Below are 70,147 nucleotides of genomic sequence, written 5' to 3'. Positions count from 1 at the left end.
TTCAAAACAGACTGTAACTCTAAATTCAGAGTGGCTATCTCCACAACCAGCAGCACATACATCTAGTTCTACTTTCAGCTGTCTATGCAACACCTTTCCCCCTTTAACCCAAGGGTTCTGAACAGTGCAGAAACCACTCTGAAGATAAACATTGCTCAACCAGTGCTCCACTTCCCACATCTCCCACTGGCTCCCCAATAGTCACAGAGTGATGCCATTTGTTATTTTGCTTCTACCTCTTTACAGGTAGTCCTCACTTAACGACAGTTCAAAATTATGACAGCCTTGGAAAGAGTGCTTTACGGCCTGGAAAGCACTTCCAGCCATTGTAAAACATTGTGCTGCCCCCACCCACTCCCAGTCACATAGCCACATTTTGGGCACTTGGCAACCAGCTTGCATTTATGACCGGTTACCAAGCGCCCCGTGATCACGTGATCGCCATTTGCAATCTTCTCTGCCAGTTTCCCCATTGGAAGCTGGCAATGGAAGGTGAGCTCCATAATTGCCCAGAGCTCAAAGGTTTCCCCTCCCCTTTCAGCAGTGGTCAGGCACGGACCTCAAATCTTCAGGTGCTCTGTTCATCACTGAGAGAGAGGAGGAGAAAGAGGACAGAGCGAAAGTGCTTGTATGCTGAAGGATTTCAGCTTCGCACAGAGCTGAAATCCTTCAGCAGACAGCTCTTTCGCTCCGTCCAACGACCCAGGAAATTGCTTAACAACCACAACCAGGAATGCCCAGATTGCGGCCACTGAATGAAGCAGACACACAGGTGTCTCACTTAATGACTGCTTCGCTCAATGACCGAGATTCCGGTCCCAGTTGCCATCGTTAGGCGAGGACTACCCGTACATCATCATTTCATTGGTTGACCATTTGTGAAAGATGGTTGGTGTATGACCTGTGTAATTGGTGCACCTATCATTTGAAAGAGCTGCTGCTGAGTCCAAAGCCTGTGCAGTTGATTGCATGACTGGGCTGGGTAATTGGCCTTCCTGTACAGAGAAGCCAGGTAACTTTCCTCACCTGCTCCTGTTCTTTAAAAGATTTCCCCCAGAATTAAGCTAGAAGTCAGATTTCTTAAGGTTTAAAAAAGCACCAGAATGCTTCTTCTTTACCTATCAATTAGAATAATAAGTAAAGAAGTTGATTTTATTGTGTGTGTTTGGCCTTTTTTTTTTTTGGTGCCTTCGAGTCAATGTTGACTCCTGGCAACTGCTTGGACAAGCCCCTGAAGTTTTCTTGGCAAGGTTTCAGAAGTGATTTGCCCTTGCCTCCTTCCTAGGGTTGAGAGAGAGTGACTGGCCCAAGGTCACCCAGCTGGCTTCATGTCTAGTGGAACTAGAACTCCCAGTCTCCCGGTTTCTAGCCTGATCCTTAACCACTACACCAAACTGCCTCTCGTTTGGCCTTCAGAGGCTCCTTATTTTAGATTGTGATTTGACAATCCATTGCAGTATACTATAGTGTTAATTGCTGGTTTTATTCTGCGTCTGAACTGTGTTTAGTTATAGGCTCCTGATGACTGACCAGTGTGAGTACTTGACAACCAACACAGGGAACTCACCTGGAGCCAGCACCTGAGTCTTCTGTCCCTGGAGCCGTTTCTGAATCTGCCTCATCATTTCCAAGTTCTCACGGACACGAGCAATGTCCTGGACTCGGTGCAGGACCTCCAAGACAGACTTTAGAGCCCCTGCAAGTGACAACGTATCACCCAAGAGCACAGTAACTTCCTCTCCTGGCTAGGTAACAGGGAGGAGGAGAAGAGCCACCACCGCAAAATGTGGTCAGGCAAGAATCTGTGGTCTCAGCTGCTGTGATCAAGAGCTGCACAGCTGAAGACTCAACTTCGGGAGCACAGTGCAGGGCTTGCCAAAAGTTAAAATCCTACCTTGAAGTTGATCAAATCCAGAGCTCTCTGGGGGAGTGTACTCCACCAAATCTTGCAGCAAGTGCCTATACCTGCCAGACAGATATCAGAGGCAGAGGAGATTGATTGATTGATTTATACATTCAATTTATTCTCTGCCCATCTCCCCCAATGGGGAACTCTGGGCAGCTCACAAAGTATATAATCCTAATACCATTCTTAACGGTGACTAACAATTATTACAATTACAATTACAAATCTACAGTGATGTATATTACACTGCGTGACCAGCAGTGGTCACTAGGGAGTCACAGCATATCCGGGCTTTTCCTCCTCCGTAGATCTTTCTCGCCGCTCGCATCGATCATCGCTTGTGCCGGTTGCGTTCGGAGTTCGGTCCAGCACCGGTATTTTGCTCCCCCGTGCAGCACTGCTGGCTCCTCCCACCAAGATGGGAGTCCCCATTTATCTACTCCCAGATGGAATTGCTTTCGAACTGCTGGGTGGGCAGAAGCTGGGACGAGTGACGGGAGCTCACCCCGTCCCACAGAGCCGGGCCCGGACCGCTGGAGCACCGACCATTTCTGACCGGCAAACTCCAGCATCATTAAGCCCTGTGCCACCGTGAGACACAAGCAATTACCTCTCAATTGCCTATCAAAGATCCCAGCCTGCCCCACCCGCATCTCCAGCTCCATCCCACCCTGCAAACCCAGCAGAAGACCGCAGTGAGACTTCTTCTGCCATGGCCCCCAGCATCTTCTCTCTGGAGTTCGGAGAGGAGTGGTGGGTCAGCATCCCCTTGCAGGAGGGCTTCCCTCCTGGAGAAGAGAGACTCAGCTCTGGGGAAAGAGCTTCTGCCACTTACTGATGGAGCCTTTGCAGGGGTAGCGGCAGCAGCTCTTCCAGCCGGTGACCTTTAAGCTCTGGACGGGATTCCTGAAGCTTCTTGAAGCGGGAAAACACTCTGTTCTTCCTTACCAGTTTCTGCAGATGCAGCCCAGCGATGGGGAGAAGCAGGAAAGGGTGACCGGCCAGCAAGTTCTGAGAACAGATCCCCAACCCCATCTCCATACCAAGGTCTTGGGCAAAAAGCAACCCAAGGATGCTCCTGACTGCCAAGAGCAGATTGCTGGAGGAACAAAGGGGGGGGGGGAGGCTGGGCATAGAGCCCTGCCCCCCCCCCCCCCCCAATTTGACCTGCTAAGTCACCTGCAGTAGGCAATAAAGGCAGTGTCATCAGCCACAATTCAGAGTCTGACTCTGACTCTGATTCTGACAGGCAAGTACCTCCAGCGTGTTCTGGGCCTGTTCCAGATTCTCTGCGTAGCGGACATAGAACACCAGCTGGTGGCAGAAACCCTCTAGTCCAAGCGCAAAATGGCCCCTTGCCAGGTGAAAAAGGAGCGTCCTGCGGGCAAAGAGAGGAGCCTTGAAGGAAACGGCCAGGACCAGAGGCCTTTTCCCACCCACCCAGAGGCCATCCCAGGCAGCTGCCTGACAGGACAAAGGTTAAGGCATAAAGAGAAGCAGAAACTGCTCAGAGGTCCAACTTCTTCCACTCAGTCTACCCTGCTTCCTTGTGAGTTTCTTAGCTGAACCTGACCAACTACGCTTGCTTTAAAGAAAAGGCCATTTAACACCTTTCAAGGCAGAATCTACCATCTGACGGAAGAAAGCACACCCCTCCTCAGCCAGCCACTTTGCGCCTGCCTCTCTGCAGTTGGTTTCCTGCAAGTCCCATTCAGCTCAGATGGAGGGGGGGGGAGTGAAGTTTATACAGGGCTGAGCTAAACCAGTCAGTCCACACATCCCCCTCTCCCATTACCTGATAAGGATCCTTCAAGGAAGGAAGGAGCTGAAGGCACTGGGTGAAGCTGAGCCAAGAGCAGCAACCAGCAGCTGGCCAGCAGGTGCCCGTGTAAAGCAAACAGCCAGGATGAAGTCACTGGTACTGAAACTGGACCCAACAAATCCACCAGTGGAAGATAGATGCAGAAAGACCAAAGCTCCAGGAGCCAACAAGGGGAAGAAAGCCACTGGAGGGGTCCCAAGCAACTGCAGCCACCAACAGGCAAGCATGTTAAAGGCCCAGCTACGACCACCCAGAAGCAAGGGAGAATGCCCCTCAGTGCCCAGCCTACTGAGGTCATGCAAGACAGAGTGGGTGGGAAGGTAGAAGGCTCAGAAGCAGCAGCCCCATCCAGATTAAATGGGAGAACAGATTGGTTTATTTGAAAAGAGATGTAGTAGTAAAATACACTGTACTTAAAATACAAAACCGGAGTACATGGAGAGACTGTAGAAGAACTTAAAGTAGAATTAGATCAGAAATAGGATAGGGCAATCTAGACCAAAAGTAAGGGTAAGAGAAACAAATCCAAATCCTTATTTTGCCGCTTCTTTTGGTGATAAAAATCTTTTTTGATTGGCACTCTCAACTTCTTGTCTGGTTCTGGCACTACTTCCACAAAAGATCTGGCAAAAAGTCCCATTGAACTCATTTGCCTTCAAGCAGCCACAGCCCCCAAACCCTGCACTGGTGTAATTCCTCCCTGGGGAGAGTTTCTGGCACCCCTCAAACACTTCTGTTCTCCACAAAGGGAAGGACCCTGAATACTGTATTCCAGACAGACGGATTCTTTTCCAGATGGGACTTTACTTGCTGCTCCTGGTGGGCTGGAGGAAGATCTAACTGCTTCCATTTTAAAGGATGTGAAAGTAAGTAGCCTTAAAAAACACAAAATGTGGGCTAACTCCAATCACTGCATGAAGGTGTTTGGCTAAGGAATCATGTACGTTGTATGCATTTCTTGTCATGTGAAAAACAAAATCCTTAACTAATTTACAGTTCTGCAGCTTTAGTTTTTCAAGCCATATCCGGCACATAACAGCTCTAGCCTACACATAGCAGCATCCAGATAATACTGTGATAGAGTGTTCTTGTAGTGCATAAATCACTACGACATTGGTTGTGAACGCTCAGTTTTCAGTTTATAGGAATGGATGAATTACAAGGAGGAAGGCAGATGAAAGCACATCATTCTCGCCCCCCGCCCCCCACAAACCTGCACCAAGGCCACAATCTTTCTTTACTTTTAATCTTACCGGCTGGCGGAGCAGATGGATTCCCAGGATCCAAAGAGAGCCTTGTGGACTTCTGGCTTCAAGGTCCCCTTGGCCTTCAAGATGACCACAAAGTACTGAAAAGGGACATACTACCATTACTGTCTAGTTGCAGCTGAACAAAACATTCCTGTTTTCACTCTTCCCACAGCAAGGAAAAAATCAGGCTTTGTCGGACAACCACACTTTGGCTCTTTACCTTAATACTACTGTTTAGTCAAATGCATCTCAAAATAGTTTACACAGTGCATGTAGGTGATGCAAGCAACAGTATCTTGCAAGGAAAACTTAAGATTAGAGACCCTGTCTTAAACAGAATTACTTGAACATGCTTGAGGCAAAATTGGGCTTTGGTTATGCTATGGCATACTAGCCAAAATGTGCTAAGCTGACTAGTTGTCTCCTTAGAATGCTGCATGCAGCATAGGTACAACTAAGGCTGGTAACTTATTTAATTATATTTCAAATGTGTCACCACCCATCTCACTGTGGAGTGACTGGGCGGTTTACAATAAAAATAGAATAAACATTAATTAAAATAGATAAATATTAATTAATTAATTAAAATATGTTAAAACACACTTCCTTTATAATACTTCCAAGAGGCAGATGTTAATTAGGTGTTAACAAACTCAGGGAGCATCATCACGGTGCCAGCCATACCCAGGGTCGATTGTATTTTTTCTCACCCCAAGCAAGTTGGCAGAGCCAAGTCTTCAATTCCCTCTGAAAAATTGGGAGGGTAGGGGCCCGCCTCACCTCTGGTGGGAGAGTATTCCATAGGGTGGGGGCAACAGCAGAGAAGGCTCTCCTCCTAGGACCTGCCAGTCGACATTCTCTCACTAACGGGATCTGCAACATGCCTTCTCTGCCAGACCAGGTAGGACAGGTTGATGTAATGAGGGTGAGATGGTCCCTCAGGTAACCTGGACCCATGCTATGTAGGCCTTTAAAGGTGATAACCAACACCTTGAATTGGACCCAGAAACAAACTGGAATCCAGCGCAGCTCCCACAGCAAAGGTGTTACATGTGCCCTCCTTGGGGCATCCAAGATTGCCTGCAAGGCTACATTTTGAACCAGCTGTAGCTTCCGGATACTCTTCAAGGGTAGCCCCATGTAGAGTGCATTGCAATAGTCTAAACGAGAGATGACCAAGGCGTGAGGCCTGATCCAGGAAAGGGCGCAACTGGTGCACAAAGCAAAGGCCCTCCTGGCCATGACTGCCATCTGCTCCTCAAGCGGGAGCTGTGAGTTCAGGAGGACCCCCAGGTTACGCATCTGGTCTGTCTGGGGCAGTGCTACCCCATCAAGAACCAAAGATGGTAAACCTCCAGATACAGAGGAGCCCCAACCCACAGCCACTCCGTCTTACCAGGGTTCAGCTGAAGCCTGTTGTTCCCCATCCAGACCCCCACAGCCTCCAGGCACCGCGAAAGGGTGGTCATAGCATCACTCAAATCACCTGGGATGGAGATGTATAACTGGGTATCATCTGCATATAGATGATACCTCACCCCATGGTGGTGGATGATCTCACCCAATGGTTTCATGTAGATGTTGAAAAGGAGCAGGGAAAGTACTGAACCCTGCAGCACCCCACAAAGGAGGGGCCATGGGCCGGACCTCTCACTCCCTATCAACACTGATTGGGACCGGTCCTGGAGGAAGGAGGCGAACCAGCACAAGACTGTGCCACCCACCCCCTACTCCCCGAGCCGACCCAAAAGGATACCATGGTTGATGGTATCGAAACCCACTGAGAGGTCAAGAAGAGCGGGGGTAGATGTACTACCCCCATCCCGCTCCCGCCAGAGATCATCCATGAGTTTGACCAATGCTGTTTCCGTCCCATATCCGGACCTGCAACCTGACTGGAAGGGGTCCAGATAATCTGTTTCATCCAGTATCCTCTGGAGCTGCAACGCCACCACCTTCTCAACCACCTTCCCTAAAAAGGGGAGGTGGGAGACTGGATGAAAATTGTCCAGGATGGTGGGATCCAGCGATGGTTTCTTGAGGTAGGGGTGTACCAGCGCCTCTTTAAAGGCCGCTGGAAACACTCCCTCTATCAAGAATGAATTCACCATTGCCTGGACCCACCCACACGTCACCTCCCGAGCTGCCTTAACCAGCCAGGAGGGGCTTGGATCTAATTGACAAGTGGTGGCATTGACAGCCCAGAGGACCCTGTCCACTTCCTCAGGTCCAACAGGGTCAAACTGTTTCCAGATAACAGGGTAGGTAATACCCCAGGCATCTCTACAGGCCATGCCACACGCTTGGTATCCAACTGGGAACGTATCCGAGCGATTTTATCCGCCAAATGCCCAGAAAACTCCTCTAGGCAGCTCTGTAGGTGGGTCACTGGGCCCACCTTTCCCAAAAGAGATCGGGTGATCTTAAACAGGGCCGCTGGGCGGCGTCCTGCAGATGCAATAAGAGTGGAGAAATGTTGACGTTTCGCCGCTCTTACCACCACAAGGTAGGCCTTAACAGCGGCTCTAGCCTGTGTTTGGTTGGATTCGGTCCTTGTTTTCCTCCAGCGGCGGTCTAGATGTCTCTTAATCCTTTTCAGAACCCTCAAGTCCTCTGTAAACCACGGGCAGCATCGGATTTGATGGATCAAGAGAGGTCGCACAGGCGCAATCTTGTCCAAGGCCTCAGGCACCTTATTCCAGGTGGTGGCCAGGGTCTCTGCTGGACCATGCAGCAGATCCTCAAGTATAGTCCCCAGCTCCCTCTGGAACCCCACTGGGTCCATCAGTCGCCGGGGGCGGACCAATCGAATGGGTCCTGCCTCCCTGTGGAGGGGGGTGGCATAGGAGAATCTCAAGGCTACCAGGGCATGATCAGACCAATACAGGGGGAACAGATGCAATTCCCCCTTCAGATCACGCTGCCACTGCTCCGACAAGAAAACCAAGTCCTGTGTGAGGCCGCTCTCCCGAGTCAGGTCGCGAATAATCTGGGACGGGCCCGTGGCCGCCATGGTGGCCATGAACTCCCCAGCTGCCTCCCAGGGATGGCAAATTGAAGTCCCCCAGCACCACGAGTCTGGGGAACTCCACCGCCAGCCCTGCGACGGCCTCCAGCAGCTCAGGCAGGGAGGTTGCTACGCAGCAGGGAGGCTGGAACAGCAGCAACCACCCCAGCTGTTCTCGCGAACCCAGCTTCAGGAACAGGGTCTCACAACCATCCCTTGTGGAGCAGAGCCCCTGAAGGCCAACAGTGATTCCGGGATGACAACAGCTACCCCTCCTCCCCTACCCTAGGTTCTCGGCTGGTGCCAAACTGTAAACCCAGCTGGGCACATTTCCAAAAGGGGCACACACACACCCCGCTTCAGGGCCCAGCCAGGTCTCGGTGATACATACCAGGTCAGCCCACTCCTCAGTGATCAAATCACCAAGAAGGGGGGCCTTGTTATTAACTGATCTGGCATTAAGCAGCAGCAGCCGAAAGCCAGGGCCTCCACAGGTCTGCTGTCCAGGGCCTGGGTCTGAGTCCAGAGGGCCAGAACATGCTACTGGTAGTAAACAGAGTGCCCCACCCTCTGACTCCCATCATAACACCCCCTCCCATCACCACCTGAATAGTATGACCCACCCTAAACCCCCCAGAGCCTCCAATTCCCCCCAGTTCCAGGCCTCTGGCTTCCTTAGTCAGGGGACCCTCCATCCAAACATACATTAACAATCACCCAGTCAATTAAATTAGTCAATCAGGGGTGGTAGTGTGCTCCCCCACACTCCAGCTGCCACTCTCGGCGCTGTAGGAGCCTTACCTCTCAACCCCTTTGCACACCATGCCCCCCACACTGACTGCTCTCACTGGTCGGTGGGGGAGAACACTCACACCCTCACCCACACATTTCCACATCCACCCGCAGACTCCCTCCCTGTCTCTCACCCTAGGGAAACCTAGTGAAAACCTCAACTGACCAAGGCCACGATGGGCAGTGGAAGTCAAGTCCATGGGCCCATTTGGTGAGGACCATGGTGTTTGTAAGGTTCTAACTCAGGACATACAAGTAAACAAATTACCATTTAATTTAATTTAATTTAATAAATAAACATAAGAACATGAATTACCAAATGAAATGCAAGAAATCAAAATAGATATGTGTGTCTATGACATTAAGGGAGAAGAAAAATATGTAATAGATCTAAACAAAGGAAGACTGATCTTGTGAAATTGTGAAAGAGATTCAAATCCAAGCTTTGATTATTTGTCTTAGCAAATCTAATTTTTTTTTTTTTAATTAGAAAGCAATTGTTAGGGAGAACAGGAACACACCAAGTTCCCCAATTTGGTGAAGTCCCCAGTGTTTCAATGGTACGCAGTACTTTACCTTAATCCTAACTGTATCCATTAAAATATTTGCAGGCTTCAGCAATCCCTGAATATTATTTTATTACCATAGTCCCTTCTTTATATGTACACACTCCAGTTTCAAGTTCTCTGCCCTGTCCTTGCAATTTGCTAACTTCATCCCATATCCACATTGTTTCTCAAGAAACTCTGACAGCTCAGCATGTCTTAATAGAGAGAATGAACAAAATAATTGCAAAATAAATACAGAGATACCTCGGGATACGAGCTTAATCCATTCTGTGACTCTGGGCGTATCCCGAGTTGGTCGTAACCCGAAGGAAATTTCCCCATAGGGTTCAATGTAAATCCGGTTAATCCGTTCGGCCCTCCAAATTTGGTCGCACCCCGAAGCAAATTTTCCCATAAGGTTCAATGTAATTACCGTTAATCCATTCTGGCATCCGCGGACCACACATCAGGGGCGGGAAAAGGGCCGGGCGCGCCGCGGCGCAAAAACAGCCAGGCGTGGCGCAGCGTGAAAACAGCCGGGCGCCACACCACGCGGCGGAAAAATGGCCGCGGACCACGTGTCAGGGGCAGAAAAATGGCCGCGGACCACATGTCAGGGGCAGAAAAATGGCCGCGGACCATGTGTCAGGGCGGAAAAATGACCGTACCCTGAGGCGGAGTTCGCACATCGAGGTAAATTTTTGCGGCCGGAGCTGGTCGTAACCCGAAAAGTTCGTTAGTAGAGGCGTTCGTATCCCAAGGTACCACTGTATATGAAAAAAGAGTGAATGTTTCAAAAGGAAGGAGAACACTGAGAATGTCATAGGTGGGTGGAATTGAAGAGGTCCTGAAAAAGAATGAACTGAGAAGTTTAAAGTACCAAAAAAAAAAAAAAATGCATGAAGTGGTAGAGACAAAGATGGCTTGCAAAAATAGAGAGGTAGAGTGAATGTTGTTGGTACATACCTCCCTTTGTCTCCCTTCTGTAATGTATCTCTTCAGATAGAATATCGCCTAACCAACATAAGTCCAGTGAACATTGTTCAGGATTTGGGCCAGCTCCTGGACTGCTCTGTCACCTCCACCCTCCACTCTAAAAGGATCCCCTCTGAAACATGGGGGTGGCCCCCGCTGTAGGCTCCTGCTCTTTCCAGCAGGAATATTTTTGGACCTTTCAAAGTAAGGGGGGAGTGCATGTGAAAGAGAGAGAGAAAGATACTGCTGCTATTACAGTTTCTTCCTGTTGCTTTATTTTCTGTTTTAAACATTTCAGTAAACTGCTGTTTTCAGTTGCCTTACATAAGTGGAAGTAAACTTGTACTGTATTAGACATAAATGCATTTATTTACTTGTGCAACTTACATGTTACTTCATTTCCAGAGACTCCATTTCCAGTTTTAATAAAGATTAAAAACAAGTATCAATTAACTCAATTATAATCAATGTCCACTCACCCTTTTGGGGTAGTGTGGTCTTACTCATCCCCTACTGTTTCTCTGAGGAGGCATGTTTAACAGCTCCCGGAAAATGCAGTTCGGAAGTGTGGCTTGGAAACCTGCGGGTCCGCTGTTCCAAAGGAGAGGTCCCTAAACACGGGGCGCTCACTCGGGGTGCGCCCTCAGCAAGGCCTCTCTCCTCCCTGATCTCCCTGGGTGGGTAGAGGCGTCTTGACATATCCTTCCCCGCACCATGGTTGCACCACGCGCTTACCCCCAGACGCCTAGTTAGCAGGCTAGCTCGAGCGTGGCTCCGGGTGGTAAGGCCCCGCAGCCCAGCGGCCCCGCAGAAAGTGGCGCGGGAGCGTTCCGCCCCCCCCCCCGGCCTGCGGCCACGCGCCCGGCGCATCCTCACCGTAGCCACTCCTTCGAGCTGCTCCAGGTATTTCCCTTCGCTCTGGAGCAGCTCCTCGGCTCTCCTGTGGCGCTTTCGCTCCCAGCCGGCTCTCCGCTCCTGCGCAGGGCTGCAGCTGTGCCCAGGAAGGCCCGGAGCCGCGGCGCTCATCAGGGACGTGGGGCGGAGGCCTAGTAAAGCAGAAGAGGTCCCCGAAGAGTCACCGCAGCTCGCAGCAACCTCGGCTCTGCCCGGCGCTCTTCTCCGCGCGCCAGCCCGGGAAGGCGGTTCCGTCGCGGGCTCAGCTTTGGACTGGCCGGGAGCCCGGAGGAGGGTGACTGCCCGCGCCTGCGCCGCCGCCCTTCTCGGGTAAGGTAGCTGAGTCGGCCCGGAGCTGCGCCGCCGAGACTCCCGCCTGGCATTCAAACGGTCACCCAGCGCCGCCCCTTCCGGAGTCACGCCCGGAGCCGCCAGCGCGACGGCGTTGGGGCGCTCGGCTGCGGAGGGAGGGAGGAGGGAGAAGCGGCTGGGTTAGGGGTAGCCAAGGGGCGCCGGCCAGCTGGGCTACGGGTCTGGGCGGGCGCGACGGGTCTGGGCGGGCGACGGGAGAGCCCGGGGGCTCCGCGCGGGGGAGGAGAGGTCCTGGCGCCCTCCCGGCTGAGAGAAGGGGGAGGGGGCTCTAAGCTTTGCCGGCTGAACTCCAACCCACCTGCAGCCAGACCCGAGCTGGGGAGACGATCCAGCAGGGCCAGCCTCGCCTTCCCCTGGTTGTGCCCGTCTTGGTTTGAATGCGAGCCCCGTTGCCCGCCGGAGCGGCTTTGCTTTTCTGAACTCACTTCCTCGCTGCACTTAAATACCGGTTGGAAACTGAGCAAACTCAGGGAGGCAGTGAAGGACAGGAAGGCCTGGCGCAATATGGTTCATGGGGTCACGGAGAGTCGGACACGACTTAACGACTAAACAACAAAAAAAAAACCAAGCAAAGACCCTGAGAGCGGTGCGGAAAGCCCTCCGTTGCAACAGGGTAGCGAATCAGGCATGATTCAGATTCAGTCACAATGTGTACAATTGTTACTCCGGGTTTTGTAGAACAGAGTCAACGATAAATGAGCGGTTTTTCACGTTAGCTTTTCCTAAGATAATCAATACACTTATCTCTCTAAGAAACCGTGTCAGTAAATTGATGAAATCAGGAAGCCTCCAATCCCCAAATGTGTTATCTATAGAAAGCAATGATTCTGTGCCCCGATTTTTTGGAAGTTTATAACGAAGCTTTTAAAAATAATACTCTATTCTTCCGCTATCTTTTAATGAGGCCTATATAACTGTGACTTTGAAAGCTGACCAAGACCATGCTCTTTCTCCAAGCCATTGTCCAACTTCTCTGTTAAATGTGGATGTAAAAATATATTCAATGTTCTGTCCCCAGAAAAACTGCCTTCGGAGACCTTTGGGAGAAAGCAGCCTGAGCTGTCACCCGGCTGTTGTGTGTGTTTGTTTTTTTTATAATACTTTTTATTAAAGTTTTAAAATACAAAGATAAAAAATGAGTACAAATTAAGAAAAATATGAAAAAGAAAAAAAGAAAAAGAAAAAGTGCAGAGAGAGAAAAAAGGGGGAGGGAAAGGAGAAAAAATATAAAGAAAAAAGGTATATAAAGAAATGACTTCCTCCTTCATCAAGACAAGTACAAACAATTTCAGTAACTTATCACCTTCTCTAACATTTCAACCAAAGATCTCTTCATCCTATATCTCATCTTTTACCTATTAACAAATAATAAAGCCTCATCATTCAATCTTAATCAGCAAAAGTCTATTAAGTTACTAGAAATAACAAGGTATATATTTTAACCTTAAACAAATCAATTTCATTTTCCTTTACTCTACACAGTAACTTATCTTTTTCTCTAAAAATACAGCTAAAAAAACCTCTTCTTCCCATATCTTATATATATAAACAAATATTTAAAGCTTCGACATTCAAGCTTAATCAAGAAAAATTCCATTAAGAGCCTTCAGAAATAACAACATATTGAAATACTTTAATCCCTTCAAATAGTATCCCACAAGTATCGTTTTCTCTTTGTCTCCTCTCAGAAACTTCTTCACAAGTTTAACACCTTCCTTCAATTTTAACACCATAGCTTAACACTAACTCTAAAAATACAACAAAAAAACTCTTCTTCCCATATCTTATCTATAAACAAATCTTTAAAACCTTGTCATTCAGTCCTGGTCAAGGAAAACCCATTAAAAGCTACTAGAAAATATATATATATATTTTAACCTTGATCAAATAAGTCAACTTTACATTCCATCTTTTTACTTTTAAAAATCTTGATGTTTATTCCTTTTAAGTAATGTCCCAAAAGCTGATTTCTTTTCATTTTCTCTTTATCTTTTCTCAGGAACTCCTTCATAAGTAATACACATCTCTTTTGTAAGTCCAAGATAAGAAAGCTGTTCAAATCACTTCTGAGTTGAAACCCACACATCCAAGTCACTCTTCTGATTTATTACTGGTGTGCCCCTTTTAGCTATTAAAACATCAGCCATTTCATTTGTAAGTCCTGTGTAACATCTTTGTCCATATCATTCTTGTAGCCTGTCATTTTTAAACCCACATCCAAAACAGCCTGATTCTCAGTGGTATCCTCTTCTGTCTCCTCTTTTAAACCTCTTTTTATAGTAGCAGACAATCTTTAGAGAAAGTTCTGAGTACATTGTTGCCAAATATCCTTGAGTTCTTCTGGAGTTAAAATACTTTTCTCCGTGGAGTCCTTGGGGTTCTCTGAGCAGGACTCCACAGTTCAACCCTGAGCTACACATATTCGCCTCTATTGATACTTTTCTCCATTCTGTTTAGTGGGTCTTTTCTCCTTTAATTATAATCTTCAGTTCTTTCTGGTTGCCTCTAGTGACCAGCATTCAAGGGCTCCTCTTACCATGTTTTTCTCTAATCCACAACATTTTCCCATGGAAAGATTACTTACATTTAGATTCAAATTTTTCATATATTTTTTAATAGGATTTTAAACAACCCACAGGAAAAATTCTTATAATTAGTTTCAAAAACTTATTTTCAGTCAATCTGGCCCCTTAGTCCATTTGTAACTTTCCAAAATCAATGTTCTAATCACTCTTTTGCAGTTTATTTCAGAATATTTTTTTAAGTTCTTAAACTTACATGAAACTTATTTTGCTGAGGATTGAAGGAGAAGTACCTGGTGTAATGAAATTTGCCCTTCTGAAGGTTCTGAATATCCGAAAAGCAGTTAACAAGCCATTTATAGAAGTGATTAAGAAAGGAAGTGGGCGAACCCAGTGTCCATTTGAAGGCTCTGAACTGTGGCTTAAGCGAGTTGACTTTTTCCTGGCTCCCAGAGCTCTGAAACCTGCCTAAGACCATTGTTTTACGATCTCCTCACGGGGATCCTCTGTAAGGAGCACTTGTGAGTGATCCTGGTCCTCTCTTTGCTCCGGAGAGGAGTTTGGGGAGCTGATCTATTTACCGGCTCCTCTTTTCGCTGCAGCCATCGGCTCTGCTCTTGGTGGAGCCGTCTTCAGTCTGCCATTGCTTCCCTGGAAGTCCACCCAATGTCTGAAGGAGGGGGCAAAGTTTGTAGCACAAATGTTCTACAGATGGTATATAATTCTGTCAACAATTGCCAAGATAGATAAGTCATACACCAATAAATGTTAGAAATGCCACAAGAAAGAAGGAATGTTTTATCATGTATGCAAAAAGATTCAAAAGTACAACATTCAGAAAATTCTGAAAATAAAATTCAAATTAAAACCACAAATGTTTTTAGCAATGGAGGCAAATATGTATAGCTCAGGGTTGAACTGTGGAGTCCTTGGGGTTCTCTGAGCTTGGTTCTTTTCTTGCAAACGTTTCATTACCCGGCTAGGTAACATCTTCAGTGATGTTACCTAGCCGGGTAATGAAACGTTTGCAAGAAAAGAACCAAGCTCAGAGAACCCCAAGGACTCCACAAATGTTTTTATTAGGTATGCTCCCAGAGAATACAAATGAAAAGCATCACAATTATTAAGATATATATTTACAGTGGCAACAATCTGACACAACAATGAAAAAGAGAAGTCATCTATACAGGATTGGGAGACAAAAATTGAAGAATACAGGGCAATGGAAAAATTGACTGCATATATTCACAGCAGAAGCCTATCTAAATTCAAGCCAGAATGGTTCCCTGATATACAACATACCACACAGCAAAGCAAGCTAAAACACTTAGAATATGCTTTTTGGAAAAAAAAAGAAAAAACTGTTTAATAATAATAATTTAAATGATCCAAATAGAAATGAGTAATAATGTCCAAAGTAAAGTATAAAAGTGCAAAAGCTGGCTTGAAACTCAACATTAAAAAAACTAAGATCATGGCATCTGGACCCATCAATTCCTGGCAAATAGAAGGGGTAGAAATGGAAGCAGTAACAGACTTCATTTATTTGGGCTCCAAGATCACCGCAGACAGAGACTGCAGCCATGAAATTAAAAGACGCTTGCTCCTTGGGAGGAAAGCTATGGCAAACCTAGATAGCATATTAAAAAGCAGAGACGTCACCTTGCCGACAAAGATCCGCATAGTCAAAGCTATGGTTTTTCCGGTAGTAATGTATGGCTGTGAGAGCTGGACCATAAAGAAGGCTGAGCGCCGAAGAATTGATGCCTTTGAACTGTGGTGCTGGAGAAGACTCTTGAGAGTCCCCTGGACTGCTAGAAGGTCAAACCAGTCAATCTTAAAGGAAATCAACCCTGATTGCTCATTGGAAGGATCGATAATGAAGCTCAAGCTCAGATACTTTGGTCACCTAATGCGAAGAGAGATCTCTTTGGAGAAGACCCTGATGCTGGGAAAGATTGAAGGCAAAAGGAGAAGAGGACGGCAGAGGATGAGATGGTTAGATAGCATCACTGAAGCAATGAGCATGAAACTGAGCAAACTCAGGGCGGCAGTGAAGGACAGGAAGGCCTGGCGCAATATGGTTCATGGGGTCACGGAGAGTCGGACACGACTTAATGACTAAACAACAACAAAGTATAAAAATATTCAAGAAGAAATTAGTGGCTGGGGAGAGGGGGGAATGGGGAGGAAGAGAGAGAGAAAAAGAGAGAGGGTTCTACCAGAATTCCCTTTTCATATATTTCTTAATATTTTTGTTTGTTTTGCCTTTTTAAAAATCTTTTTTTCAAAATCTTTTACAACTATCATTTGTGTATGTATATCATTTTTGTTTCTCTTTTTGCTCTTTTGTTCGCAATTTTTACTTGACAAATAAAAAAGATGTTTTAAAAAATCAAAAGCATCAATAAATTTTTACATTACATCTTTTTCCACAAGAAATAATATTTGTAGAGAGCAGAGGGAATGGCCTTGAGGGATGTGAGGAAGAGCTGCTACAAAGAGAAAGGTCAGATAAAAGAGGACTGAGTCTGGGGCAGAACTGTAACCTGAACATCTCATATGCTCCCTAGATCTCACAAAGATAAAGGGAGGGAGGAGGGGGGAAGCACATTCAGACGTGCAAGATTTTGTAACTATAGCTTTACAATAAAATAAGTTATTATATGCATCAACTCAAGTTTGAGATTTAATATTTCAGATGTTTATATTCTTCTGAGGTTTATCTCTATCTCATGGGTGTTGACATCCAGACAAAGAAATGGATTTTCTGTGCCAAAAGACTTATTGTTCAACATCGGGAAGAATATGGCTCCAACTATTCAGTGATCTGCAGAATCGATTAATATAGATTAGCTATGGATGACTGTAACAAATTATGACTTCTATTTATTGAAATGTTTATTGTACATATGTTTGTATGTGAATAAACACCTGTCCCCTTCATGGATCACTGCCTTGTCGTGGCGAAGGGGCTTGCGTAACTCAGTGAAGCCATGAGCTATACCGTGCAGGGACACCCAAGACGGACAGGTCATGACAGAGAGTTCTGACAAAACGTGGTCCACTGGAGAAGGAAATGGCAGCCCACTCCAGTATCCTTGCCAAGAAGACCCCATGGACAATGTTAGAAGGCTAAAAGATATGACGCCGGAAGATGATCCCCTCAGGTCGGAAGGTGTCCAATATGCTACTGGGGAAGAGCGGAGGGCAATTCCAAGTAGCTCCAGAAAGAGTGAAGCGGCTGGGCCAAAGCCGAAAGGACGTTCAGCTGTGGATGTATCTGGAAGCGAAAAGAAGGTCCGATGCTGTAAAGAACAATATTGTATAGGTACCTGGAATGTAAGATCTATGAACCAAGGCAAGCTGGATGTGGTCAAACATGAGATGACAAGATTGAACATCGACATCTTGGGAGTCAGCAAATTGAAATGGACGGGAATGGGTGAATTTAATTCAGGTGACCATTATATCTACTACTGTGGCCAAGAAACCCTTAGAAGAAATGGAGTTGCACTCATAGTCAATAAGAGAGTGGGAAAGGCAGTAATGGGGTACAACCTCAAAAATGACAGAATGATCTCAGTGCGTATCCAAGGCAAACCATTCAACATCACAGTCATCCAAGTCTATGCCCCAACCACTGATGCCGAAGAAGCTGAAGTTGACCGGTTCTATGAAGACCTACAACACCTTCTAGAACTAGCACCAAAAAAAGAAGTCCTTTTCATCATAGGGGATTGGAATGCTAAAGTAGGAAGTCAAGGAGTAATCGGAATAACAGGCAAGTTTGGCCTTGGAGTACAAAATGAAGCAGGGCAAAGGCTAATAGAGTTCTGTCAAGAGAACAAGCTAGTCATAGCAAACACTCTTTTCCAACAACACAAGAGACGACTCTACACATGGACATCACCAGATGGTCAATACCGAAACCAGATTGATTATATACTTTGTAGCCAGAGATGGAGAAGCTCTATACAGACAGCAAAAACAAGACCAGGAGCTGACTGTCGCTCAGATCATGAGCTTCTTACTGCAAAATTTAGGCTTAAATTGAAGAATGTAGGGAAAACCACTAGACCACTCAGGTATGACTTAGATCATATTCCTTGTGAGTACACAGTGAAGGTGATGAATAGATTTAGAGGATTAGATTTGGTAGACAGAGTGCCTGAAGAACTATGGATGGAAGTCTGTAACATTGTACAGGAGGCAGCAACTAAAACCATCCCAAGGAAAAAGAAATGCAAGAAAGCAAAATGGCTGTCTGATGAGGCTTTACAAATAGCTGTGGAAAGAAGGAATGTGAAAAGCAAGGGTGAAAGGGAAAGATATAAGCAACTGAATGCAGATTTCCAGAGAATAGCAAGGAGAGATAAGAAGGCCTTCTTAAATGAACAATGCAAAGAAATTGAGGAAAACAATAGAATGGGGAAGACTAGAGATCTCTTCAAGAAAATTGGAGATATCAAAGGAATGTTTAGTGCAAAGATGGGCATGATAAAGGACAAAAAAGGCAGGGACCTAACAGAAGCAGAAGAGATTAAGAAGAGGTGGCAAGAATACACAGAAGAACTATACAAGAAAGATCTTAATGTCCCTGATGTCCATGCTGGTGTGGTCACTGACCTTGAGCCAGACATCCTAGAGAGTGAAGTCAAGTGGGCCTTAGGAAGCATTGCTAACAACAAAGCTAGTGGAGATGACAGTATTCCAGCTGAGTTATTTAAAATACTAAAAGATGATGCTGTTAAAGTGCTGCACTCAATATGCCAGCAGGTTTGGAAAACGCAACAGTGGCCACGGGATTGGAAAAGGTCAGTTTACGTTCCAATTCCAAAAAAGGGCAATGCCAAAGAATGCTCAAACTATCGCACAATTGCACTCATTTCACATGCTAGCAAGGTTATGCTCAAAATCCTACAAGCTAGGCTTCAGCAGTACGTGAACCGAGAACTACCGGATGTACAAGCTGGGTTTCGAAGAGGCAGAGGAACTAGAGATCAAATCGCCAACATTCGCTGGATCATGGAGAAAGCACGAGAATTCCAGAAAAACATCCACTTCTGCTTCATTGACTATGCAAAAGCCTTCGATTGTGTGGATCACCACAAACTGTGGCAAATTCTTAAAGAGATAGGGGTACCAGACCATCTTACCTGTCTCCTGAGAAATCTGTATGCGGGCCAAGAAGCAACAGTTAGAACCGGTCACGGAACAACTGATTGGTTCAAAATAGGGAAAGGAGTACGACAAGGCTGTATACTGTCACCCTGCTTATTTAACCTATATGCAGAGTACATGATGAGAAATGCCAGGCTGGAAGAATCACAAGCCGGAATTAAGATTGCAGGGAGAATCATCAATAACCTCAGATTTGCAGATGATACCATCCTAATGGCAGAAAGTGAAGAAGAACTAAAGAGCCTCTTGATGAGGGTGAAAGAGGAGAGTGCGAAAGCTGGCTTGAAACTCAACATTAAAAAAACTAAGATCATGGCATCTGGACCCATCAATTCCTGGCAAATCGAAGGGGTAGAAATGGAAGCAGTAACAGACTTCATTTATTTGGGCTCCAAGATCACCGCAGACGGAGACTGCAGCCATGAAATTAAAAGACGCTTGCTCCTTGGGAGGAAAGCTATGGCAAACCTAGATAGCATATTAAAAAGCAGAGACGTCACCTTGCCGACAAAGATCCGCATAGTCAAAGCTATGGTTTTTCCGGTAGTAATGTATGGCTGTGAGAGCTGGACCATAAAGAAGGCTGAGCGCCGAAGAATTGATAGCTTTGAACTGTGGTGCTGGAGAAGACTCTTAAGAGTCCCCTGGACTGCTAGAAGATTAAACCAGTCAATCCTAAAGGAAATCAACCCTGATTGCTCATTGGAAGGATTGATAATGAAGCTCAAGCTCAGATGCTTTGGTCACCTAATGCGAAGAGAGGAGTCTTTGGAAAAGCCCCTGATGCTGGGAAAGATTGAAGGCAAAAGGAGAAGAGGACGGCAGAGGGTGAGATGGTTAGATAGCATCACTGAAGCAATGAGCATGAAACTGAGCAAACTCAGGGAGGCAGTGAAGGACAGGAAGGCCTGGTGCAATATGGTTCATGGGGTCACGAAGAGTCGGACACGACTCAATGACTGAACAACAACAACCACCTGTAAGTTTTTGTTTCTTTTGTTGTTGTTTCTTTTTTTTCTTCTTTTATAATTTTGTGTATTCTTTTTCTTTGTTTCTTGTGTTTAGTTAAAGCATTTTTAAAAAAATAGAACGTGGAAAGGAGGAGGAGGAGGAGGAAGGCCATATGCACGTGAAATGGAATACACAGAACAGCTGTGAAGGCCCATCCTGAGCTAACTTTCCCCAAAGTCAGTGGGGCTCAGTCTTGTCTTCATTCATTGTGCACCATGCTGGGAAGACAGGCCGAGGAGATCATCATGGTTAATATTCATGAATTGTTCACAGCTAGAGAAGCCAAAGTGTGATTAGTTTACCTGTCACAGAAGCTCCCTAGGTGACCTTGAGCCAGTCGCTGCCTCTCACAGGCTTCTGGTGGCATGGAAGAAAGGGAGGAGAGAGAGTTGCAGACGCCACCTTGTGCCCCTGAACAAAAGGTGGACTATAAATCCAACAAAGGACCAGGATCCAACTTCCAGTCCCACGGCTTCCTTTCTTGCTTACTGTTCTCTCCGAGGTCTTCCTGACCCCTCCAGAGAGATTCTCTTCCTGGTTTCCAGTTAATCTCCAGCCTCTGCTCTCTCTGCATTTATCTTAACTTGAAAGCCCCATTCATTTGCTTGCCTTAGTGGCTGGTCTCCAGGTCACACCAAATGATGGTGCTGGTAGTGGTGGATTTTTTTTTAAGTTTTTAAAAAACAGAGGTAGCTAAGTAGGTGTTATGCAACATTTTTAAAAAGCAGCACTAAGATTCAAAAGCAAGTTTGTAAGATTTTACTGTATTGATCCAACTGAAGATTAAGGAACATCCACATTTCAGGAGGTGTTTTGTAAATGCCAGGTGGAGATGGAGTCCTGTGAATTAATTCCAATTATTAAGTAGAATATTATAGAATATAGATTATTATTATCTATTACACATATAGAATCATATTTGTAATCAACTACTTGCAAGATCTTTTTCTGCAGTGCTGTTGCCAGATCATGTTTTCCCCATCTGATTGGCTTCCCAAGTACAGGTAGTCCTCATTTAGCAACTGCCTCAGACAGGAACCATTCGCAGTTACCCCAGTGATGAAAAAGTAACTTTGCAACCAATGTTTGCATTTTGGACCTGCGCAGCACCTCTCTCTCAGTCATGTGATCACCATTACAGTCAGTCAGTAGACGTTGTCCTGGGCCCTTTTTTCCTTTTTCTCCTCTGGCAGAGCCAAGAGACTGCCGAAACAAGCTCTCTCTTCCTGATCTGCTTTTCTCTGGGCAGTGGGCAAGTTAACAAGCTCAGCTGTGTGACCTTAATTAGCTGATTAGAATCCTCCTGCCTGACACTGACAAGACCCTAATCAATTTCACACTAAAGGCTTTTGTTTGCCTCCTAAGGAGCAGGGTAAGCAAACAGCCAGGGCCAGTGCATTCCTTTCAATGTGTATTCCCCATTGTGTGATTGCTTACTCTCTTGTAATCCCTTCCTCCCCAATGATGGTAAATACAAACATTAATTCTCTCCTTGCTAACCATCCCAGCGCCAGGGTGAGCATTCCAAAAGGCAAGGGAGTAGGGGAAAAGGGCTATAAGATTGGCCCTTTTACCCAGCTTCCTCGTGAGTCAAGTTCCAGAAACCTTCCTCGCCATTTGGGCTCACCAGGCTGTTTGGGGTCATATCCTTCTGACGCTGTAAAGCAAAGCAAAGCCGAAGTACAATCATAAGCACAGTCATGGTCATATGATTTTTCACTTAGCAACCGCTTCTCTTAACGACTGAGTTGCCAGTCCCAGTTGTGGTCACTAAATAAGGACTACCTATAAAAGATTTTGCATTTGTCTATGATTTCATTCTTTTATTCCATTTTAATGGATCAATATAATTTTGAATTTATTCATTGTCCTCATAAGAAACTTATAAACAGGTCAGGAATATGGTAAAACAGATTGATTCCAGGTTGGCAAAGGAATGCAACAAGCCTGTATGCTGTCCCCTTATTTATTCAACCTATATATTGAACATATATTAAAGAAAGCTGGATTGGAAGAAGATGAGTGTGGTTTTAAAACTGGAGGAAGAAACATCAATAACCTGCACTATTCTGATGATGCTGCCCTGATAGCTGAAAGTGCAAAAGATCTGCAGGCTCTAGTAATAAAAGTGAAGGAGCACTGAGAAAAAATGGGACTAAAATTAAATATAAAGAATACCAAACTAATGACAATAGGTGAAACAACCAGCCTTAAACTTGACAATGAAGATACTGAAGTGGTGGATAGTTTCTGTCTTTTAAGATCAATCATCAGCAGTAAAGGAACAAGAATCAAGAAATGCACCACAGACTAGCACTTAGCAGAGCATCCACGAAAGCCTTCAAAAAGATATTCAAATGCTGTGATGTGTCTATACCTACAAGATCAGGATCATGCAAGCCGCGGTATTCCCTGTAGCATTCTGTGGAAATCAGAGTTGGACTTTGGAGAAGCAGGATATAAACAGTATTGATGCTTTTGAACTTTGGTGTTGGAGAAGACTCCTGAGAATACTGTGGACTGCCAAGAAAACAAATGAATCATCAAACAAATCAACCCAGGGTTCTCCCTCAAGGCACAAATGACCAGGCTCAAATTACCCTACACTGGACACATGATGTGAAGGCCCATCTTTTAGGAGAAGGCTCTAATGCTGGGAAAGGTGGAAGGGAAGAGGACGACCAGCAGCAAGATGAATGGACTCCGTTACAATGGCAGTGGGGCACAGTTGGAAGACCAGAAGGACCAGGACGGGGACGGATTGTCATGGAGAAAATCTATCTATGTGGTTGCTAAGAGTCGACAATGACTTGATGGCACATAATCCATCAATCAATCATCACTATAGTGCTGATGTATCTATAGTTTTCTTCTTTTCCCCTTTTTTTGAAGACAAAAACAACATTTTGTCATATAAATGCACAGTCTTCAAATCTTTTATAGTGCTATTTCAGTATCCAGAGTCACTGTTACTTCCAGCCTCAACCTTTAGAATAAAGATTCTCCTGGGCTTCTTCCCAGTCCCATGCAGAAGAGGAGCACAGGTAAGGCCAAATCTCTGACTGTCATTCAGGATACAGCCAAACCAGGGGTAGAGTTTCTTAAGGAACAGGTACAGCTTGGTGGATATGGAAGGCCACCCAGTGTGCCTGGTGTTGAGCTTCAGTTTTGGAGAAGACAATCGAAGCCATAGTATGAAAGCCCCTGTGTGCACCCTGTGGCCACAAGATGTATTAATAGAATCATAAGAGTTGGATTCTGGGAGGCAATTTGCTTCAACCCCTTGCTTGGTTCAGGATTTACAGAAGCATTTTGGGACGATGGCTATCCACCCTCTTTTTGAAGGCTTCCAGTGAAGAAAAGCATACCATTTCATGAGGCAACCTATTCCACGGATCGACAAGCCTTACCATATTTTTTTTCCTGCTATCTAACCTGAATCTGCTTCCCTTTCGTTTATTTATGTTTATTTATTTATTTACTATGTCTCATATGCCACTCCAACCCCAAAAGGGCTCTGAGCAGTTCCTAGGTGCTCTTATGGTAACTGGCATACCAGTTGTAACTGTGCAAAGCCTCTCCTGGCCACAGCTGCCACCTACTCTTCAAGCAGGAGCTGCAAATCAAGTAGGACCTCCTCCAGATTAGGAATGAATTCCGCATGAGGAAGTGCAACCCTGTCCAGTATCAAAAATGGAATATTCTTGGAATGAAAAGCATTCATACCTACAGCCACTCTGTCTTCCTCTGTTTGAGCCTGAATTTGTTCCTCCCTGTGGAGAACTGAAATAAGGATTTTAGCTTAATTGGTTATACTTCTCTATAATTATTTTGTTATACAGCCATAGTGCCGCTTAGAAGCTTTAGTTGTATTTGGTAGTTCTTTTAAGTATGGAACTTTATAATGGTGCCAATATGCTGCCAGTGGTTTAAATGCCTATAGAATTAATTCATTTATTTATTAAACATACTTCTATGCTGCCACAATCCAAAGAAACTCTTAGCAGAAGCTGCAGATTCAAGATGTGTAATGCTGCTTCCTTATCTTTCTCCTTCCTTACAGGATCAGCTTGTATACTAATTCTTAGAGTCTTGACATCCCTTGTGAATGAAAGCTGCTATGTTACAATTCAAATATGTTTATAGCAGTGTTTTTCAACCTTGGCAACTTTAAGATGTGTAGACCAATTCCCAGAATTCTCTAGCCAATGTTGGCTGGGGTGCTGGCTAGGGAATTCTGGGAGTTGAAGTCCATCTTAAAGTTGCCAAGGTTGAAAAACACTGGTATATAGCGTCTTCACACTATGAACGATACCTGTGTGTCTCTTCCTGTTATCTTGAATCCTTATCAGTTGTAAAGCAGTTCTTTTGGCATTTGGAGTCTTTTGCTAATGCATACATGTGCTCAAATTATCTTTGATCAACATTGTATGAAAAACTGATTTAACCTTGGGGTTTGCTCTTGACTTGCCTGAGTGCAAGAAACCAGAGATTCACTGTACCTTGAGAGCCTGAGAAAACAAACAGTTTTTGGAGCCTCTCCAATTGATGGTCTTTGTTTTGGTGAGTTTTCCACCACATCGTCATTCAGACTGCCGTCCAACTTTCAGAGGTTGGAATATATGCCATTCAGAGTCATTCAGGACTGGACTGGCCTAAACGTCCAGTGGAAAACCAGTTTGGTGTAGTAGCTAAAGCCACAGGACTAAAAACCAGGCAGCCTTGAGTTCCAGCTCTCCCTTAGGCATGAAGCCAGCTGGGTGACGTTGGACCAGGCACTCTCTCTCAGCCCTGGGAAGGAGGCAAGACCAACGTGGCCCAGAAGACTGCAGAGATGTGTCCAGGCAGTCAGTAGAGTCAAGACTGATTCGCATCCCTCAAACAACAAACCAAACCAAACCAAAAGGCCAGCAAATACAGTAAATAGATGGATAAATAACAACAGCCTCCAAGACCCAGGAGAGGACTTCCCTCGCGTCATCTATTCAGCCTGGATCAAGAGATATAATACAGTCTCAGTCAGACACTTGGCCCTCCCAACCCTCCGCACTTCCCCGCCCCCCCCCCCCCGGCCGTTGCCTTTTCAACCTACAGGCTCCGGTCCTGCCATGCCGGGCAAGAAAGAAAGGCCACGCCCTCTCCTGTGGAATAACCCTTGAGATATCAGAAGAGGACTGGCCTACCTCCCCTCAGCCTTCTCTTTGCACCCCAAACACACCCAGACCCTCAAACCGTCCCCTGCCACACCCCTCGCCTTCTTGGTAGCCCTCTTCTGAACTCCAGCTTTTTCATACAGGCTACTGCCAAGCCAGCAGGTCACTTCCATCCTATACCAGCGCCTCCCATTTCTCTAGGTAAGAGCCTGCAGGGTCTGACCTGGGTACTTAAAGGGCAGGCGGGGGGGGGGGGGGAGCTGGGCGGCAATGGGAAGAAAGAAGCTTCTGCATCCTCCGGGCCTGTCCAGAATTCATCGCAGCTCAGGGGGTCGCACCCTTTAGGATGATTCATGCCTGCTCCACATCCTGGTGGCGCCAACGGTCCCCAGCCAGCCCCCCAAGGACAGGCCTGGCGGTTCTGGGGACCACAAGATTGCTGTCCTTCACCGCAGTCGCTGATCTGGAGCCAGGCGTGACCCGCATGTCGAGGGGACGGCGGCGGGGAAGCGCGGGAAGTGCCACTGCTGGGGCGGACCTTGGAGGCTGCAGTCAGCAGGCTGTCTTTGGGAGAAATTCTCTCCAAGCCCGAGAAGAGCTGAGGGGTAACTTGGTGAGTCCGCGCCGCTTCGGCTGCGGATCCCCGACTGCAGGATCTACTTTATGGAATGCCCAGCCGCTGCCCGAAGGGACGGCCAATTTGCGCCCTGCCCGGTCTGCCGGGCGGGGCTGCATTCCCAGCAAAGATAAAGAGTTGTCCCGAAAGGCGTCAGCAGGACTGCGGCACAGTCGGTGCGTCACTCGCGGCGCTTTGGCCGGGACACCCCCCCCCCGCCAACCCCGCCTTCCCCGACGGACACCTACGCGACCAGCTCGTGGGGGGCGGGCGCCGGGGCGGCTTGGAGAAGCCGGCTGAGTGAAGCCCTTCCCGCCCCATCGACAGTATCTGGTGGGGGAAGGCGCGACGCGACCCCTCAGAACAGGCCCGGCAGCACTGAGCCTTGTGCGGCTGGAGCGCCAGGCCCGGCCCGGCCCGGCCCGGCCCGGAGAAGGCTGAGCGGCAGCCTCCCTCGCGCGAGGGGCTGCCGGGGAGCAGCGCGCACAGAGAAAGCCCCTCGGCTCGCGATGCCTTTAGGCGCCTTCCGTGGGGACAGTAGGACTTTCGCTGCTGACCTGAGCTCCGGAAATGACACGATCTTGTACGACCGGGGCAAGTGCCGAAATAGTCATCCCTGATGGTCAAAAGGCTAAGCCAAGCCTCCATGGGGAAAGATTACGCACTTGGAAGTGTGGGGGCTGGGGTGGGGTGGGGTGGGGAAGAGCCCAATAACTGGTCCTGAAACTTAGGATGGTGTGGAAAAGGCGCGGCGCAGAGGTTTTCTGTAATCTCGCCCAACGCTGATGCTACGCAGGAGAGATTCAGAACAGTTATTCGGACAACGCACGATTAATCTTGGGCACTCATTGCCACACGACCTGGCAGCGGCCGACTTGGAGGCTTTAAAGCTGCCAAATAAGTTCCTGTTAAATTAGGACTGGTGCCTCGTTGGTGTCAAAATAGTTAATTCATGTCAGGGCCGTCGGATTTAAAGTTTTGCCCTGGCTAAGGCTGACCCCGGTTAGGGGACTAGATTTTATAAATTATATTGATTGGTAACATTGTACATGGCAGCCTGGAGGGTTGTTCTTGTCTATTCTGGAGGCTTGGGGCGGGGGGGGGGGGGGAGTTAAAATTATAAACTGCAACCAAACCTTGTTTGCAACCAAACTGCAGCCAAACCTTGCACCCTATCCTAGAGCACCTGGCCAGGTGGTGGGTGAAATGGATGCTGCAACAGCAGCATACCTGTGGGTCCAATCCACCCTCAAGAGCAATGCTGCCATTTACAAAGAAGCTCGTCTACGACGTTGGCATGCAGTCTTAAGGAAGCAGAATGGGAACTGCCTGGCGTGCCCTGTGCCACGGAAGAAGGCACCGAGAATTGGTCACTTCCTGGAGACTTTTGCCCGGGCTCGTTTCTGAGCGCGCCTAATCCTACTTAAATCCAAACAACCGGGATCGGATCAGATCAACCACCAGGGGATCCCGAGGCCTTGGCTGTCCTGGTGAACGTCCCAGGTCCATTCTACAGTTAGCTCCTCCTGTTCAAGAAAGCAACAGGTGTCCTGCTGCCGCAAATAGAAATGATTTGCTGGATCAGCCTCTGAGGGATCCTTCATAATCAAGTCCCCCACAGGATCTGAGACTATGAAGCCTCGCCTGGGCTGCTACACTGCCTCGCACCTTCCCCTAGGGTGGGTGGGTGGGTGGTCTCTGACCGCGCTCCGGGAGGGTGGGAGCTGGGTTCATCTCAGCGCTCTCTGGCCCAGAAGCAGGTTCTGGCGCCCGGCCTCTAAGCAACTGGACAGTCTTGGTACAGAGGATGGTAGCTTCAAGCCACGTTTCAGCCCTCCAGCAATGCCTCACAGGGCACAGTGGGGTGATTCTGCATACAGGAGATCCCGTCCCGCTTAGGGTTGGACTGCTGAACCAGAGCGCATCCTTCTCCGTTTCTGCATCTCCCAGATTGGATCGGGTGACTTTCCTTCTGCTCGACAGACGCCGGCCCCTGGCGGGCAAGGGGCAAACGTTCCTCCGAAACGCGGGCATCTCCTGCCTCTCCACTGCCTTGGGGGTTGGTTCGGAACTGCGTCCGCCCAAAGCCTTGGGGCGGTTTTACCGGCGCTGCTGCTTGGGGGTGGAAAGTTCGAGCAATGTGCCCCGAGACTCCGGGAATGGCCCGGCCCAAATCAGGTGCTGAAGGAGGCCCTTCTGTCAGGCCGGGAACATCGACATCCTGTTCGAGTGCACGAGGACGCGTCGTCCAGCAAAGGGCAAGGGGGGGCGTGTCCACGCCAGTCCGTGTCGGAGGACCAACTGAGCCATGCTCCGGCGGGGGCGGGGGGAGGATGCCCAATGGCCACAGATACCCAGCAAAGTGGGGGCTGGAAGGCCCACAGCAAGGACGAGCCAGATCGGGCGGCGACGCGTTAAGCCTTGGCCAGGGCCGGGAGGGGGCATCGTCTTCCCGCGGAGCACTCAAGGTTCCCTCCGCAAGCCAGGACAGGGCGGCCGCAGCGCGGCGCGGCAGCGACTCCCAGCTATAAAAGGCGGCAAGCGTGTTCCTTCGATCGCTGGAGACGCTTCATTCCGACGGACTCTCGGCCCGGCTGCCCCGAGACGCGTGCTCAGCGGAGACGAAGATGCGCGCCGCGAAGAGTCTGAGACTCGGGTTCTCCTCACTGCCACCGGCGCCGCCGCCGGCGCCGCTGCTGCTGCTGCTGCTGCTGCTGCTGCTGCTGCTGCGGGCCTCCCGGCGAGCTTGCGCAGCGGACGACAAGGAGGAGTCCCACGCAGGTGAGTGAGAGGCAGCAGCAGCAGCAGGACCCCCCTCCACCCCCTCCCGGGCTTGGTTTCGGGGCGTCAGTTCCTCCTGCTGCTTGGACGGTGGCCACAGGCAGGGCAGAGTTAATCGGCTGCTCCGAGTCCTGATGTGGACGGTGTGAGGGGCAACTTCCTTCCCGCAACACCCCTCCCTCGGTTCGGTCAATGGAGGTGTGATCGGGGAGACCGACCTCCTCCCTCCGCCTCAAGGAGCACTAGAAAATTCTGCCTCAGCCGCCCCGTATGGTTGCACCAGCTAGGAATCGAAGCTGTCGTGGTGCAGCACTAGGGGCAGGCAGGAGTCGGGCGAGGCCGACTTCCCGGGCATCTGAATGCCCTTGGCTGCTCCAGCGACTCCCTCCCTTTCCCAGCCAGTGTAGAGCAAAGTCTGCTCCCGAGTCGAAGTTTTAAGCTGGCAGGCGTGTCAAGGTAGCTCTGAAGACGCCAAAGGCTCCTGGAGCAGAAGGGTCCCTCGAGGGGGTGCTATGGTCTCCATGCAGTAACCCCCCTAAAAATATCCTTGGCAGCAGATGGTCGCCTGTCGTTTGCTGGAGCAAAGTGTGCCCAGCACCACTTTGGGTCATTGGTTCCCGCGGGAGCTATTAGGAATTTCAGCCGCCCCCAGCTGCGAATCTGAGCTTCAGAATGCAGGTGCCCATTCGGTTTGTGCAGCCAAAGGCCTCTTCCTGTTGGGAACCGTCTCCTAAGGTCGGGAGCTGCCTCCACTTCTAGGTCTAAGTCTTGTCTTAGGGCAAGTACCCCCCACTTTCCACACTGGGTAACACAAATGAGGGTCTCTTCTCCAGTGATGTCCTCCCATCAGCTTTTACCACTGAGTATCTGTCTTCCGCAGCCCCTCCATCCAGCTATAAAATGTAGAGTGCTTAGTCTGAGTCATTTTTAAGTAGGGAATCAACTTATGGGTCAGTTGCACGCGTAGCTATTCAAAAGTAAGTCTTGCTGCATGATGGAGGTTCTCTGAGCTTGGTTTTTTGATGGCAGATGCTTCGTTATCCTACCAGGCAACATCATTAGTGCAGGAGTTTTGGAAAAGCTATATTATTGAGCTCCAGGTAAACAGGTATAGGATTGCAGCCTAAAGACTTAATTGCAGAGTACAATGTCCTCCCCATCCTAGTTAATTGGTGGGGCTGATCGTGAAGGGCTCACCACCATACAGTGACTCAGCCCTCATGAAAAGGTTTAACACAGGCTTTCCTTCCGATCTCATTTCCATTCTATTCAGTAGGATGATATGGCTTGTGTTGGCATCTGCTGGAAACAGATGGCCCTTGGTTGAATTCGTGTTGCTGCTAAGGATAAACCCAAAGGAAGTTGGGAAGGGCTCTTTCAGCACTCTGTTTTAAATTATCCCCCCCCCCATACCCGCCTGGGATTGAGCAGTTTTTTTCTTGTGCAAGGGTAGTTGGACCAGCATGGCAGCACCATATTCTGCCAGGGCTTCTCTTGCCCCCCACCCATGACTCTGGAGCTCCTAGATGGGTACTCCCACCTGCACCCCAGAAAACATGGCAGGTAGCCCCCTCCCTCTGCCTGGCTCACTTTGCAAAGAGGATGCTGGGCTCCTGGGCTCCTCCTTGCAGGAGGCTGCTCCTTGTGGCTGGGCTGAGAAGTGTCGCCTTCCCCTGAGCAATTGTCTGACGCAGATTCTCCTTGTAGATCCCCTCCCGCACCTTCTTTTAAAGTCCAGTAGATCTGGAGTTCTGTTCAGACCAAACCCTGCTTGAGGAAATTTGGGGGGGAGGGGGAGGGGGAGAGGGAGGGCATCCATGGACTTGAGGAAGGAAGAAAAAGTCCCTGTGGGGTAGGGTCTTGCTGTGGAGCCCCTCCAAACTTTGGCCACCTGCCCCATGTGGAAAAGGAGAGGTTGGTCACCTGAGGGGCTCGGAGACTGTCACGTAGGCTACTTACATAGAAAGAGGGGAGGGGTGGCTGCAGTCTCTCCACTGCCTCCCCCACCTGAGCACAGCAAGAGCCCTTGCAGGAAATTGGCCCCAGTCCCAGGCCTACAGCAGCACCGCTCTCCCCAGCAGGCTGGGCACCTGAACTTTCCAGCTCGGCAGCCAGGCTGCCAGCAGAGGATTATCTCCATCAGGAGCTGTTCTGGGTGGAAGGTTGCACAAAACCTCTCAGCAAGGTAGCTGGTTTATGATGCCAAGCACTGTAGGACAAGAAGGCCTCTTTCTGCCATCCTTCCTTCATGATCCCAACCAATCTCATTCTTTTCCATCGCAGCCCCTGCCCCATGGAACACCCTCTGACAGGCCCCCAACCCTTTTAGCATTCAGGAGAGCACTTAAGACCTGGCTCTTCCCCAGGCATTGGGATAGGGTGAGGTCAGAGTGGGAGGGAATGTGTGGGTTTGGTCAGGGATGTGTGGCTCCGGTGCCCTTTTTTCCTGCTTTTTGTTTTTATTGTTTCTTGCTTTTGATATGTCTATGTTGTTTTATTCTTGATTGTAAGCTGCCCAGAGTTTGGTTTAAGATTTGCAAATGTCATAAATAAATAAATAAATAAATAAATAAATAAATAAATAAATAAATTCAGGGGCACCTCCCAGACTTCCCAGAGGGGGGACATCTTGGACTGCCCTTTCTGCCTCCCTAACCACCTGCCTAAATTCACCCTTTGCTTCTGCCAGTACTCCCCTCCCGGATGCAGCTGGGGGATGTTCGGGAGAGGGCGTGCAGCTGCCCAACGAGCTGACTAGACTTCCAGGAGGGACAACAGCAGGAGAGGGCCTCCAGATGAGGCTTTTGTGCACAGCTGCTCTCCCTGATTCATGGTGTTTTGTGGGGAACCAAGGATGGCACCCCCATTTTGTAACTCACCCAGGCCTTTTTTGCCAGCAAAACCAAAAGTTTAAGGTGGGGCAGGCAGAAGGCTGCTATGCTATACCCCAGAGGCCGCCTGTCTGGAAGCATTCTAAGCCCCATCGGAGATGGCATGTCCCTTACCCTGCCTTCTTGGAGGAAAAAGTGCAATCCTAAAGGCATGAAAGAAAAGGGGAGCTTGTGTCCATGGTTGGCATTTTATTCCTTTCTTTACATAAGATTAGCGCTGCTGGATCAGGCCAAGTTCCATCTGAGTCTGGGTCTCTCACAGCGGCCACCCAGTTTGCAAGCAGGAGGTTGGAGACACAGCCCACCCCGCCGCTGCTCCCCAGCAACTGGGTTTTGGAGGGAGGTTGCCCCCCAACCGGAGGTGACACTGAGTCTTCAAGGCCCGTTCCCCATGAATTTCTCCAGTTCCCCCTTAAAGCCATCCAAACTAGTGACCATCTCTGAGCTTACGGGAATGATTTGCCAGGCTTATTTGCACAGTGCGGAGATCTATATTTGCACTTTCCTCATTACACACTGTACATGATTTCATACCCTGGGATCGTTCATGCCCCGGCCCCCATCTCGCAGAAAGCAGCTTATCTGGGGCAGCAGCACAAAGGATTGTGCCCAGGTGGAAGCAGCCGCCTGGTCTTTTGAGGCCCGAACATCTGCACAAAGCAGAATGCGGTCCAGAAGGAGCAGCGTCTCTTGGGGGGGCTCCAGATCCAGCCTCAGGACTCCTCTGGTGCTGCCAGGTGAAAGTGCGGAGGAGGCCCAGCCCAAGGGTGGGTGCAGGCGCATGGCCTCATTAGCTCATAATCCAGCCTCTAGCCCAGGCTTCCGTTCAAGGACTTTTTCTCCGTGTGTGCGCACGCATGCGAGTGTGAACCAACCATGCTGTCTCCCATATCAGAGTTAAAATGGAGCGGGGTGGGGGACAGGCACGGAGAACCCCCTCCCTTGGCTCCTGAGGGGAGGAAGTGGACTTGGAGGGGTTGTGGGGAGGAGAGGGGGAGCAGCAACTAGGGTCAGCTTTGCCTCATTTGCTTTTTGTCCCCCTTCCAGGTCTCCCTGGCCACAAAGACCGCCACTGGAGCTACAGAGGTAAAGGCCCTGGCCTCGCTCCCCTGGGCCCCTGGCCAGGTGGCGGGCTGGTTAATGATTAGCCATCTCCGGTCACACCTGCTGCCTTGTCCTCTCCAGCTGCTGACTCCTGGCCCAAAGCCTGCACGAGCATATCTGGGCCTGAAGTGGGGGAGACCCATTCCGATCCCCTCCCCACCCTCCTGCAGCCTTTCCTTAGCCAATACCAGGTCATCATTCATGCCCACCTGCCCACATGCATCCCTGGAGGAGAGGCAAGGACAGCTGTCCTTGGACTAAGCCCCCTGCCACCGGTCCCACCTCCACCCACCCACACACACACACACACACCCGTGCCCAAGAGCACCTGACTACATTCCATTTGTAGCATTCCCACCCATCCCAGGGTTGTCAGCCCACCTGCATTTGCACGCTGCAGGCAAGCCTCCTAGTCTCTGCCCAGATCCACCCCAGATCTGGCTGCTTTGCTGGCACTGTGCTCTGGGGGAATCAGCTGCTTCCCAGATTCAGCCAGTTCATGCAGCAACTGAGAGGTGGCAGGTCCGTGTTTTAAAACCAGGGCGGGTGAGGTGTGTGAAGCCACTACAGCATACCAGAAAAGCTGTCTGGAAGTGCCTGTGGCGTCCTTCCCACCCCTCCTGCCTTTGCTGGAGTGAGGCTGACCAGGCTCCCCTTCTTCCTCCTTGTTAAGCTTTCTTCCCTGACACCCACCTAACGTTCCCACCCCCCTGAGGCAGCTGAATGGCTCTGAGGCCTCTGAAGCCTGCTTGTTTCTTCCAGACATGCCAGAGTGGGCATCCATGTTTCCCAACTGCGGGGGTCATATGCAGTCTCCCATCAACATCGACACAGCAGCTGCCAGCTTCAGCTCCAAGTTGGAGCCCCTGCTACTGTCTGGCTATGACGTGCCTCCCAATGAGACGCTTCCTCTGAAGAACAATGGGCACACTCGTAAGCATTATGTGGCTGCTGAGAATGGTGGGCTGGGGCCAGCTTCAGTGGGCGGGGTCCCAGGAAGGTCATAGCAGGTAGCTTCTGGCAGACCGTGCTGTTTCCTCATGCAGAGTTCTTCCTGCTCCTTGGACAAGGGCCACCTCATTTTCATCTTGGGCTTACCTTCCCATAACTGGGCCTGTTAGTGATGAAGGGGAGGGGGCCGTGCCTGCTGCCAGGTTTCAGCTTGGGCTCTTGAGTCTAGTCTGTCTGGCCCCATGGAGGTTGCCTGATGAATGATGGCCCAGACTCCCAGGTTACAAAGAGCAGTTCCCCAGGATCACCCTTCCAAACTGGAAAAGTTAGAAAGGGACTGGGATTGAGGTTGTGGCATGCAAGCAAACAGGAGACAACTCTCAAGCAGAAAGACAGCGGGACTTAATGAGACTACAGGAGTCACTGCTTCACAGGAAGTGGCTGCTGTCAGGCAGGATCACTTACATCACAAGTAACAGGGTGAATCTCTGATTGCAGGGCTACCACTGCCACCTCTTTCTTAACTATTACCACCACCACCACCCCAGGGCACCCCTGGCCACTGTTCAAGCTGCCTTACTTAATATATTAGTCCTTTGAGAGAAGATGAGTTGATTTGTGATAAATGCCAGGAAGAGGCACCATCTTTGTGTTTGATGGCCTCTTCTTCTGATTGCCACACACTGGTCACTGGCCAGAAGGCACAGCTCCGCCTAGACAAGTGATGGCATTTGGTTGGCACTGGAATGAAGCCTAAAGAGTGTGCTTTAGTGACTACCAAGCATTTTGCAATTAAACAAACATGAATATTTTTGTTAATCGAAGGAAAGAGGAAAATGCCATGTCCACAGTGTATGGGAAAGAGCCTCTTGCAATCTTGCCATCCATCTTAGAAGGACCCTAAAATTGTGAAGTCCAGGCACCTCAGCTGAAAGCACTCCTTGTCTTGGCTTGAATACATCCATGAAAGAGAGATCATTTGTCAGGTCTTTAAGGGGTTTTCATGAACAAAAGTTCTGTTCAATAAGCCTTCAGAATTGATGGCCAAAGTATGCAGCATTCTCAGAGAAAGTGGCCGCTTCGCACTGATCAGAGTGCAAAGTCAGTCCTTCATAGGATTTAGCATCTGCTCCCCTGATCACCTTGGTCGCTTTTATCTGTTCCAATTTTCCTGAATCCTCCTTAAAATGTGATGATGGGAGTTGAACACAGCACTAAAGGTAGGATCTGACCAAGGCTGAATGCAAGGGATCCAAAGTAGAATAAAATGGAACTTCCTGTGACTTGGAATGTACGCTTTGGCTGAGGCAGCCTAAAATTGCATTTGCCATTTTTTGCAGCTGTATTATAATGCTGGCTTGTATCCAGTCTGCAATCTTTTTCAGAAATACTAAAATCAAGCCAGGCAACCTGCATCCTGTGCCTTCACACTTGATTTTTTTCCTAAGAGAAGAATTTGCATCTATCTCTATCAACTCAGTTTTGAATTTTATTTCTGCCTTCTAGACTATTATGTATTCCACCTAATTTGGCGTGATCTGCAAATCTTACAAGCTCCTTGTCCACAACATCAGTACAAACACTGAAGATCAAAGGGTCCAGAAATGAACTTTCTGGCACCTTATTTACCTGATATCACTCTTCAGTTGGATGGGGAACCATTAATAAGCACTTTTGAGCTGGGTGTGTAGGGTGTGCAGACATTTGGATTGGAAACAGAAAAGGTGCTTCAGGGGCCACGGGCAGGCTCTCTGCACTGATCAGTGTCTTTTTAGAGAAGTGGTGCCTTCTCCTGACCTTGAACACTAGCTGTGCAGTCCCAGAAAGGAATGTGTTTAAGGAGGCAGCAACAGGGTTGTTAATGCCTCCTTGCCACACCACATGTGGGGTTTCTTTAAGGAGCTATCCACAAGTGCAGGGAGCGTGTCCATGCTCTATCTGCACATCGCTACGGCCCGTGCTAAACTTGGCCACTGATCAGAAGGTTAATGGGTGCATTGTCAAGGGTGGTGGCATCCACACACATACAAAAGAGGTGGAGCCACCGTGATGCGGACCCAAAGCAGCAAGGTCTTGCCTACGATCTATTACAGAAGTTCCCCAGTCAAAAAAATGAGATTAGCCTGCCAAGACCTGTTCTCGAGAACTCCATGTTGAATTCTGGTACTTATCACATCATTATCAAGGTTTTCATCAATCAGCCTCTTTGCTGCCTGTCTGGCAACCGTCTTCTCGGGGATGTTGTGAGACTGACGGGTCTGTAGCTTGCTGGGTCTTGCTTCTTGCTTCCCTGCTTTTTGAAGGTACAGATACTTGTTGTCCAATCATCTGGCACCTCAGAATTTCTCAAAGATAATCCATCAGGGTTTGACCAAGACAATCAATAAGTTTCTGTAGTAAGCTAGGACACAGCACATCTGACCCTGGATATTTTAAAATGTTCAGTGTAAATAGATCTCAGGCTTCATTTCTCACCCGTCATCCTGCTCTTCGCCATTTTCTGGCAGAACACTGACATGCTTGTTGGTGAAGATTGAACCAAAATAGGAGTAGAGTAGCTCTGGCCTTTCTTCACCTGTCAGCATTTACTGAGCTGGTATATTGTTTCTTTCCTTTTCCTTTTATTTTGAATATACCCAAATAAGCTATTTTTGTTGTTCTTGGCATCCTTTGCCAACCACAGCAGATTCCAAGCTTTCACTTTCCTGATCTCCTCTCAACCAGGTATGTGCTCTTCCGTGCTGATGTGGGGCTCTTTTATTTCTGTTTCAGAACTTCACAAAGCCTTTTGTATGTCCACCTTGACTAGTTCTGCTGTCTTCCATTTTTTAATTCATTTGAATTATTTGCATTGCGCTTTTAGAATCTCTTTTCTTGGAACTTCTGTTCTGGAGTTCCTTTTTCTATTAGCTTCTCCTGCCACAGAATCACACTCCTCGTTGCCCTGAGTTTATTCAACTCTATTTTGGGGGGGAAAGGGCAAGATACACATTTGACTATACACAGCAGTCATTCAGTTGCTCTCAATGCTTATGATCCAATGGATGGCATTTCACAGAATCATGGTGTGGGAAATGCTGGTCTTTTAGTTCACCTCCCTACCCAGGGCAGGAGTCCTCAAACCATCCCAGACAAATGGCCATCCAACCTTTGCTCAAAAACCTCCAGTGATGGAGCCCCCAAGGCTCCAGAAGGCAGGCTGTTCCACTGCTTTATTGCTCTCACAGTCAAGAAATTCCTCATTTCAAGTTTGAATCTCCCTCGGTAAAGCTTCCTTTCAATAGTTCTTGTCCTACCCTTGAGAATAAATGTACACCCTCTTTTTTTGACCCCCTCCCCTTTAAGTATTGGAAGACTGTCATCATGGCTCTCCTTAGCCTTTTCTCCTGTACACTAAACATACCAGGTTCCTCTGATGAATCTCTGTAGGATTCAGCCTCCAAGCCCTTCACCATCCTGGTTGCTCCTCTGCCCTCCTTCCAGTTTCCTTCTTGTGTTGTGGCAAGACACAGTACTCTATGTGCACACTGAGCAGGGCAACATGGAGCAGAATTGGCAGGGATCTCAACACTACATTTCTGTTGATGTGACCCCAAGATTGCATTAACTCTTTTGGCACCTGCAGCACATTGCTGGCTCATGCTTAATCACTGGTCTACCAGGATGCCCCGATCCTTCTCATAGCTATTACTGCCAAACCATGTATCTCCTAAAGTATCTGTGCATCTGATTTTTCTGATAAAATGCAAAACCCTATGTTTCTCCCCATTCAACTGCATTTTGTTAGATAAGACCCAATATATAAGTTTATTGAGAACCTTTTGAATATTGTGCCTGTTTTCTGAGGTGTAAGCAATCCCTTTCTCCAGCTTTGTGTCATCTGCAAATTTGCTGAGCATCCTTTGTATTTCCTTGTCTAAGTAATTTATGAAAATGTTGAAGAACACTGGGCCCAGGACAGAACCTGAGGTACCCCACTGCATACCTTTCTCCATGTAGACACAGATCCCTTAAGGACCACACAAGGGACACAGTTGTTCAGAAGCAGATTCACTGGGTAGCGGAACTAACCATCCCACATTTCTCCAGTTTATCAAGAAGGAGGACATAGTCACCCTTATCAAACTCCTTATAGGATTGTCTGTCAGTAACTGCTTCCTTGACTTCTTGTAAGCATCAGCTTTTGTCATCAGTGATGGTATCTCACCACTTTGTCTTCTGGTGGCCTCTTTTTAAATTGCTTTTGATTCTTCCAAGCATCGAGAATGACAGCATTACATGATCACTTTCTATTGGTGTTCCTGCTACTGGCATTTCCTTCACTCAGGGCTCATTCATGTGTTCACTTCCCTCAGTGTAAGGATGCTCTGCTTACCATTTCTCAGACACAGGAACACATGGTCCCACTTCTATCAAAGGATGAAGTTTGTCCTGCATTGTAAGAGCAATATAAATTGACCTGGGAAATGGGAGTCAAGGGGGTTCCCTAACACGCTGGTGAGCCCAAATGCAGGGATCTCCTGCTGCTTACAGCCTGGAATCCAAGAAAAAGTGTTTTGTTTTCTTCCCGAAGCATGACTGGTTGATTATGTGCCATCAAGTTAATGTTGATTCTTAATGATCACACAGATAGATTTTCTCCAGGAGAATCTGTCCCCAACCTGGTCCTTCAGACCTTCCAGTGGTGTTCCCATTACCACTGTAACACAGTCCATCTGCTCTGCCTTCCCCTCACTAGCCCTAGGAATCCTGGAGGGCCCTGATAGCTACACTAATGAGAAACCTGGTAGCAGTTGGATCGACTTTTCCACAGACGGATCTCCTTTTTTCTTCCCTAGGAATAGAATTCCTTGAAGATTCTCTTTGCTCTATGCATGGCTGCTCCTCAGCAGTCAAGTCCTCTGTTGGCAGCATAGGTGTGCCACTGTGATACAAATACAAACCTTAAGATTGCTTTGAGGACTGGCACATTTCCACAAAATGAAAAACTTTTTGTGCCTGACAGTTGACTCAGTACCTTGTGTGTGTCAACAACGTTTAGCAGATGAGATCTTGTTCCATTGTCCACTGACTTCTGCAAGTGGAAAAAGAAAATTTGCATGGTCGATGGTGTCTTCAGTCAGAAAGCATTATTGGGTGTTGGGAGTTAAACACTATTTTAGCAATGGCTGTTTGGGTGGTAACAGCCACCTAGTTGGGGACACTGAAACTGGAAAGATTAGATCTTAAAATAAGATTTTCCAGATTATCATGTTGGTGAAGATGTACATTCTGCTCTAGGAGGTAAGCCCTGACCTGAGTTAAAGATGTGCCAGGTAACAGGCCCTCTCTTCAAGGTTTCTCCAGTAACCTCCTCTAATGCTACCCACAGTGGCTGGTGTGGGTCTTCCGGGCTACCCACAGTGCTTGCCAGAATCCAGGCCAGGCGTTCCCAGGAGGGGCTGCAGTTAGCTAGAGGGTCTTCCCCCCCCCCTTTCATCCCATATGCTTTGAGAAGAGGGAGAGGAGTGGAGCTGAGCTGAGTGATGTCATGGACATGGACAGGTGTGAAGGTATAAGAGGAAAACCTGATTGTTCAGCCCTGAAATCAGACTAGTGAAGTTTAGCTGAGTGATCTCCTTGCAAGCAAGAGAGGCTGAAGAAGATGTGCTGCTCTCTGAGAACCTGAGCAGAAGTATCTCCCCTTGACAATCATTCTCTCCCTTCCCCAGTTCTTCTAGGTCTGCCCAATAAAATGACACTCAGTGGTGGTGGCTTCCCACAGCCATACCAAGCAGTTCAATTGCACCTGCACTGGGGAACCGGGCACACCAGGCCTGGCTCTGAACACACAGTGGATGGGCACCGTTATGCTGGTGAGGTAAATCAATTATTTTCTGTGAGATGGGTGGCTATTCCAATTTTATTAATAAATAAATAAAAATTCCTCCCTGGGTTTTGTTGCAGGTTGTGTAACATAGATGCTTTGGGTTATCCTAATGGTCTCATGAAGTATGACCTTATATGTATATAATGTGCAGGGAGTGCCTTGGGGAACTAAGAGGGGGCACATCCTTGAGTGTGCTCAATGGTATCCTCTGTGTTTGCCTCCAGATTCATGTGGTCCATTACAGCTCCCATTTTGACAGTTTCCAGGAGGCTGCAAGTGAGCCAGGAGGGTTAGCTGTGCTGGCTGCGTTCCTGCAGGTGATGGGGGTGGGAAGAGATGGGGGTTGGGCAGGGCAGGTATAAAGTACTTGTGGTGTGGGGTTCACACTTGGCTTACAAGCAGCATTTCCATCAGCTGCCCTGGAGGAAGGATCCTAGAAATGTCTGTTGTGGTTTTTGAAGATACATTAGTTTTGTGTTTTTATTTACAATGGGTGATGTTGTTTGTAAATAAACCAGAGGCCATTGACCCTCCCTCTGGAGAAACCAGGCCCATGGTTACATGAAGTTGAGTGCACACACACACGCACCCCTCTGTTATTTTTGTCTCCTGTTCCAGGTTGGGCTGGAAATAAATGAACCCTATCAGCACATCCTCAAACATCTGAGTGATATCAAGGAGGAAGGTAAAAAAGGACTGGGGCAGCTCCCCTCTGTTTTCTGCTTTGGGCCCAGCAGCAGAATTGGATGTGCTGGAACCAGGCAGGAGAAAGGCCAGTGGCACTGGCTGATGGTGCTACCATGTCCGTGGTGCATGTCCACAGTCTAGGTGCCTCTCGAGGAGAGCAGGTGGTTAGCCATGATAAGACCAGCAGGCTTCTCTGCACCAGTCCTCAACCTCTATCCCTGGCTTCTTTTAGCATGTTACCTATGTGACACTTCCACCCTTGCTAACCAGAGAAACAGAGCTACGTGTGTTAGGTGGGCTGATGAGGCAAGGAACTGAAGTCAGCAGAAGAAAGACATAGGCACGTTGACATAGTCTTGATTAACCACAAGCGTTGCTCCTTGTGTGAGTGCCATCAGTGTCTCTGATCACCACATTCTCATTCATCTGAGGGGATATTCTTCTAGTAGCTGTTCAAGTGACCTTTGGGGGTACCCTTCTATTTAGGCAGCAGTGTCCTTCCAGGTGGCTCATGTTTGTATACTTCTCTACTTCCTTCCTGGATGATCCTCATAGAGTTTTCTCCTTTCTTAGGAGAGGAAACCGTAGTTGCTGGCTTTGATGTAACCAAGCTGCTCCCTGACAACTTCGATCGCTATTTCCGCTACAATGGCTCACTGACCACCCCACCTTGCTATCAGACGGTGAACTGGACAGTCTTTAATCAGACGGTTCGGCTCTCCCAAGATCAGGTCTGTCTGAGTGAAGAAAAGGCATGGCATGCATGGCATGGCATGGCATGGCATGGCATGGCATGGCATGGCATGGCATGGCATGGCATGGGCGTCTCAGGAAGGAAGTAGTTGTCCTGGCTTCCTGTGGTCTTCCTGGTGCGTCTTTGGATCCTCAGAATAACACTTTGCTCCATCTGGGTGACCATTGGTGGCCCTTCTCACTGCAGATCTCGGTGCTGGAGGATACCCTTCAAGGAGAGGATGATGAGCCCATTCAAAGTAACTTCCGCCTGCCACAGAGTCTTTATGGTCGGAGCGTCCTTTCAAGTTTTCACATCCTTCAAAGGGTTCAGCCACCTGGTAAGTGAACCAGGCAACACCTGTTTTCAGAGCAGGTGTTTGGACCAAAAGGGATTTCCTGTAAGGCAGATCTCAGATACAAAAATCACTGAACCCAGGAATGTCATATTTATAAGAATATCCTTGGAGATGATCCAGTCCAGTCCTAGTCTATTCCAAAATTGTCCCAGTATCATTCTAGTGTGGCACATTTGAGGCCTAATCAAACCCTACTCTTCTATACAGTGAGCACTTAGTGGAAGGGGAGGTGGTGGCCACCCTGGCCCTGAAGATGGAAATGGGCTGCACTGGACTCCCTCCTCAGTGTGACCTGCCTTTTCTTCCTCTCCTTTGGCAGCTCCATCATAATCCACTCTCATTGCTCCTTCTTTTTATACTTAAAGGTTAACTGGTCTTTCAGGTTTTGGAGATGAATCTCCCATTTTTGCTGTGCCTTTGTTTTAATATCTCCAATCTTTCGTGAGCTGGTAGCTAGAAAACGTGAGTCCTTAATTTTTTGAAGTCCAGGTGGTGCCAATAATCAGCATAAGTATCTTGGTAAGGGGATCAATTCTGTCTCCTCCATATGACAAGTGAAATGCCTCTCGGGATCCCTCAAGCAGGGCACACTGCAGCAGAGTCTCCTAGGCAGAGAGGAAGACAGGATGGTGCAACAGCTACCAGTCCCAAGGTAGATGGTGCCTTCAAGTCCAGTGAACACTCTCCAAAGCTGGCCAAGCAAAGAGCAGGGAAGATTACATCTATGCCCATTCCTAGGATCCCTGGAGGTGCCTGGGAGGAGCAGATGTTGGTGTGTTCCAGCGGGGGATGGGGATCCCCCAGACATCTCCTCCATTTATTAATAGGCATCTTCCTTTTTTGGAAGAGAGCCATTTTCATTGCATTCTAAATCCCAGGAGACAGGCTATTCCAGCTTCATGGAAGGTGGGATTCCCACTGAGAATATAATGGAAGGACAACTTCTATCTCGATTAGATGATCTAGCAAGGACCCAAGCCAAAAAGGGATTTCTAATAACCAGCACCTGAAAGCTGGCTGAGCACCAGTACAGCTGCCACTCAACAGGTATTCTCCTACTGGGCTGGTGCTGACCAGGCAGCAATGGGCAACTACATTTTGGAGCAGCTGTAGCTTCTACATTGTCTTCAGGGCAGCCTCATGTCAAGTGAGATGCAGCGACCTACCTGTGAAACTATGAGGGCACGCGTGGCTGTTGCCAGCACCTCCTGATCAAGAAATGTGCACAAGCAGGTACACAAAATGTCAGGAGCATGCTTAAGCTATCTTCCAAAGTCTGCACAGGGGAGTGAAAGTGGAGCAATGACACATTGCGACTAAACTAAACTTAACAGTATAAGGATGATAATATAACAACATAATAAATAACATCCCACATGCTAAAAGAACCACCATAATGCCCTCCTTATCAGGAGACACTAAAATGACTCCCTCAGTCCTCAAAGTCCCACTGAAAGAGCCATGACTTAATGGCGTTAAGAAAGGGTCAAGGCCTAATGGATTTTAAAGGGTCAGCAACTGAGAAGACCCAACTTTGGGAACCCTGTAGATGATATTTCCTAAGGGACCAGACCCAGAGGAAGCTTTGTCTTCCAGGTCTAAATGGATGGGCAGAGACCATCCCAGATATCCAGTCATCAGCTACAGCAGACTTCAAAATTCAAAACCAGGACCTTGAATTGCACCTCCCAAAATTAGTCACAACCAGTGCAGTTTTCAGGGCAGAGATTTTACGAGTAAATCAACCATGCCTATAACTGCTCAAGCTGCTGTATGCTGGAGCACTTGAAGTGTCTTCAAGGGCAGCCCCATGTAGAGCACACTGCAGTAATCCAAACCGGTGGTAACTAAGGCGTGAGTGATAGTGAGCAAAGCTCTCAATCCAAAGAAGGTCATAATCAGGACACATGATGGATCTGGGCAAAGGCTGTCCTAGCCACAGCAGCCACTCTCAAGCAGGAGCTATGAGTCCAGGAGGACTCCTAAAGTACAAACCAGCACTGCGTGGGAAGCACGACCCCATCCAGAGCCCAAGATGGAATGTTTCTGGAAGGAGAAACGTCCACACCCAGAGCCAATTCTGTCTTTCTGTGATTGTCTCTAAAGCTGTTCACTCCCATCCAGACCTTCACAGCCTCCAGACACTGGAACAGTACCCCAGCCACATTCCCTGTCTGACCCAGAGTCAATATATACAGCTGAGAGTCATCTGTATACTGATACTGTGTGTGTGTGTGTGTGTGTGTGTGTGTGTGTATAAAAATTCCCCTCTCACCCCTATGGGTGGCATGTGTCTTCCACAATCTCAGGTCCTCTACCAGAAGCCTGGGAGTTTGAGGGTTCTGCCCAGTATCTTAGTTGTTCCTAGCACTGCACTCTTCTGAACAGAGAGCTCTGATGTTGCTCCTGGGATCTGTTGGAGCCACTCTCCCAGCTCAGGAGTCACAGCCCCGAGTGCTCCTACCACCACCGGGACCACTTTGGCCTTTACTTTCCACATCCTCCCCAGTTCCTCCTTCAGGCCCTGGCACTTCTCCAGCTTCTCATGCTCCTTTCTGATGTTGCTGTCACTTGGCACTGCTACATCTATCACTACCGCTGTCTTCTGGTCTTTGTCTACTACCACGATGTCTGGTCAATTGGCCAGTATCTGCCTGTCTGTCTGGATCTGGAAGTCCCACAGGATCTTAGCCCTGTTATTCTCCATGACCTTCTGTGGAATCTCCCATCTGGACTTGGGAGGGTCTAGCCCATACAGTGTCCAGATGTTCCTGTACACAATGCCAGCTACTTGGTTCTGCCATTCAGCGTATGCATCTTACACCCTGCCACTATGTGTTGAACCATCTCTGAGGCCTCTTTGCACAGTCTGCACCTTGGGTCCTGTCTAGTGTGGTAGACCCCTGCTTCTATGAATCTGGTGCTTAGCGCCTGTTCTTGTGCTGCTACAATCCATGCCTCAGTGCTGCCTCTAAGTCCAGCCCTTTCCAGCCATTGATAGGGTTTCCCAATGTCACCCACTTCAGCTATCTGTCAATGGTACATCCCATGCAGGGGCTTGTCTTGCCATGGCACTTCCTCTGCTTGAACTTCCTCCCATGTCTGCTGCTGCCTCAGGCATTCTCTCAGCAGCTCATCTTTGGGTGCCATCTTAGTGATGTACTCCTGGATGCTCTGGGTTTCTAGAACAGTGGCTTTGACACTCACCAGACCCCACCTGCCCTCTTTCCGGCTGGTGTACAGTCTCTGGGTGTTGGACTTGGAGTGGAAACCTCCATACATTGTGAGGAACTTCTGGGTCTTCACATCGGCAGCCTCCGTGTCTTCCTTTGGCCAGCTCACTATACCGGCAGAGTATCTGATGATTGGCAGGGTGTATGTGTTGATGGCATGGATCTCGTCCTTCCTATTGAGCTGGCTGTTCAGGATCTATCTTATCCTTTGGTGGTACTTGGATGTTGCTGTCTTCCTTGCCTCCTCATCATGGTCCCCATGTGACTGTGGGATACCAAGGTATTTATAGCTGGTCTCTATGTCTGCTATGTGGCCCACTGGTAGTTCCACTCCATCGGTCTTAACAACCTTCCCTCTCTTTACTATCATCCTGCCATACTTCTCCAGTCTGAATGACATCCCAATGTCCTCACTGTAGATCCGTGTCAGGTGGATCAGTGAGTTTATGTCTCATTCACTCTTAGCATACAACTTGATGTCATCCATGTAGAGGAGGCAGCTGATGGTGATTCCACTCTTGAACTTGTACCTGTATCCAGTCCTTGTGATTATTTGGCTGACGGGGTTTAAGCCTATGCAGAACAGCAGCGGGGACAGTGCATCACATTGGTATACGCCACACTTGATGGCCACTTGTGCGAGCTGTTTTGAGTTGACTTCCAGTGTTGTCTTCCACAGTCCCATTGAGTTCTTGAGGAAGGTCCTTAGTGCCCTGTTGACTTTGTATAGCACCAGACATTCACAGATCCATGTGTGTGGCATTTGGTCCTAGGCTTTCCTCTAGTCAATCCAGGTTGTGCTCAGATTGATCTGCCTAGACCTTGAGTCTCAGGTGACTGCTCTGTCTATGAGCAACTGGTGCTTTGAGCCTCTGGTGTTGTTCCCAATGCCTTTCTGAACTGTGCTCATGTACTGGCCCATATGGTCTTTAGCTTGGTGGCTAGGATGCCTGATAGAACTTTCCATGTTGTGGGGAGGCAGGTTATTGGCCAGTAGTTGGATGGTGCTGTTCCCTTGTGAGGGTCTTTCATGATCAGCACTGTCCTTCCTCGTGTTAGCCAGTCTGGGTGGGAGCCTGCTGCTAACAGCTGGTTCATCTGTAGTGCTAGGCATTCATGCACTGCTGTTAGTTTCTTTAGCCAGTAGGCGTGGATCATGTCCAGGCCAGGTGCTGTCCAGCTCTTTATGTTCTTGACCCGCTATTGGAGGTCTGCTACTGTGATGGTGACTGGTTGCTGTTCTGGGAGATTGCTGTGGGCCATTCTCAGGTCCTGCAGCCACTTTGCATTGGTGTTATGTGTCTTCTCTTTCTCCCCTGTGTTCTTCCAGTACTGTCAGTTTCTGCTGCTGGTGGCTCTGCTGTTGCTGTGTGGTTGCACTGCAGTTGGGATGGTTCTTTGGAGAACAAGGCATTTATCTCCTTGGCCTCTGCTTCTCTAGTGTGTCTCCTTAGCCTGGCAGCCAGTGCTGTGGGCCTTTGTTTAGCAGTCTCTAGGGCTTCAGATGGAGTCAGGCCCATATATTTTTTCAGTAGCTGAGTCTTATCCTTAATCTCCACACCCTTCTGTAGTTCCACCAGCTGACTGACTTCTCTCCAAGTTGCTGTGATCTTAGCCTCCAGTCTCATTTTCCGGGGGGGGGGGGTACATACTGCTATTCTTGATCGTGTAGCCAAGCATTTCCAGGATTACAGCAGCTGTAGCATATACCAGTTCACTGGTTTGAGTTATGGTGATAGTAGGGATTGTTGTGAGGGCTCTATTGGCATCTTCTAGCATACTATCTGATGGTTCTTCTCCACTGAGCCTTGGTAATCGGTCTTGAGGGTTGACTGTAGCTAGTTTATCTATGATCTTATGCCTCATATCAGCTTCTGTGTCTGTAATGGAGGGGGTGGCAGTGACACTCCAGCTTCAGGCATTGGCTGCACATCCAGTTGTTCTTCCAAGTCTACTTGAGTTGTAATGTGGAGTTGGTCTATCTCAAGTTATGAGAGCAGCTTCCTCTTCACTGTGTTGAAGCGCTGGGTAACTAGTTGTTCCTCAGTTAGTGTGGATGTAGGTCTTCTGTCCATCCATAGTTCCCTCATACATTTCATATATCCCCTCTAATTAGGTCTGCTGTTGTAGTAGCATTCCATCAATTCCAAGTTCTCTTGTCTCGTCCATGTATGGTTTGTTCCAGTAGCCCACTTATCATCAGATTCTCCTGGTTCCCCAACATCTGATGCGGACCTTGTTAATCCGGGCAACGTCCAAGCTGGCATGACTCTCTTAATTCATGTCACTCTCATATTTGAGGTAGGCAGGTGAAGCATTGAGGGCCTTTGCCCAAGGACCCCTACTGGTAAGGTAGGTACCAGCTGGGATTTGGTATATATGTATATATGTATATGTATACTGTATCAGTATACAGACAACTCTGTATACGCTATACTATATATATATATATATATATATATATATATATATATACACACACACACACACACACACACACACACACATATATATACACACACACAAATATCACCAGACCAATAAATAAATAAAATCACCAGACCAATAAAATCACCAGACCAATAAAATCACCAGACCAATTCCTGGTGACTGCCTGGACAAGTCCCTGCAGTTTTCTTGGCAAGGCTTTTCAGAAGTGGCTTGCCTCCTTCCTAGGGCTGAGAGAGAGAGGGACCGGCCCAAGGTCCCCCAGCTGGCTTCATGCCTCAGGCAGGACTAGAACTCAGTCTCCCAGTTTCTAGCCTGGTGTCTTAACCACTACACCAACTGGCTCTCTCATACTGATGATCCCTGATTCCAAACTGGCAAATGAACTCACCCAATGGCTCCATGTAGATGTAAAATGGGGTGGAGGGAGAAAGTTAAACCCTGCAGCACCCCATAACTTACAGAGCTGTGTATGAATATGATGGAGCTGAAGGTTTATTGCTGAATGTGGTAAGAGTGATGATGTTGATGATGATGTATTATATTTGTATACCACCCAACTCCCAACGAGCAGTTCACAAGCAATAGAAGTAAAGCGTGCAAAAGAATAAAAGGCATTCTTGGCAGATGGTTCAGCACTGAGCAGGAGTAAGACCAGAATATATGGGGTCCCCTGGTTGTTATGTATGTATGGGGAAAGCTACGTCATCAACTGGTATGTCACTGCGATGACAGAGGCCACCGTAAGCAGCCTACATATTAGGATTAAAAAGAATTAGATAATAATGAACAGAAAACCAATAAACAATAATACTGCTGGGGCATCAGTGGAAACAATAAAATGAAATCCAATCACAGTCATAAGTCGGAGATCCAGTATTACGGAGTTTTGTTACCCTGCATCACGTCTCTTGTTAAAGCCAGGTTTTAATGGATTGGACTGGGGCCACACAGACTTCAGAGGGAATGCTATTCTGTGGGGCGGGGCAGCCCTAGAGAGATTGTCTGGGGACATCATGTCCTGATGGCTGAGAACCCAGAGTACTTGCTGCGAATGTAAGCCAGGGTATATGATGCTGAGAGGAGAATGCAAGTTAAGGGATCAAAGACAAAAGAGTTGTGTTTAACAGGGAAAATGGAATGAAAAATGGCAATTTACACATAAATGTTTAAAAATTTGAGCAAAAAGATGAACTAGTGTTTCTTGAGAGCATATTTAGTGACGATAGGAAAATGCCAATGCAGATACTGGTAGATAGTGAGTAACACATGGTCTGTTCAGAAGAATGACGGTCAAAAGATGAGTAAATGGCTGTGCATAAGAGCCTGCTTCTTCCCTCCTGGTTAAATAAAAGGTGGAATATAAATCTAATTAATACATCTAATTAATAATTATTACCATCATCACATGGAAGGGAGTGTCATGCCAGGCCTACTTAAGGTGTGCATCTATGTGTCCTAAACCAAGAAGAGAGATTGTCAAAAATGAACAGGCGTCAGAGGAACGTGAACTTAACAGAAAGGTGACTAACCATGACAGAAGAAATACATATGGTGGTTTGGTCTTTCAGGGAGAATGAATGGGAAGCAGCAGCTTACAGAACAAATATGAGGAGGAAGAGAGAACTGGTGAGAGGAAGGAGGGACTGGGAAAATCAGGCTGGGCGTTGTTCATGAGAGCTGAGGGGGCTAAACTACAGACAGTGTTGTGTGAAGCGCCAGATGGAGCTGATGGAGGCAAGGATGGTTTGCAAGAGCAGGAAGGAGTGGAGCAGTGCTGGAAGAACCTTGATTTAGTATTCTTTCTTCTTTCCCCGATGCGTCCCTTAATTTCCTTGGCTTGCTGTTTTTCACTCCGCGTAACCTGCTCCCCGAAAGGGAATCGCTTGCTGGGTAGAAAAACGGCCCAGTGCCTGGGCTTCCGTGGCCTCTCCTTGGATCACCGGAGAAATTCCCCCTCGCCTCCGATCAGAGGTGCCCGGCCTCGGCCGCCGCCTTGGAAAGCACACAAGCCGCTCCTTCTCCTTATCGGCGGCGCTGGGAGCTCGCCCTGCCTTCTGAACCCGAGGAGTGGGGCTGCGTCAGAGGGCGGCACCCCGCGCTCGGGCAGGGTGCGCCTCCGCCGCCCCAGGTCAGGCCTCTTTGCCGGAGGCGCGCGAGGGGCAGCGCGGAGAGGGGCGTTTGCCCAGCTCTTCCCCCAGGGCGAGAACAGCCAGGCTTCGTCCCCGGCCCAGCGGCCTCCGCGACCACAGTGAAGGGCGGCTGCTCCTGCTGGGCAGACGCGCCTGACCGGTGGGAGAGGCTGGAGCGGCGGCTGCTCTCTCTGGGGCTCCCCGCCTTAGCTCTGGACCTCGCGGCTCCCCCACCGGCCATCGGGGCCGCGCGCGAAGCAGGCGCTAGCTCAACCTGGCCTTTACGCCAGAGGGTGAGGAGGGTGGGCTGAAGCTGTGTGGACGGGTCCCGGTCACTCCCACTCAGGTTCGGATAGGCGGCCGACTCGGGCGCCCCCCCCCGCACCCCGAGGGCAGGCGTGTTTGTGCCCGTGGCTGAAGTGATTTTAGTGGGGATCTGAAGCACTCCTGGGGTGGCGCTGCGCTGCGTTCGGACACATGCACGTGTAACAGAGCAAGCAACTGACTTGTGTGGCTTTGCGAGTTAGGGTGGGTGGGTGGCGGTGGTATTGCAAATCCTGATCGCGAGTAAAGGTATTCCTCCTTCTTGTTAGCCCTCCTGAGAGCCAGCCTCCCCAGTCGGGGCAACCTCCCAGGATTTTCAGCAATGGCCAAACGGCAGAGGGGGAGTCTGAAGCTGGAGTTTACATTCTTGGGGGTGGGGGGTGCCCGGGCTAGGGAGGGCTGAAGAAGGGGTCCCTAGAGGATCTCCAGAAAGAAAGCCCACCCAGCAGAACCGGGAGGAGCGTGGCAGGGAACCAGAGGGTGTCTGTGTCTGTGGGTGTGCAATTGCCCTTCCTGTGATTGTGCCTTGCAGGTGAAGGGCCTTCAGAGGGAGGTGACCAGCCAGAACCTGGAGCAGGTACTGTTGCAGAAACCCTGGCTCTCCTTGGGCTGCTTTTGGCTTGGGGGTTCATGGTTGAGGTCTCCCTCCAGTCTGTGGAGGGAAGGTGAGGCCTGATTTTTTAAATTTAAGGTGGTTATTGAATTAACCTAGTGCTTCGTTTTGTGTGGGGTACTGATGACAAGCTTGTGCAGGCAAAGTCCCCAACCCAGCTAATGAACCCTGAGGGGGTTAGCTTAAAGCCCAACCACAGAGCCCGGCTTGCTGGAGGCTAAGTCCCTGTATGCACGGTGGACATCCTAGAGGAGGATGACAGGAGGAGAGGTATACTCTTGGCCCTCTGTCTCTGGGCAATCTTGGGGGAGTGGCAGAAACAGGCGGGGGGGGGGGAGGGAAGCCTCCAGCCCCCTTGGAAGCCACCAGGAGGAGAGGGTATTGGCTGGGATGGGAGGCTCCTGGCCAGCTGGGTCAGGTGTAGGGGCCACTGACCAGTAAACAGACCAAACCTGCATGCTAAGCCACCCCCAATCTTTCCAAACTCATGTTGCGGGAATGCAGCCCCCAGCCTTGATCCATGCTGGTTAAGAGCCTGCCTCTCAGCTACAACCCAGTAGCCTCCCCACCTCCTAGTAGGTAGCTGGACATAGATGCCTCTGCTGTGAGGGGGGGAGGACAGGGGGCAGAGGAGGGGCAAGGGAGGACCTGGCTGCAGGAGCAGGTCTGAGTCCCTGCGGTCTCACTCCAGGCGGAGGTCTCCCCTCTTCTCTGCCAGACGGCACCCCAAGAGAAGGCCCTGTCACGGCTTCTGGAAAAGGTATGCACCTGGCCCGGCGACTGGGTTAGGGTTAGGGGGCCTCCTCATTCTTTGCTTCAGTGACAGTCTCTGAGTCCTGGGGGGGGCGGTGCAAGTCTTGCCAAGCGGCTTCTGAGTGCGCTCTGGGCTGCCCAAGGCCACTCTGGCCCAAACCCTTCAGCTTTGGCCCCAGGAGAAGGGGAGAGGGCCTGAGAAGGTCCCCCTTCCTCCGTGAGCCGTGCTGGGGTGCCTCCCTTCCGCTGTTCTGGGTGTGGTATGTCTGTTTCAGATCAAAAGCCCTCACTGGGCACAGGAGGGGCAGGATGGGCCTCGGCAGGCAGCAGCCCCCGGGCCACCTTCAGCTGGGCTTGGGAGCTCAGCAGGGGAGAGGCCAGGCTGGGGAGTACAAAGGCTTCCTGGGGGAGAACAGTGCAAATGATGCTGCACCCCCCCACCCCCCCCAACCAATTGTCACAATCCACAGAGGCCCAGCTCAGGCTACGGCAGTTTATGCTTCAGTACATTTTGGGAACCAGCCCTTCCCTTCCTGAGGGTGTGAATCCGACCGTCACAGGGAAGGCTTACTTCTTGGGCACCACCTCGTATGGAAACACAGCTGCTTTCTTTTAGCTACCCTTGGCCAGGTCTGGCTCACGTGATTCAAGCTGCATCTCTGTCTTGCAAATCACGATTTATTACATGTATATGCTGCCCATCTCCCAGCAACTCGGGGGGCGGGGGGCAGCTGGGGGTTCTCTGGCACCTCCAACCCAGGAAGGGCAGTTTGGAGGAGACATTCAGATTCACTTCTTCCCAATTCCTGAGCTACTCTGGTATCCTTTCTGCTTTGCTTCCAGATGTTGAGAAGCAGGTGGGCTCCTCCCTTCACACAGGTAAGACTGCCTGGGCAGCAGGATGGGCACGCCCTGCTCGCCAACTGGGCCATGTCAGCCCTTCCTTCTCTTCCCAAGTACAATGGTGACACCAATGGCAGTTGGGGTAGCTCCTGTGCCCATGAAAATGCCTCCTTCCACAGGGCCCTTTCTTGAGGCTCCTCAGCGTCCGTAACTCTCAACAGAGGCCAGGACTCTTCTGCCTCTGAAGCCTGAACACAGATGGGGGTGGGGGGTCTAAGCAGACAGCCACAGACTGGGGGGGCGGGCAGCGGCCCTCCAGAGGCTGCTGTGCAGGAATTCCCAGCATTTCTCCTATCAGTCAGGTTGGCGAGGGCTGCAGTTTGAAAATGTTTCTAGCCCCACTGTGCGCCAATGTGATAAGGCCCGCTGGTGGCCTCATCATTCCCATGGTGAGATTTATCGCAGGGCGTTTTTCTGCAGGGGACATTCTGGCTATTCTCTTTGGATCTCTCTTTGCTGTCACAGCACTTGCCTTCCTCTTCTATGTTCACAAGCACCGGAGCCAAACACCCAGGTGAGAGACCAACCCCAGAGTGAGAGGCTGCGTTTCAGGGCAGCACGATTTTCAGAAGCCACTGGAGGAGCACCACGCAGAGCTCTTCTTCCTACATGGCCCACACACACCTCCCCTCCTTCACGCTCCCACCCCAGTCTCTGCACCCCTTCCTTTCCCCCCGCCCAGGGTCCGAGGGCCTCCGAGAAAGGCCAGGGGGAAGGGGAGAACAGTGCCCATCACCATGCAACCACTCCCTCTTCTCTCCTGGCAGGCTCAGGGCCGGAGCAGCAAAGCCTACTGCCATCTACGCACCAGCCACCACTGATGAGAATGCACTGTAGTCGGCAGCCCTGGGCCCACTCCTCACTTCTTGAAGCCTCTGGCCACGCCATTGGAGCGCCTTCCTGCCCCAGCCTCTCCAAACCTCCACGTGCCTCTCCCTTGCTAGTGTGGCACTCAAGCTGGCCTGAGGAAAGGCACACCCAAGCGCGAGAAGGGCAGGGCGTGAAGTATCGGGGGGGGGGCAGCCTGGCCCTGGGAGAGGATGAGGCCTGCTCAGCGGAGTTCAGCTGGTCTTCAGTGAGAAGACCCCCCCCCTTTGAACTCAGGTGACATCAGGGCTGCCAGAGAATCAGCCTCTGGACCCTGAAACGCACGGTCTGCTGTGGTTCCGGGGTATATCCAACCAGAAACCTGTCACCTACCTTCAGGCCCGCCCACAGGCTCTCCAGCAGGGAAGAACCACGCACTGTTCCAGGCGTGATGGCACCTCTGCCTGGTTGCCCAGGGAGGCACCTTGGCCCAAGGCTTGCCCAGCTGCTGTGGAGAGCTTTGGTGCGCAGAAGGGCAGGGAACAGACTCGCCTTTCCTGAGAGCCAGGCTCTTTTGCTCACTCCCTGCTCGTTAGGAAGCCTGATTGGCCAAAGGTCGGGCTGGCGCAATTAATGGTTTCTTTATGGCCTGCACAAACACAAGGAGCCTCACCCGCTCTGCCGCCCTTCACCTTGGTTGAAGCCAATGCCAAGCTCATTTAGTGGCATGGCGGCTGCTGGATGATGGCCATGGCCGGAAAGTTGTCTACGCTCAGCCTTTTTCACGCAAATCCCAACTGAAACTGGATATTTTTCTCATTTCAAAAAAAGGTTTATTTAAAGAGTGCGCTACTTTCCTCAACCCACTTAAACACGATTCTTAAAAGAAGCAAAGCTGTCAGAATGCAGTCACTTGCAGAGCAGGTGTGATGGCACAGATTTGGTTGGCACTGGTCCCTCTGCCAAGGTGATCCTGGAAGCCAGTGAGATCAGTAGGCAAGATGTGGGGAGAAACCAGCTTGTGAATCTCACCTGCTCCCTCCATGGCTTGAGTTTAGAGGGCAAGGCTTCCTCAACCTGCAGTAGCTGAAGCCGCCTTTGCGCAGAACCCACAAGGACGGTTTGCAGCATGGCCAAAGACACCTTCCCTGCTCCTAGGCAGGCAGGCAAAGGCCAGCATCTTAAGGGATTACAGGCAAAGGATGACCCCCCCCCCAAGCAGCTGTGGATAAATGCAACTGGAGCAGGCAATCCCTCACTTAAAAAAAAGCAAAAAATCCCCCAGAGAGATGTGAGGGGAAAAAATTTAAAGTGAAGTATGAAGAGGCTTTCAGCCTAATACTGATGTCCAAACCAACAGGGCAGTGGGGCATTTCTGGCACACGCTATGTAGTTCTCCTGTGGAACTTATTGCCACAAGATGTGATGAGGTGAAGGTGACCACTAACTTGGAGGCTTTAAAGGGGAAATTAGATCCATGGAAGACAATAAAAGTAGTGCATTTATCCCCAGGGTAGGGGATAAATCTGCTTCTCCATGCCAGAGAAAGAAGTGGGGTCTTTTTGAGCTGCAGAAGAATGATGCAGGGGAACTGAGCTGGCTAACAGGTGCTTAGCAAGCAGAAGGCGAGGTCTTTGTGCCGATTTAAGGCTCTCAGCCTTGCTACCTCAGACAGTGGACGCCGATGGCTCCTCCCCTGCAAACCCCCCCACACACACAAAGCACACAGCAAGCGTGCCGGGGGTGACTTGTTTTTCTTCACAAGAAAGGCGAAGATGGCCCGTATTTGATGGAAGGCGTTAACTGGGAGAGTTTGGGGCGGGTCTCCTCCTCCTGGCCACACCTACCGAGAACAGGAGAGTGTTGGCTTGGCGCCAGTTGCCTTGAGTGTCCAGCAGCAGGCTGGGGAAGGGGGACAATGTTGCTCCCCTGTCCAAATGCCATGGTACTTTGTGCTGAATGTCTCAAAACGGGTGGGGGGGCGTGGGGGGTTACCAGTGCCACAGTTGTCTGAAGCCTCGCACTCCTGGTACACTGTTCTGTCGCTGGTGTGGCAGCTGCACTGCCCAAAGGGAGTAGTGCCAGGGCAGGCTAGCTGACCCAAACAGCCACGTCCACATGGAGAGGCAGCGGGGTCTGGGCACGATGGCCTGGCTCTGGTTCACAAACTCCGAGCTGCGGGTTCCGCTTCACCAGCAGCCCTTGAACGCGCAATCCAGCACTGCAGTTCCCATCGCAGAGGTGATCGGGGCCCTGTAAACGAAGCCTCACAAAGCAAGACTGAAGGGACTCAGATTGTCCAGCCTGGGAAGGGACCGGGTGGGGAAGATACCTCCAGCTGTCTCCACGGAACACGCCAACGCGGTGGCAGAATCAACCTGGCTTGAGTTCACGCAATACCGTGAGCCTACAACTGAGCATACACGCTTGGCTCGTGCAAAGCCACGGCTCCCCCCCGCCACAGGCCCTTTTCTCTTGTGACTGTTGCGTTGCCCCCCGTCCCAGAGGCTCCCCATGATTGTGACTGCACTGCTGCTGCCTCCCAGAGGCTGCCAAACGCCCTCTGCTCGTCCACCCAGCAGCTCTTTTGCACAGTCACGGCCACACCTGCTGACCAAGCAGGAGCCCCCGGGGGGCCAAGGCCAGGGGCACCTGGCTTGCCCCCCCGCCGCCCCCCCGCCCCCCCCACACACACAAGCTTTTCTCCAGTCTCTTTATTGGTACTACTTAAGAAGGGAAACAGTAGCTCAGTTCTGCCCCCAGCTTCCAAGCACCGCAGGCCAGCCCCGCCTGTCTCTCCACAGCCCCAGGTCAACGGCCCTTTCTCTGCACCCCACAGAGGCGCTTGGCTGCTTCCGCCTGGCTCTTGGCCAACAGCCCTTCCCCTCCCACCCCAACAAGCACCAGGAGCCAAAGGGGGGATATAGCAGGGTTCAGGAAGGGGGCACCGTGCAAACCAGGGGCCGCTTCACAGCAGTATTTCCTGGGATTGGTTGGGGGGCAGCCGTTCCACAGTCCTGCTCCCATCTTTGGCCCCAAATGTTCCAAAGGCACAATCATCACGTGTCCTCCAGAGTGGTACCAGACGCAGAGTCTAGGGCCCAGTTTCCTTGCAGGGTGGCTGAAGGCTCAGGATCCTGCCTGGGGCGCGGTCCGCAGGCCTGTGAAATGGAGAAGAGCGCTTGGAGACGGCCGAGCCAGCTGGCCAGGGATAGGGGCAGGGGGGCTAGCCCTGGGGATGATGGCCAAGGGGGGTGGGGGCCTGAGGAAGCCTCGGGCAGGAGCAGGGATGCCTCCGGCCGTACTCACATAGGAGGAAGTGCTGCAAGTTCTGTTTTGAGCCTCCGGAGAGGAGGTAGGCCCACACCGCCATAGCCACCATGAGGAGGTATGCTGGCAAGAGGCTGCCCAGATAGAGGGGGTTCCAGAAGGTCTGCAAGCAGAAGCGCAGGGTTAGCCGTCACACAGGCCCAGGTCGCCCTCCCAGCTGGCCTCTGACTGGATGGCGAAGGGGGAGGGAAGATGGCGCTCCAGCCATCTCTTCTGCCCCTTGCCCCCCGTGCCTGGGGGTTGGGTGTCCATGCAAATGAAATGGGAAGCCCTCTTGCCTTCCTCTGAGGCTGGAGACCAGCAAAGCGGAGTGGCAGGGGGGTCACAGCAGTTGCAAAACCAGGAGGGGGAATGGCCTACCACTGCCGTGACCTGAACTCTGCTGGCCGGGACACCCAACGTCCTCCAGCCTCTATGGCAGACAGAGCTCACAAAGATGGGCAGTTTGGGGGGGGGGGTTGCCTTGTCTGGCTGGGGCCCTGAATTTCCATGGGGCCACGTGGGAGGCAGACATCCAAACCATCATAGCACTGACACCAAGACCTCGCAAGCACAAAGGGTGCTGTGACCCTTTCTGGCCATGGGGGATGGGGTGCAGCTAAAGCAGAGGGGCCTGGGCGGTGCCAGTGGGTTTGTATGTTTGTTGCAGTCTCCTCCCCCATTTTTAGGGGTGCTACTCACAAGGGCAGAGACAATGAGATGGCAGAGTACCACAGCCGCCACTTCCCCCCAGCGCTGTGTCTCACAGCCATGGAAGAAGATGATGCCCCAAAAGGTGTGCAGCAGGATCAGCACAAGAGTCATGAAGGCTGTGGGGACACAGACAGTTAGGGGAGGGGCTGGACAAGGTTTCTTTCCCTGCCCCCCCTCCCAAGCTGGGACAGCTGTACCTGAAGTCAGGAAATAGAGCTGGGAGTCTCCATGGATGCCCACAATGCCAGGCCCCAGAGCATCTGCCAGCAAGTTGATCATGGCAAAGGCGCCACTCATGAGTCCGAACCCCAGGCCAGCCACTGTGGGGACAGAAGGCACTGGCCTGAGCAGGGGCCCAGAAGGGCCAGCCTGGCTGCCCATCCCCCAACCCAGCAGGACCTTTGGCCAAATTCAGTTTCAGGCTCCTCCCGGCCTCCTCCTCTTCCCCCATCCAGGGAAGGGGCTTCCTTGGGGGCTGGTGTTCACCAGCAGGGGCCTGGCTTGAAGCCCTCCTTCCTCCACTGCCACCAGAACCTCTGGCACCCCAGGGAGCACTGGCCCCCCACCCTTCCTCCCTCTGCAGGAGTCACAGCGAGGTCTCTGAGCCCCCAGTGCCTTGGAATGTAATGTTGGCAGTGGCTTTCCTTGCCCAGGGACCACAGACCCATCCCCCCAGAAACGCACCGTAGGCCATCTGCTGGATGGAGATGGGGGAGCAGCCATCTTCACTGAGGGCAAGCAGCCCCTCAATCGCCTTCCTGGGAAGGAGAAGCACAAGCTGTTTCAGATCGCCAACCTGCAGCCCACGTGACTGAGGGCATGAGCCGGTTTTATGGGCGGGCAGCATCCCCTGCAGGTTTAGACCTCCTCTTTCTATCTCCCAACAGACCTGAAAGGGCTACTCCTGGCCCACAAGGAGCACTCCTTGCTGTGGCCACTGGCCATGGGTGCAGGCTTGTCCCCTGGCTTTGTGCCGTTGCGCCTGGCCAGCCCCAGAAGGGCAGAGTGTGGGCTGACCAGTGGCATCCCTGCCTCCAAGAGAGGGGAGACGGGGCCAAGGATCCCATCTTGCTGCCCACAGCCAGCAGGGGAACTTCAGATCCCTACAATGAATCCAGTCAACTTGAAGACAGGAGTGAGAATATTAGTATTCCATACGTTTCAAATGGAAACCATCCCCTCTTCAGGAGCAAATTCTCCTGGGCTACTCTGCACACAGACTCAGAGAAAGTTTTACCCAAAGTTGTTTGTGCCTGTCTTATTGCTAAGAGACTTGTTCTTCAGCACTGGGAAGGTACATTTAGGGTCCCGATTACTCAGTGAAGTGAAGACCTGATGTGGTGTATGAACAGCTGCCTACAGAAGCAAGCTATGCATGGACAATTAAAATGAAATATAGTCACACTTTATTGAAGTGTGTGCGCGTTCGTGTGTGTGTACACACACACACACACACACACACATACACACACGAGGTGCTCCTGTATATAAAACCTTCTTTTTCTTTTTCTGTTTATTCTGCTTAGTTAAATAAATGAGGCCAAACAATGGAAAGTTTTTTTAAAAAAAAGAATGTGGGCCTGGGGATGGTGGGACTGAATTACAGAAGTCAATAGGTTTCTCATATTAGTATTGAAGGGGCAGCAAAAATCACAGTTTGATCCAGCTCAAATTCCTAATTCAATTAGAAAAGTCAAATCAATTCAATTCTTACCTGATGGGATAGAACTCATGACTGGAATACAGAACTAGAAGGATAACTTGCTCAAAAGAAACTCATAAAAAGGGAGGGGACCGCATTATATTTATATTTATATTTACACACACACACACACACACAAATACTGACTGCATCTGGAAGGAAATTTGTGACCCCAAGGGTGAAAACCCTACTGAAAGCATCTGGGTGAATATTAAGGGAAAAAGAAACAAAAAGGAAACTTTGGGGTGGGGGGTGTAACAGGTGAAGGTGGAGGAGCTCAATTATAGCACCAAAGGCTATATATAAACCAGGGGCTGGCTATAGAACGGATCGTGAACTGCTTGTGTGCAAGCTCTGAGTTAAGCTAAAGAAGAAGAAGAAAGCCAGTCAAGTTTCCTTTCTATGATCCTGAACACATACCCACTATGTTCAAGGAGAACATCAGGAATCACTTTGAAGTCCTGAACCTCATTGATAGAGAACCAGAAGAATTATGGAATTAACTTAAAGAAGTTGTTAAGGGTGAATGTGAAAAGGGACTGCCAAAGACCAAGAAACAGAAGAAAGGAAGCTGGATATCAGAACCAACCATGGAAATCGCCAAGAAAGATACAAATCTCAGAAAGGAATGTAACAAAGAATTCCAGACAGCTGTTAGAAGAGACAAGAAATAGTATTACAATATCTGTAAATACACTGAGGATGGAAAGAGACATGGAAAAACAAGGAAAAGTCTTTCAAAAGGTCTCTGAATTCAGAAGGAGGTTCCGACCTCAAAAGGACACCAGTGGACAGACAGTAACTGATTCAAAGAAGATCAGAAAAAGATGGAAAGAGTATACTGAAATACCGTACAGTAGAGATGCCGACATCCAAGATACTGTAGAAGATACTCCCTGCTTACAAGAACCTCTAGTACTAGAAGATGAAGTTAGATCAGCACTGTGGTTGTTACCAAGTCAGAAGGCTACAGGAACTGATGGAAGACCCACATTAACATGGCAAGCAACAGAAAAAGCAGTCAAGGTTCTAACCAAGCTGTGCCAGCAAATCTGGAGAACAATATAGTGGCCAACAGATTGGAAGAAGTCAATCTATATTTCAGTACTAAAATCTATATTTCAATACTAAAAAAAGGAGAGTGTGTGCAATTTATCATACAATATCCTTAATTTCACACATTAGCAATATAATGTTTAGAATCATCCGCAGATTACAACCGTACATGGAAAAAGAGATGCTAGATGTTCAAGCTGGCTTTAGAAAAGGCCAAGGACCACAAGACATTATTGCTGATGCATACCGGATAATTGAGAAAGCCAAATAATACCTCAAAAAAGTCAATATAACGGAAAGGCCTTTGATTGTGTCAATCACGTCAAGCTGTGAAATCTGCTCAGGAAAATGGGAATCCCAGAACATCTCACTGTCCTCATGAGAAATATAGACAGGTCAGAAAGCCACGGTACAGACAGAACATGGTGAAAGAGACTGGCTCCAGGTTGGCAAAGGAGCGAGACAAGGCTGCATACTTCTCTTATTCAACCTATATGCGGAATATATATTAAGGGAAGCTGGACTGGAAGAAGATGAGTGTGGATTTAAAATTGGAGGAAGAAACATCAATAACCTCCGCTGTGCTGATGACACCACTCAAACAGCCAGAAATTCAAAGGATCTGCAAAGTCTACTAATAAAAGTCAAGGAGTGCAGTGAAAAAATGGGACTAAAATTAAATATAAAGACCAAACTAATGACAACAGGTACAATAACCAACCTTAAAATTGACAGTGAAGATATTGAAGTGGTGGATGGCTTCTGCCTTTTAAGATCAACCATCAACAGTAAAGGAAAAAGCAGTCAAGAAACACACTGCAGACTAGCACTCGGTAGAGCAGCCGTGAAGGCCTTGGAAAAGATATTCCGATGCTGCAATGTGTCTGTACCTACGAAGGTCGGAATAGTACAAGCAATGGTATCCTCTGTGATACTTTATGGAAGCAAAAGTGGGATTTTGAAGAAGCAGGATAGGAAGAGTACTGACACTTTTGAACTTTGATGTTGGAGAATACCGTGGACAACCAAGAAAACAAACCGATGGATCACTGAACAAATCAAACCAGAGTTCTCACTCGAGGCACAAATGACCAGGCTCAAATTACCCTATTTCAGACACATTATGCAAAGATCTAGCTCCCTAGAGAAGACTATTATTTATTTTTATCAGATTTATACACTACCCATCTCACTATACAAGTGACTCTAGGCAGCTTACACATAAAAAATGATAAAAACAATAAAAAATCTTTACAATATATACAGGGTTAAAAGACGAGGGAAGCATCATCAAGCCACCAACCACTCCCAGTGCTGTGAGCCCCCATTAAATCCCCATGCTAGTCAGCAGAGCCAGGTCTTAGCGCTCTTCCGGACGGCCAGAGGAGTGGGGCCAATCTCATCTCAGGGAGCAAGATGTTCCACAGGGCGGGGGCGATGGCAGAAAAGGCTCCTCTCCCAGACCCCGCCAGTCAGAATTCTTTAGCCAATGGGGTCTGCAACATGCCCTTCCTGCCGGACCAGGTGGGATGGGCGGATATAACCGGGACAAGACTGTTCCTCAGGTAGCCCGGTCCCATGCCATGCAGGGCTTTAAAGGTCATAACACCGTGAATTGGACCCGGAAGCAAACCGGCACCCAATGTAGCTCCCGCAGCAGAGGTGTTACATGTGCAGCCCTAGAGGCACCCATAACTGCTCGCACTGCTGCATTTTGCACTAGTTGCAGCTTCTAGATACTTTTCAAGGGTAGCCCCACGTAGAGTGTGTTGCAAAAGTTCATATGGGAGACGACCAGGGCATGAGTGACCGAGAGAAGGGCTTCCTGATCCAGGAAAGGGCGCAACTGGTGCACAACACAGAGTTGAACAAAGGCCCTCCTAACCATGACTGCCACCTGCTACTCAAGCTGGAGTCGTGAGTCCAGGAGGACCCCCAAATTGCACACCGGGTCCCTCTGGGGGAGTGCCACCCCATCCAGAACCAAATATGGTAAGGCCCCAGATATGGAGGAGCCCCAAACCCACAGTCACTCCATCTTGCCAGGGTTCAGTTGAAGCCTGTTGTTCCCCATCCAGGCCCCCACAGCCTCCAGGCACCGCAAGAGGGCGGTCACGGCATCACTTAATTCACCTGGGACAGATATGCATACTGATGATACCTCATCCCATGGTGACAAATGATCTCACCCAGCAGCTTCATGTAGATCTTAAAAAAGAGCAGAGAAAGTACCAAGCCCTGTGGCACCCCACACAGCAGGGGCCATGGGCTGAACCTCTCACTCCCTGTCCACATTGATTGGGACTGGCCTTGGAGAAGGAGGTGAACCAGCACAATACTGTGCTGCCCACCCCCAACTCCTGCAGCTGATCCAAGGATACCATGGTCAGTGGTATCAAAAGCCACTGAGAGGTCAAGAAGAACCAGAATGGATTCACTATCCCCATCCCGGTCTTGCCAGAGGTCAGCTAAAAGTGCAACCAATGCCGTTTCTGTCCCATATCCGGGCCTGAAACCCAACTGGAAGTGGTCCAGATAATCCGTTTCATCCAGGAACCTTCAGAGCTACAGGGCCACCACCTTTTCTACCACCTTCCCCAAAAGGGGGAGGTGAGGGACTGGACAAAAATTGTCCAGAATCATGGGGTCGAGTGATGGCTTCTTGAGGAGAGGGCAAACCAGTGCCTCTCTGAAAGGAGCCAGGAACACCCTCTCTCTCAAGGATGAATTGACCATCACTTGAACCCATCCACATGTCACCTCCCGGGTGGCCTTGACCAACCATGAGGGGCATGGATCTAACACACAGGTATTTGCACTTGCAAACCCGAGGACCCTGTCCACTTCCTTGGGCCCAACAGGATCAAACCGTTCCCAGATAACCAGGCAACCCTGGTTATCTCCAAAGGACCTGCACCAAGCTTGGCCTCCAACTGGGAGCAAATTAGAGCCATTTTATCCATTAGATGTTCAGCAAATTTCTCTGCACAGCCCTGAAGGTAGACCTCTGAGCCCCCCTTACCCAGGACGGTCCAGGGAACCTTAAACAGGGCCGCTAGGCGACGCTCTGTGGACGCAGTAAGAGTGGAAAAATAATGGCGTTTTGCCACTCTTATTGCCACGAGGTATACCTTAATAGCGGCTCTAACTTGTGTTCAATCAGATTCTTCCCTTGTCTTCCTCCAACGGCGCTCTAGACATGTCTTTATCCTTTTCATTTCCCTCAATTCCTCCGTAAACCACGGGGAATGACAGGAATGATGGGCCAAGAGAGGTCACACGGGCACAATCCTGTCTAAGGCCTCAGCCGCTAAGAATAATGCTAAGAAAAGTAGAAGGAAAGAGAAGAAGAGGATGATCAGTAATAAGGTGTACGGAATCTGTTACAGTGCTAATGGGTACACCACTGGAAGATCTGAAAGATCCTGTTAGAGATATATCATCACGGAGAAAATCTATGTAGTTGCTAAGAGCTGACACCAACTTGATGGCACTTAATCAATTTTAAAAAAAAATCAATTACAGGCAAACTACCCAAGCAGAAGATATAGATGAAATCATCACAAACCAGATGGCCAAGGCACCCAGGAAACACACCAACAGGGATTTCAACTACCCTGACAGCAACTGGGAATGAAACTCTGCAGCAAGCAGGAGATTCAACATACCTTGTGGACAACTTCATTGTTCAAAAGGTGGAGGAGGGAACAAGGAAATCAGCTATACTGGATTTAATATTTACTAACAGGAAAGAAGTGGTTCAAGAAGTTGAACTGGTAGGAATCTTGGGAGAAAGTGACCATGTTATGATCCTAAAATTCATCATACTGGAAGCTGGCTTAGCAGCAGTACTTGCAAGAAGGATCTGGGTATCTAGACAGACCACAGATTAAGCATGAGCCAGCAATGTGCTGCAGCTGCCAAAAGAACCAATTCAGTTTTGGGCTGCATCAACAGTTGAGATCATGGGAACTGATAATTCTGCTTTATGCTCCCCAGTCAGACAACAACTGGAATAATGTGTCCAGTTGTCGCCTCAATACAAGGACATTAAGCAACTGGAAAGAATGCAGAAAAGAGCAACGAAGATATTGAGGGGCTCAGAGGGTAAATGTTATGAAGAATGATTAAAACCACTGAGTATGTTTCACCTAAAGAGAAGAAGGCTAAAGTTAGACCTGAAAGCAGTTTTCCAATACCAGAAGGACCGCCATAGAGAAGAGGGTGCAGATACATTCTCCATAGTGCCCAAGATCCACAGGATTGGCACTACATGGTGAAAAGCTCTTAATTGTGATGTACATTTTAAGACAAGGTGATTCCAATTGGCCCTGGCTAGATAAACATACAGGCATGTGACAAATAGATTGCTAAAATAACCAAGTGTGCTAATGCAGACACAATTTATAGAAAATGCCCAGCATCTCTAATTTAAAAAATGGATCCTCTGCTCTGAAATATATATAATATCTTCATTCTATCGTCTATGCTCTAGTTGCCTCCTTGTATTACTGGCTGACCCTTTCATGGATCACTGCCTTGTCATGGCGAAGGGTCTTGCATAACTCAGTGAAGCCATGAGCTATACCATGCAGGGCCACCCAAGATGGACAGGTCATGACGGAGAGTTCTGACAAAACGTGGTCCACTGGAGAAGGAAATGACAACCCACTCCAGTATCCTTGCCAAGAAGATCCTATGGACAATGTCAAAAGGCTAAAAGATAAGACGCTGGAAGATGAGCCCCTCAGGTCGGAAGGTGTCCGATATGCTACTGGGGAAGAGCGGAGGGCAATTCCAAGTAGCTCCAGAAAGAGTGAAGCGGTTGGGCCAAAGCCAAAAGGATGTTCAGCTGTGGATGTATCTGGAAGCGAAAAGAAGGTCCGATGCTGTAAAGAACAATATTGTATAGGCACCTGGAATGTAAGATCTATGAACCAAGGCAAGCTGGATGTGGTCAAACATGAGATGACAAGATTAAACGTCGACATCTTGGGAATCAGAGAATTAAAATGGACGGGAATGGGTGAATTTAATTCAGGTGACCATTATATCTATTTAGAAACCCTTAAAAGAAATGGAGTAGCACTTATAGTCAATAAGAGAGTGGGAAAGGCAGTAATGGGGTACAATCTCAAAAACGACAGAATGATCTCAGTGCGAATCCAAGGCAAACCATTCAACATCACAGTCATCCGAGTCTATGCCCCTATCACTGATGCCAAAGAAACTGAAGTTGACCAGTTCTATGAAGACCTACAACACCTTCTAGAACCAGCACCAAAAAAAGATGTCCTTTTCATCATAGGGGATGGAATGCTAAAGTAGGAAGTCAAGGAATAATCGGAATAACAGGCAAGTTTGGCCTTGGAGTACAAAATGAAGCAGGGCAAAGGCTAATAGAGTTCTGTCAAGAGAACAAGCTAGTCATAGCAAACACTCTTTTCCAACAACACAAGAGACGACTCTACACATGGACATCACCAGATGGTCAATACCGAAACCAGACTGATTATATACTTTGCAGCCAAAGATGGAGAAGCTCTATACAGACAGCAAAAACAAGACCAGGAGCTGACTGTGGCTCAGATCATGAGCTTCTTACTGAAAACTTTAGGCTTACATTGAAGAACGTAGGGAAAACCACTAGACCACTCAGGTATGACTTAGATCATATTCCTTGTGAGTACACAGTGAAGGTGATGAATAGATTTAGGGGATTAAATTTGGTAGACAGAGTGCCTGAAGAACCATGGACGGAGGTCCGTAACATTTTACAGGAGGCAGCAACTAAAACCATCCCAAAGAAAAAGAAAAGCAAGAAAGCAAAATGTCTGTCTGATGAGGTTTTACAAATAGCTGTAGAAGGAAGGAATGTGAAAAGCAAGGGTGAAAGGGAAAGATATTACCAACTGAATGCAGATTTCCAGAGAATAGCAAGGAGAGATAAGAAGGCCTTCTTAAATGAACAATGCAAAGAAATCGAGGAAAACAATACAATGGGGAAGACTAGAGATCTCTTCAAGAAAATTGGAGATATCAAAGGAACATTTAGTGCAAAGTTGGGCACAATAAAGGACAAAAAAGGCCGGGACCTAACAGAAGCAGAGGAGATTAAGAAGAGGTGGCAAGAATACACAGAAGAACTATACAAGAAAGATCTTAATGTCCCTGATGTCCATGCTGGTGTAATCACTGACCTTGAGCCGGACATCCTAGAGAGGGAAGTCAAGTGGGCCTTAGGAAGCATTACTAACAACAAAGCTAGTGGAGATGGTAGTATTCCAGCTGAGTTATTTAAAATATTAAAAGATGATGCTGTTAAAGTGCTGCACTCAGTATGCCAGCAAGTTTGGAAAATGCAACAGTGGCCACTTGGAAAAGATCAGTTTACATTCCAATTCCAAAGAAGGGCAATGCCAAAGAATGCTCAAACTATCGCACAATTGCGCTCATTTCACATGCTAGCAAGGTTATGCTCAAAATCCTACAAGCTAGGCTTCAGCAGTACGTGAACCGAGAACTACCGGATGTACAAGCTGGGTTCCGAGAACTACCGGATGTACAAGCTGGGTTTCGAAGAGACAGAGGAACTAGAGATCAAATTGCCAACATTCGCTGGATCATGGAGAAAGCACGAGAGTTCCAGAAAAACATCTACTTCTGCTTCATTCACTATGCAAAAGCCTTCGATTGTGTGGATCACAGCAAACTGTGGCAAATTCTTAAAGAGATGGGGGTACCAGACCACCTTATCTGTCTCCTGAGAAATCTGTATTCGGGCCAAGAAGCAACAGTTAGAACCAGTCACAGAACAACTGATTGGTTCAAAATAGGGAAAGGAATACAACAAGGCTGTATACTGTCACCCTGCTTATTTAACCTATATGCAGAGTACATCATGAGAAATGCCAGGCTGGAAGAATCACAAGCCGGAATTAAGATTGCAGGGAGAAACATCAACAATCTCAGATATGCAGATGATACCACCCTAATGGCAGAAAGTGAAGAAGAACTAAAGAGCCTCTTGATGAGGGTGAAAGAGGAGAGTGCAAAAGCTGGCTTGAAACTCAACATTAAAAAAACTAAGATCATGGCATCTGGACCCATCAATTCCTGGCAAATCGAAGGGGTAGAAATGGAAGCAGTAACAGACTTCATTTATTTGGGCTCCAAGATCACTGCAGACGGAGACTGCAGCCATGAAATTAAAAGACGCTTGCTCCCTGGGAGGAAAGCTATGGTAAATCTAGATAGCATATTAAAAAGCAGAGACATCGCCTTGCCGACAAAGATCTGCATAATCAAAGCTATGGTTTTTCCGGTAGTAATGTATGGCTGTGAGAGCTGGACCATAAAGGCTGAGCACCGAAGAATTGATGCCTTTCAACTGTGGTGCTGGAAAAGACTCTTAAGAGTCCTTTAGACTGCTAGGAGATCAAATCAGTCAATCTTAAAGGAAATCAACCCTGATTGCTCATTGGAAGGATTGATAATGAAGCTCAAGCTCAGGTACTTTGGTCACCTAATGCGAAGAGAGGATTCTTTGGAAAAGACCCTGATGCTGGGAAAGATTGAAGGCAAAAGGAGAAGGGGACAGCAGAGGATGAGATGGTTAGATAGCATCACTGAAGCAATGACCACAAAACTGAGCAAACTCAGGGAGGCAGTGAAGGACAGGAAGGCCTGGTGCGATATGGTTCATGGGGTCATGAAGAGTGGGACATGACTTAACGACTGAACAACATTAGTGGCTGACCAGAAAAGGGGAACCAAGGGAAGAACAAGAGGAGAGAGCTGCAGAATACAGACTAAGCCAACTGCTATCATCCTTTAGAGCTGGTACATGGAAACAAGCTGAAGGATACTCCTATCTCTCATGACTGAATGGCCAGCATTAATAAAAAAGATTTTATTTCTTTGAGAAGGGAAAAGATGAGTCAAAACAAGGAAAAGTACAAGGCCAGAACCAAGCACAAAAATCTATTACAAGAAGATGGAAATGCTGAGATTCTCCCAGAACTCTTTGGACTCTCCCAACTTCCCTTTGTTCACTTGGCCAGTGGAAGAGAAGGGCACTCCCTTTCTCTTTTTCTTCCTTTTGAGTAGACATATTGTGTGCATGCTTCTTTGACTATATGCAATGCTTAGAATATGGGAAACAGACGAGCATGAGCATTTAGCACAGAAGGGCCAATATATCATATGTATAATGAGGACCTAGTGGGATGACTGCATGTCCAAATCCATTCCATTCCTGCTTGGAAATCAAATGCATGAACCTGGCAATGCTGTGGAGAACATTTGTGTTGCAACAGGTGGTGGGACAACAACAGCAACATGTGATGTCTACTATCACCTTCCCAACCAAGAAGGTGTGGGTGAGGATGAAGGTTAGGGAACACTAACGTTTCCAAAAGTAAGTTGCAGATCCTTCAAAGTGGCCTGAAACTGTAGAGATGGGAGACTTTAATGATGCCAACATCCTTTGGGAGACCACCACCACCAGGCATGATCCCTCCTGACATGTCTCGCTGACCCCTTTCTCCTTCAGGGAGTGGAGGAAGACCACAAAGGTCCAACTACCTTGGCCTTCATAATAGCCATTATTAATTATTAATTAAGGGAACATTTAACTGAGGAAGCGGAAGTGGCAGGAACTCTGGAGTTAAATTGACTATGTAATATTGTGGTTCTTGCATCACTGAAGCAATGAGAATGAAACTGAGCAAACTCAGGGAGGCAGTGAAGGACAGGAAGGCCTGGCGCAATATGGTTCATGGAGTCATGAAGAGTCGGACACGACTTAACGACTGAACAACAACAAAAAAGCTAAGGATAGCTGAATATGTATTACAAAAGTGGGTTTGAATAAACTCAGAGCAATGACAAGTTCCATGTCCGTTCCATGGCAAGGAAAGCTGAAGGGAAAACGAGCTTAGGCTGGATGGCTAAAACAGATATTAAAAGCACAACTGCAAATGTTGGAATTACACAGCATCCCTACATAAGAACGCATAACAGGGGGAATAACCAAAAAGAACTCCTAATGCCTGGAGGGATTACCTCATGCAAGAGGCAAGAGGTTTTGCAAGAATTAAAAGGTACAATTTATTCGGAAGGAATAAGCGACACGGAAGGGGAAGAGAAGCGGCCCTGCACGAGAACGAAGGGCACGCAGAGGGAGGGGAAACAAAGACGACACAGAGACAAGCCACACGGACACCCCATTCGAGAGAGACGACGAAAAAGCCAAGAAGGGAGCCGAGAGGCCCGAACGCGTCCTCGCCAGCGGCCGGCGGGATCACCACTGCCGGGGGAAGGCCTTCCGGCAGAAGGCATCACCCTAGTCGAGGGGCTACCGAAGAGAAAAGCGCGCCCCGCCAACCCCGGCAGGGCGCACGGAAACGGGGAGCGAGCGAGTGAGCGAGCGAGCCCGCCCTCCTCGCCAGCACCGGCGGCGTCGCCCGCCCGGCCAGGTCGCGAAAGGCCTGCGCGCGGGCCGCCCGGCTCAGAGAGCGCCAAGGCCCGCGCGGCCGGGCGCTGCCTTTCAGGAAGGACGCCGACAAGCTGCGCCCAGGGGACGACAGGCCGGGGCCGGGGGGCGGGGAGGGAAAGGCCGACCGACCGACCGACCGCCGCCGGGGACGTCGCGCGCGCTTGGCTCGGGGGAGAGGCACCCGGCGGCCGCGGCAGGAACGGCGGGTTCAAACGGCAGGGAAGGAAGCCCGGCTGGGCGCCGGGAAGGAGCCTCCGCCGCGGGAGAGGCCGCTCCGGGCAGAGGCGCCCCTCTCCGGCGCAGACCGGGGCTCACCGGCGACGGATCCCAGCGGCGGAGCCGCCGGCCGCAGGGGACGGGACAGCCGCGCCCGTTGCTGCGCTCCGTCCCCGGCGGGGGGCGCGCCTGCCCTGCCCTGCCGCTCCGTGCGCGGGATCGGTCCCCGGGCAGGGCGCTCGGCCCGCGACGGGGCTCCCGACCGCCGACCGCAAGGGCGCGGCCGCCTCTCCCCCCCCCCGGCGGGGCTGACGCGAGGGACGCACCTGAGCAGCTTGTAGTAGAGGAAGCGGAAGGCCTCCTGCAGCGCCACGGAGAAGAGGACGCCGAAGACGAGCAGCCCCCGCTGCAGCGCCGGGTCGGCCGGGCCGCTGGCCGTCGCCGCCACGAACCAGACCAGCGAGGAGAGCAGCAGTGAGACCAGCCAGAAGAAGGCCCTGCGGGGAGAGCCAGCCGTCAGCGCCTCGCCTCGCCTCGCCCCGCCGCCCGCCCGCCCGCCGTCGCCGCCCGCACCGACCCCGCGATGAGGATGATGACTCGCAGCGGCTCGGCCACGACGGTCAGCAGGAAGAGCGCCAGCGCCGGCCCGAAGGCCACGAAGGCGCACCCGAAGAAGACCGGCAGCGTCATGGCGGGCAGCGCGGCGGCCCCGCCCCGTCTCGCCCCGCCCCCCCGGGCGCCCGGCGGCTGCGCGCGCGCCTCGACGCCCCGCCCCGGCCTACCGGCGGCGCGCGGCGGCCCCGCGCAGTCCTCGGCTGGGAGGAAGGGCCTCCGGCGTAATCCCGCCAGACCCGGGCGGCGGTGGGTTTGGGGGCCCTGGATCTGGGATTTTCCGTGTTCTGTTTCGCCTGTTTGCTTGTTTGTTTACATTTCAAATTTGGACAGCGCCCATCCCAAGAGGAAGTGATGGTTTGCGGTAGAAACAACCAATGAGTATTAATTAAAATACAGT

General features: G+C 49.3%; 3 protein-coding genes across 5 annotated transcripts in view; 1 reads left to right on the top strand and 2 right to left on the bottom strand.

The window, feature by feature from the left end:
• Window positions 1-11,836, bottom strand: part of ARHGEF39 (Rho guanine nucleotide exchange factor 39) — a 23,055-nt gene extending 11,219 nt beyond the window's left edge. Inside the window, exons 1-7 of one of the 3 annotated variants that reach the window (XM_088152620.1) lie at window positions 11,177-11,836; window positions 9,994-10,092; window positions 4,982-5,076; window positions 3,164-3,284; window positions 2,742-2,860; window positions 1,895-1,965; window positions 1,568-1,696 (exon numbers count right to left, since the gene is read on the bottom strand). In XM_088152620.1, coding sequence (XP_088008746.1) covers window positions 1,568-1,696; window positions 1,895-1,965; window positions 2,742-2,860; window positions 3,164-3,284; window positions 4,982-5,076; window positions 9,994-10,092; window positions 11,177-11,326 — 784 coding nt within the window. In that variant the 5' untranslated portion in view covers window positions 11,327-11,836. Of the gene's footprint in view, window positions 1-1,567; window positions 1,697-1,894; window positions 1,966-2,741; window positions 2,918-3,163; window positions 3,285-4,981; window positions 5,077-9,993; window positions 10,093-11,176 lie in introns of all 3 variants that reach the window. The other 2 variants (XM_088152621.1, XM_088152622.1) reach the window with 2 other exon arrangements.
• A 16,658-nt stretch (window positions 11,837-28,494) lies between these two features.
• On the top strand, window positions 28,495-55,273 carry CA9 (carbonic anhydrase 9). Its single transcript, XM_088152619.1, has 13 exons — window positions 28,495-28,833; window positions 32,772-32,810; window positions 33,591-33,761; window positions 39,491-39,639; window positions 39,873-39,965; window positions 40,267-40,333; window positions 40,909-41,066; window positions 41,276-41,408; window positions 50,096-50,140; window positions 50,868-50,936; window positions 51,773-51,808; window positions 52,253-52,346; window positions 52,600-55,273. Exons 1-13 carry the CDS (start codon window positions 28,680-28,682, stop codon window positions 52,667-52,669), a joined length of 1,278 nt encoding a protein of 425 aa, XP_088008745.1. The 5' UTR covers window positions 28,495-28,679; the 3' UTR covers window positions 52,670-55,273.
• A 65-nt stretch (window positions 55,274-55,338) lies between these two features.
• LOC103067971 (gamma-secretase subunit Aph-1b-like) lies at window positions 55,339-69,871 on the bottom strand. Its single transcript, XM_088152637.1, has 7 exons — window positions 69,713-69,871; window positions 69,462-69,632; window positions 57,347-57,420; window positions 56,860-56,982; window positions 56,651-56,778; window positions 55,949-56,072; window positions 55,339-55,800 (listed from the first exon to the last, which is right to left on the bottom strand). Exons 1-7 carry the CDS (start codon window positions 69,823-69,825, stop codon window positions 55,769-55,771), a joined length of 765 nt encoding a protein of 254 aa, XP_088008763.1. The 5' UTR covers window positions 69,826-69,871; the 3' UTR covers window positions 55,339-55,768.
• Window positions 69,872-70,147: the final 276 nt, after the last annotated feature.

This window comes from Python bivittatus, unplaced genomic scaffold, assembly GCF_059951505.1.
Source record: "Python bivittatus isolate LINGU-HERP-01145 unplaced genomic scaffold, Pbiv_v1 ctg000570_np1212, whole genome shotgun sequence".
Lineage (NCBI taxonomy): Eukaryota > Metazoa > Chordata > Lepidosauria > Squamata > Pythonidae > Python > Python bivittatus.
Note: the sequence above shows the minus strand (reverse complement) of the source record. Positions and strands in the feature narration are given on the sequence as shown.

Excerpts from the sequence above, each read along its gene's own strand:
- CA9 (XM_088152619.1), top strand. The coding sequence starts at position 28,680 with ATGCGCGCCGCGAAGAGTCTGAGACTCGGGTTCTCCTCACTGCCACCG. Across the intron at positions 33,762-39,490 it reads GAAGAACAATGGGCACACTC|TTCTTCTAGGTCTGCCCAAT; the intron begins GTAAGCATTATG and ends TCCCTTCCCCAG. Across the intron at positions 41,409-50,095 it reads TCAAAGGGTTCAGCCACCTG|GTGAAGGGCCTTCAGAGGGA; the intron begins GTAAGTGAACCA and ends TGTGCCTTGCAG.
- LOC103067971 (XM_088152637.1), bottom strand. The coding sequence starts at position 69,825 with ATGACGCTGCCGGTCTTCTTCGGGTGCGCCTTCGTGGCCTTCGGGCCG. Across the intron at positions 57,421-69,461 it reads CTCTACTACAAGCTGCTCAG|GAAGGCGATTGAGGGGCTGC; the intron begins GTGCGTCCCTCG and ends TCTCCTTCCCAG. Across the intron at positions 56,779-56,859 it reads GCTCTATTTCCTGACTTCAG|CCTTCATGACTCTTGTGCTG; the intron begins GTACAGCTGTCC and ends GTGTCCCCACAG.